General features: G+C 46.8%; 2 protein-coding genes and 1 long non-coding RNA gene across 8 annotated transcripts; 2 read left to right on the plus strand and 1 right to left on the minus strand.

The window, feature by feature from the left end:
- The first annotated feature begins 13,428 nt into the window (after nucleotides 1-13,428).
- On the plus strand, nucleotides 13,429-21,280 carry NODAL (nodal growth differentiation factor). 3 transcript variants are annotated; one of them, XM_067710678.1, is made up of 3 exons: nucleotides 13,429-13,576; nucleotides 18,019-18,716; nucleotides 20,561-21,280. In XM_067710678.1, the coding sequence occupies exons 2-3, from the start codon at nucleotides 18,225-18,227 to the stop codon at nucleotides 20,711-20,713; spliced, it is 645 nt and encodes a 214-aa protein (XP_067566779.1). In that variant the 5' UTR covers nucleotides 13,429-13,576; nucleotides 18,019-18,224; the 3' UTR covers nucleotides 20,714-21,280. The 3 variants fall into 3 exon arrangements, with proteins under 3 accessions (XP_067566779.1, XP_067566777.1, XP_067566778.1); XM_067710676.1 differs by lacking the exon at nucleotides 13,429-13,576 and adding an exon at nucleotides 13,789-14,129; XM_067710677.1 differs by lacking the exon at nucleotides 13,429-13,576 and adding an exon at nucleotides 17,044-17,329.
- Nucleotides 21,281-23,554: 2,274 nt separating this feature from the next.
- Nucleotides 23,555-47,692, minus strand: EIF4EBP2 (eukaryotic translation initiation factor 4E binding protein 2). Of its 4 annotated transcripts, none has more exons than XR_010935960.1 (5): nucleotides 47,215-47,692; nucleotides 31,881-32,066; nucleotides 30,251-30,325; nucleotides 27,342-27,383; nucleotides 23,555-23,901 (listed from the first exon to the last, which is right to left on the minus strand). XR_010935960.1 is itself a non-coding variant. In XM_067710680.1 (4 exons), exons 1-3 carry the CDS (start codon nucleotides 47,357-47,359, stop codon nucleotides 30,294-30,296), a joined length of 363 nt encoding a protein of 120 aa, XP_067566781.1. In that variant the 5' UTR covers nucleotides 47,360-47,691; the 3' UTR covers nucleotides 23,555-23,901; nucleotides 30,251-30,293. The 4 variants fall into 4 exon arrangements, 2 of the variants coding, with proteins under 2 accessions (XP_067566781.1, XP_067566780.1); XR_010935959.1 differs by lacking the exon at nucleotides 23,555-23,901 and adding an exon at nucleotides 23,942-26,897; XM_067710680.1 differs by lacking the exon at nucleotides 27,342-27,383 and having other exon boundaries at nucleotides 47,215-47,691.
- LOC137209246 (uncharacterized) lies at nucleotides 46,365-54,281 on the plus strand. Its single transcript, XR_010935961.1, has 2 exons — nucleotides 46,365-46,823; nucleotides 50,994-54,281. It is a non-coding gene; the product is annotated as an uncharacterized lncRNA (long non-coding RNA).
- The last annotated feature ends 6,667 nt before the right edge of the window (nucleotides 54,282-60,948 follow it).

Consider the following 60,948-nt stretch of genomic DNA (forward strand, 5'->3'; position numbering starts at 1 on the left):
AGTTTTCTGAGCTCTGCACAGGCACCAAGGAAAAAGAAACAGGTGTAATCTGGCCTCCGGCTTCAAATTGCCTCTAGTCCCCTGCAGGAGATGCCGGTACACATAACCACGACGCGGAGCCCCAAGTCTCAAAGAGTAGAGCGGAGTACAGAGGGCTCTGTGGGGCAGGAAGACGTGAGAGGGGAGCCTGACTCCTGCACCTGCTGCTTGGATCTCCAACTGGGGGCTGTGGGGTCGCAGTGGGAGCTGTCCTGGAATCAGAGGACTGATGAAGTTCTGCCCTGGGAGGCCACCTGCTGGACAGATGGCAGCAGGAGAGCCCGGGCAGCCGGACACTCCTCTCCTTCACAACAGGTGTTTCCTGGGTGCTCTCCGTGTGCCTAGCACCGTGCTCAGTGCAGGGGTGCAGAGCAACACAGACAGTAAACCCAACAGGCTTTGTGGCACTTACAGTCTGCTGGGGGTGGGGGGCAAACATGAACCAACAGCCCCCGAGCAAAGATGTAACCACAGCTGACAATACGTGCTCTGAGGGACTGTGAGGGGGTCCCCTTCCAACAGCGTGCTGGGGGAAGGTCTCTCCAAGGAGGTTATATGTAAGCAAAGACTTGAAGGCTAGTAGGTGTTTGCCAGGCAGAGTGGGAGAAAGGGCATTTGGGCAGAGGGGACGGCAAGGGCAAAGGCCCTGAGGTGGGAACAAGCTCACCAGATTCCAGGAACTGAAAGAAGGTGGAAGCCTGCTGCAGGTGGAGGGCAGTGAGGCATGAGGCACAGGTCCCGGGCTTCCGGAGCTTGCATTTGATCCCGAGGGAAGGGGAGCTCTGAGGGTTTCAACGAGGGAGGTGCTGCAATCCCACCCACGGCTGCCGCTCCTGGGAGGAATGGATTGTGGGGACCAGCCAGGAGGCCAGTGCAGAGCAAACGGTGGCTGGGACCAGGGTGATGACAGAGGAGCTCGAGAGGGACAGATGGATTCTAGAGAATGATTTTAAAAGCAGGATCGGTGGGGCTAGCGTTGGATTGGATGTTGGGATGTTGGGGAGAGGAGGGAATCAGAGTGTCTGGCTTGAGTAGAGGTAGGGACTTGAGTGAAGTGGGAGCACTGCGTGAGGAGCACATGAAGAGCTCAGTCCTGGATGGGAAGGGAGCTGGAGAAGCCCATGAGGGAGCCCAAGGGAGATGCACAGGTGGGTGGTAGATGTGGGTCCTGGACTCAGACATAGAGAAAGGCAGGGCACCATCTGCATCGGGTGGGGTTTAAGCCTTAGGAGGGCAAGACCCTCCAGAAGATGGATGTAGAGGGAGGGGAGGGAGCCATCAGTGCCGAGTGGGTGGGGGGCACTAGAGAACGGGAAGGAGGCCAAGAGGACAGAGGACTGAGCAGACGTGGCCGGGGGTGGGGTGGGAGGGAACCTTAGTGGCATCAAAGTCAAGGGGTAGGAGAGTGTTTCAACTGTGTCAAAAGCTGCCTTGAGGTCAGGCAGGACTAAAGCAATTTGGCAACATGAGTGTCCCACAACCCAAGCCAGGGCAGTGTCCATGGTGGGTGGGGGGGAGACGCTCTCAGAAGCGAAGAGTGACCAGGAGGCAGGGAGTGTGGGAAGGCAGCACCATCGATGACAATTCTAGAAGATGAGCAGCTGGAAGGGGACTGGGGTGTGTGGCTGTAAAGACGGGCTGTCTTTACAGGGCATGGTGGGAGTGCTCTGTTGGGAACTGGTCCGGAGCATGGGGGGTGGGAGAGCACGGAGGACACAGGCAGGGCTGCAGGACCCCGCAGCTTTCCAGAGCCTCTTTCTTCTGCTGCCCTTCCACTTTCACGCTGGCTTCTGTAGTCACCCCTGTAACAACCACCCCTTTCTCTGATGAGGGAAACTGAGCCCCAGAGCGGGGCCCAAGGTTACACTAGGGCTCTGCCCAAGTGGCTCCTTAGGGGGGCGGGGAGCCGGGTGGTTGGCAGGCTGTTTGGAGTCATGGGAAGCCAAGAATGGTGCAGAGGTCATGTGGGCCCCGGACGGGTGTGCACGCCCTTCCCTCCCTGCCAGGCCTGCATTGCCCGGCTCCGGCAATCCCCCACCCTGGGCAGTGTGGCAGGGGACAGCAGACGAGGCCAGGTACCCAGGAAAGATCACTTGTTATGGGGCCTGAGCCTCATACTGTTGGAACAGGGGGTTTGAAGGAAAGAACACAAAAATACAAATACAAATTAGAGCTGGGGACCTTGGAGGGGCGTGAAACTTACCCTTCATTAGCCTCAAGGTAACTAACTCCACCTGTGGCTGCCCTCGCCTGAAGGAACTGACATCAGCTCTCAGCACCCACCGTGCAGAGCTGCGAGCACTAAATGAGATAACCGTGCAAAGGGTCGTGGGTGAGCTCTGACAAACTGTGACAGTGGCTATTGCAGACTGGGCTCCCCTGGGGGTAGGGGTGGGGGGCTCTGCCCTCTGTAAGTCCAGGGGCAGAAGCGCTGGGGAGCACAAAAAGGTGGTGGTCACCCACCCCACCTATCCCACCTGCACCCCAGAGCCAGCCTGGCACCAAGTCGGGGCTCTGCAGATGGCCCTGCGCCATAACATCCTCCTGAGGCCCCAGCTTACAGAGTAGGCCCAGGGTGGGGACAGGATAGACGGGAGGGGAACACATCCAGCTGACCCAGATCCCTGACCACTACGTCCAGGTCGGGTGCTCACTCCAGAGGGTCCCTCTTTCTCGGGGCTCCAGTCCGGGACCAAGGGGCAAGACCCCCAGGGCAGGGGAGCTGCCCGAGGTGCAGCACCAAGTCGTGGGCACAGCGACACATGGGCAAGACCTGCAGCGCTCACACCCACCGGGGCCTGGGGAGGAGACGCCCCGCCGCCGCTGCGCTGGGGACCCACGACGGGGCTCCAGGCCACTCACCGCCGCCTCCAGTTTCTTCTGGCGCCACAGCCAACTCTGCTCCTTCTGCGTGCTGGCGGCCGAGTCGCCCAGGTCGCCCTCCGAGCGCTTTCCCAAGAAGGCGGGCGCAGCGGCCTGACGCGGCTGGCGGGACTGGGCACCGCCCTGCATACATCCCTTTAGGACTCCTCTCCACAAACAAGAGAGCAAAGCCAGAGGCAGGCATGCACGCTGAAGGGCACAGCTTCCATGAGTGTTCCTTTCCTTTGCCTGCGTCACCTCCCGCTGACAACAATCAACCTGCCTGGGAAAAGCAAGCTCTATAAGAAACGTACTTTTTCATCCCCCTTAATTAGCACCTATTGTACACATGGCACTCAGTGCAGGGGTGCAGAGGAGACTTCTGTCCCCTAAAAGCTCATAGTCTAAGAGGAGGTGGGTAATAGGGGGCATGATATAAGGGTCCTGAGAGAGGGCTGATTGGACTGCAGAAATCTCAGCTGGCTTCCTGGAGGAGGTGGTCTCTTAAAATAAGCAACATTTATTCTTAGATAGTGGTGAAGGGTGTTTATTGGCCTGGAAAGATGTTCAGGTTACATGAAAGAAGCAGTTTACAGAACAGTTCACACAGTATGATTGTTCTAAGTAAAAGATGCAAGTGCACATAAATGCCCCGGGGGAAGGGGGATAGGAAGGACATACTCCAAAATGCTAACCACGGTTACATATGGATTGCAGAATTAGAGGGGATTTTTCTTTTCCTCTATGTACAGTTATGCAGTAAATTTTCTACAGTGAATATACATTAATTCTGTACACAGAAAAGCACAATACAAGGAACTAAGTGGAAAAATTTTGTTAACATTTCATCAACTGGTTGGGATGAACAGAGGAGGAAGAAGCTGCAAAGCCCACATGTGCAGGACCTGAATGCTAGGAAACACCTCCACTCACTGGTCTCAGATCTCCACCAAGTCCAGGATAGCCAAGTTGGGGACAGAGCTGGGGACAATCCCAGATGCAGAAACTGAGTCTCAACGAGGCCATGTGGCTTGGCCAAGGTCACATGCTGGTCTGGGTTGAGCTGAGAGGAGGCCCTAGATGTCCTCGCCCCCTTCCCTCCCGCATGCCAATCTAACTGATACTAATTCAGACCAATACCTTCTCCTCCTCCCCACCCTGCTCTTTGCGAATTTCCTTGACTGGACTCCCCAGCAGGGCAGCACCCTCTTACCAGTGGGGGAGGAACACGGTTCTTAGGGGTGTAGTCCACAGGGAGGATGGAAAAGGGGAGCTGAGGGCTGGGGTGGGAGTGAGGAAGGCAAGAATGAAGAGAGCCAGGAGTAGGCTGGGAAGGGGGCTGGGGCGGGGTCTCCCGGGGAGGGAAGCCAGTGTGGCCAAGACTGGAGCTGAGGAAGCACAGCCTCCTGCAAGCTTCAAAACCCTGATCCTCTGGCTCTGAAACAGCAGAGGAGATAGTCAGAATGATTAAGGTCGAAACAGACTTGGACTCCAATCCAGCTTAGCTGTTTAGCACCAGCTTGACCCTGGGCAAGTGTTTAAGCAATCCAGCCCTCAGTTTTCTCATCGGTAAAACGGGAATCATTGTACCTATAGAATACAGTGTGAAAGGAGCTCCTTAGAACTGTGCATAAGGCATGTGTCCAAAGCGCTCAGCACTATGCCCGGCACAAAGGTAACAGCTGGCTTTCAACATGTTTTTCCATCTATGAAATGGACACGGGTTTGGCTCAGCCCTCCCCTCACCCCCAATTCCCAGGTGTCTGGAGGTTCTGCCAGTAGCCATAGAATGAAAGGCTCTGAGGGTGAATGGTGGGTGAGAATGGATTCAAACTGCTTCCACTGAGTTATCTGCTCCATGAAAACTCTTCCTGCCCCATTGGGTCTCTGGTTAATCATATTAGCTCTCCAGGGCTTCCCTGCATACCCAGCCAGGTATGTGCATCTCCCTTCAAGCTGCCTTTGAAGTCTGGGGTTCTTTGATGTGAATGGGGGATGCACCAGCCTGGGATCCCTCTAGCCCTGAGGTCAATGACTAACAGGGCACAGGGCTTGCGCCGGGGTGGGGGTGGGAGAGTTGGAAATACAAGTCCCGCGAGTGACTTACCCCACGTGCAGGCTTTGGAGTCAGACTGCCTGGCCCCAAATCCCAGCCCTGCTATCAATTAACTGCATGACCTTCGGCAAGTTGCCCAGCCTCTCCGAGCCTCAGACTCCTCACCTGTAGAAAGAAGCCAGCAGAAGCATCTACCTTGTGTGCCTGTGGAAAGACAGAAGAGAGGGAAGAAAAGAGAAAGAGATGATGCTGTGTTTTCCATCTTACCTGACAAGGCTGTCTAGAAGGGCAGGGATTCCTGGGTCCCATTCCAGGCCTACTGAGCCCATAGACCTATGAGACTTTGGTGTCCTTAAAGTTTAGTGCATTCTTAAGCTGTAGTAGAAGTACAGAAGAATATACTATTTATTAGAATATACTTAATATTTAGTTGAATATACTTAATATTCTATTAAGTATAGTTCTATTTCAGAAGTATAAATGCTACAAACTTACAAAGAACACAAAGTTTATCTAAATTTCTTTTGTTAAATGGTAAGAAATTTGGGAAAATAAAAAATATATAAATAATAAATAAATTTCTTTTGTTTATTTAGTTATATGAATTTTTGACAGTAATTCTTATATTTTAAAAGTTTATTGTATTTATGTTCATTTTTACAGCTTTAGTAAAGTATAACTGACACACAACAGCTGCAAAGAAAGTGTGCATTTTGGTAAGCTTTGACACATGTATACAACTGCCACTACAATCAAGATAATGAACATAGGGCTTCCCTGGTGGTGCAGTGGTTGAGAGTCCGCCTGCCGATGCAGGGGACGCGGGTTCGTGCCCCGGTCCGGGAGGATCCCACGTGCCGCGGAGCGGCTGGGCCCGTGAGCCATGGCCACTGAGCCTGCGCGTCCGGAGCCTGTGCTCCGCAACGGGAGAGGCCACAACAGTGAGAGGCCCGCGTACTGGAAAAAAAAAAAAAAAAAGATAATGAACATATTTATCACCCCCCAAATTCTCCTGCTGAATCCTCCCTCTCCCCTCTCCTCCCAGACAACCACTGATCCACATTCTGCAACTGATCTGCTTGTCTGCAAACATTAGTTTGCATTTTCTAGAATTTTATATGATTGGAATCATAGAGTATATACTGTCTTTTGTCTGCTTGTTTACCTCAGCATCATTATTTAAGATTCATCCTTGTTATATTTATCAATAGTGCATTCCTTTTTATTGTCAGGTAGTACTCCAATGTACAGATATATGCCATTATTTGTTTATACAATCATCCACTGTTTTGAATTTTGCATAATGAAATTTTAATTTTAATGTTTTTTAAAAATAGCAAATGTTTACTAAAACAAAAAATTTTAATTAAAAATGTATTATTAAAAATTCACAAAACTAGGGACTTCCCTGGGGGCGCAGTGGTTAAGAATCCGCCTGCCAATGCAGGGGACACGGGTTCAAGCCCTTGTCCAGAAAGATCCCACATGTCATGGAGCAACTAAGCCCATGCGCCACAGCTACTGAGCCTGCACTCTAGAGCCCATGAGCCACAACTACTGAAGCCTATGTGCCTAGAGCCCATGCTCCACAACAAAAGAAGCCACCGCAGTGAGAAGATTGCGCACCGCAATGAAGAGTAGCCCCTGCTGGCCGCAACTAGAGAAAGACAGCGCACAGCAATGAAATCCCAACGCAGCCAAAAAATAATTAATTAATTATTTATTTAAAATTCACAAAACTAAATAGGTGTAAAAGGAATTAAAAAAATTAAACTATCAAAGGATGGTTTTTGTAAGTTTCTATCATTTATATTTTTGAGGCTATTAGAGCTTAAAAGAGCACTAAAAATAGTACACTATGACTTTTGGGACTCCCTTTACTTTTAATAAGTGCTCCAGGGGATTATTGTGGTCAAGCAGTTTGGGGAGACACTGAGCTAATAAGTGCACATAAACCTCTTAGCATAGTCAGTGCCTGGTCCACTGTAAGCGCTCCCCAAGCACTCCTTACCCCCACAGGAAGCACTCCCCTAAGGGTTTGTTCTTAGTAGTGATTCTTTTCCTTGCCCTCCACACACACACACACACACACACACACACACATACACACACACACAGCACGCATGCGTGCACGCATGTACACAGGCACAGAGCTTTCTCCCAGTCCCAGACTCAGCTGGGTCATCAAACTCCCCCTCAACTCCAGGACTGGTGACTCTCTGTGGAAGGGAAATGGTGGGGGTGTGGGAAGGCGAAGGCAGGGGTGGCAGGCTGCGCTGCGGGAATCTCTGAGAAGCTTCTGGGTGGGAAGAGAGGGACCCTCCTGGTGGTCTCTCTGTTTGTTTCCCAGGGCAGGCTGAGCCTTCACCTCCTGACCCTGTGGGAAGCACAAGTCGAGCCTTGGCTCCACCCAGGAGGGACTGGGACGAGAGTCTGGCCATGGGAGCTGGAGGGAGCAAGAGATTTAGAGTCAGACAGGCCTGGCCCTTACCAGTTCTACCGTCTCGGGCCAGTCGCTCTCTGGGAGGGAGAGACCAGCCCTGTTCAGGTCCCTCAGCTCCTGCAAGGATCAGGGGAGAGGATGGAGGCGAGAGGGCAGCATGAGCGATGCACGCAGAAGGTGCAATAACGTGAATCTTGTTCACGAGGAGCCACAAGGGCCAGGAAGGCATTTCCTTGCTGGTGTCGAGACATCCGCAAGCCAAAGCAGGTGTACCGAGCGCTTACTGGCACCTACTATGTATCCCACATGTGCGCAGGAGAGTGAAGAACTTGAAACCGGAGGAAGCTGGTGACCTGCGGGGCTCATACCCTTTTGGTGGCCACTGGAGGAGAAGGGACTCCCCTATCCCCGCCTTCTTACCTCTGTGCCCCCCAGTCCAGGGACTGGGTTAAATGTATTCCTTCAACATATACGTACTGAGTCCTAGAATTGAGAACTGTGCTAAGCAATGGGGGTTCAGTGGTGAACTGAACAGACAGGAGTCTGGCTGACAGCCCAGTGCTGGGGAAGGGGAACAGACAAAAAATAAACAAACAGTACCAAAGTAAACAACTTAATTTCCAACCAGGGAAGTGCTGTGGAGGAAATGAACAGGGTGACCTGATGGAGGGCAGGAGGTCCATTTAGGCAGGGGAAAGGCCCCTCGTGTAAGGGAGGTAATAAACGACCATGTGGGGACATGGCAATATCCAGTCTGGCTTCCAGAGTCAGAATGACTGAGTATCCATCGCAGCCTTACCGTTTGCAAGCATTCCATCCTGGACAAGGGGCTTAACTCCACAGAGCCTCAGTTTTCACACCTGTAAAATGGAAGTAAATATCCAGTCTGCTTCATGGGAGTGATAGGAAGGGTAACTTAGGTAATTCAAGCACATTATGGTAAGTACTTATTAATAACTGACTTTTTAAATTTTATTTTTATTTATTTATTTTTAACTGGGTTGGGTCTGCGCACAGGCTTTCTTTAGTTGAGGTGAGTGGGGGCTACTCTTCGTTGTGGTGCACGGGCTTCTCACTGCAGTGGCTTCTCTGCACGGCCTCTAGGCGCACGGGCTTCAGTAGTTGTGGCTCGTGGGCTTAGTTGCTTCACGGCATGTGGGATCTTCCCAGACCAGGGCTGGAACCTGTGTCCCCTGAATTGGCAGGCAGATTCTTAACCACTGCATCACCAAGGAAGCCCAATAAGTGACTTGAACTATTTATTTATTTAGGCTGTGCTGGGTCTTAGTTGCAGCACATGGGATCTTCTTTTTAGTTGTGGCATGAGGACTCTTAGCTGTGGCATGCATGCGGGATCTAGTTCTCTGACCAGGGATCGATCCCAGGTCCCCTGCATCAGGAGCGCAGAGTCTTACCCACTGGACCACCAGGGAACTCCCATGGTAAGTTCTTATTAAATAATAGATTATTTCTATTTCATCCAGCCTGGGCCAGGTACCCACAATCCATGGGTTAGTTGGAGAAGGACAACGGGGTGGGCTAATCTCGAGCCTGCACTTCCAAACTGATTCCGGAGTGTCTTACTCTCATCCAATATACAGCAAGTGTCTCAAACTCATTTGTCTTTAGGGCCAGGCACATGGGTGCAGTAAGTTAAGGAGTGGTGGGGACTGTGCCGCTCCTTAGAGAACAGACCCTGCCTAAAGGAAGCAGATCCTATTCGGCTTAAGGGAATGCTCGCTTTGTTAAAATGAGGGCCTAGCCCTTTCCATTTCTTAAATGATGAAAACAAACTATTTTCTGCAAAATCTTATGAACTTTCAGTATTGGTGATTTAAATAAAAACCTTTCAAAACGCTGTTGGGAGCAAACAAAGCACTGTGGATCAGTCAAGGTGGTCTGCAGGCAGATTTGCAAGCTCTACCTACCAAGGCCAGGCCCTTTACTGAACACTGCGGAATACAGAGCCAGCCAGCAACAGGCTCCTGGTGGAAAACTCCTAGGGGCTCCAGGGACCAGAGCCTGAAGGGGGAAGGAGACCACGTGGAAGAGGAGACCCTTGAGCTGGATTCTGTGGGATAAATAGGTGTATTTTGTGTGAATGAAGAGGAGGTAAAAATCATTCTGGGCAGAGCCAGAACAGCTCTGAACTTTGCAGCAGGTGGGTGTTTCCATGGGGCCAGAGTGCTTTTGGGGTACAAGGGGATTGTAGTGGAAGGCTGAGGTCTCTATCTCCAGATCACAGAGAGAGCCACGTGTGCCCGGTAGAGGCACCTAGATGGGCCCTCCAAGACCAGCAGTGAGGGGTACAGGAAGGGCACCAAGTACTGGAGGTGGAAGCCAGAAGCCTGTGCTTAGTCCCGCCTCTGCCATTTGCCGGACTGCATCAAGCTGAGGAATCAGAGCAAGCAATGGTCAGCTAGGAAGCGGGGGCTGGGGCTTCGGAGACAGGAGTCGTCCGCACTTCCAGGGAGCTCACAGTCTGACGGCAGTTACTCATGAGGGCTGGGACAACTGCTCCTCGGCACTCTGCTTAGAAGAGGACTCTGCCAAATTGCTAGGGAGCTAGTGACAGGTTTGTAGAGGAAGCGGCAGTGTTTAAGCTGTGTCTTGATAGGTGAGAAGGAGTTTTCCAGGGAGATTAAGAGGAAACAGCAGGAGGCTGCATGGAGAAGCAGCATGTGAAAGGCAGAGGTGTGCTGGGAACCTGTTCAGGAATATGGACCTCATTCAATCACCTGACAAATCCTTACTGAGTTCCTGTGTGCCAGGAGCTGTGCCAGGCATGGGAGGAGCATGATAAAGCAGACGCCCTCCACCTTCAAAATAATGATGCTATTTAATTCCTCTGTTCCTCAGTTTCCCCATCTCTAAAATGCCTTTCATACCTTACAGAGCTTCAGGGAGGGATGAACAGGATTACATAGGCTTCTATAGGCTAACATATATGCGAAGACAGCCAGTGTCACACTGGCATATAGGAAATGCTCATTAAATATGTGCGGAACTGAAATGCCTTCCTGCCCTGACTTCCTGAGAATCTAGCACTTGCCGGTAACCTGCCTTAGACTCCTAGATAAGCAGGTTTGTTCGATGAATGAATAAACAAATGACCAAGCACTACTTTACACACATTTACTGCTTACAGCATTCTTGTCAAGTAGATACTATTCTTTTTTTTTTTTTTTTTTTTTTGCGGGACGCGGGCCTCTCACTGTTGTGGCCTCTCCCGTTGCGGAGCACAGGCTCCGGACGCGCAGGCTCAGCGGCCATGGCTCACGGGCCCAGCCGCTCTGCGCCATGTGGGATCTTCCCGGACCGGGGCACGAACCCGTGTCCCCTGCATCGGCAGGCGGACTCTCAACCACTGCGCCACCAGGGAAGCCCGATACTATTCTTTATCTCCATTTTACAGCTGAGGGAGCAAATGCTTCAAGATGGTAAGTGATCTAATATGCCCAGGTATCGACAGAGAAGGATCCAGAGTCTGCCTTCCGGCAGCCTGACCTCAGAGCCCCAGCACTTAACCCTGCATATCGCTGCTCACGTGGAGGACGGGTCCAGATCGGCCCAATGGAAAGCATTCGAGAACTTCGAGGGACTTTGCTCCCCACTCGCCAGCCAGCTGGGTTGGCCCTGAAAGGTTATCTCCCAGGTCAGGTAATCCCACGGTCAGTCTGTCTGGGGCAGGGGAAGCGAGAAGGTGTCATTCCCCTCCTGGGAAGAGGCACTTCTGGTCCTTCTTGCAGGAAACAGATCCTGTATGAACAAGTACCTTTTAAAAATGAGAAGAATGACTGTTAGCCTCTGTCCTGAAAAGTGCCGCAGCTGGAGAAAGTTCAGTGATGAATGGGCTTTGACAGAGTCCCTCTTGCTGGTCAGAGAGCAGGTCCCCACAGGGCTTTGGGCCAATACACATCAGAAATGAGTTGTGTCTGCTGCTCCCGGACCCTGGGAAAAGCAAGACTTTAAGAGTTGGTTTTTTTTAAGTCTTAGGACAAGGCCCATGTCGACCCTCTCATCTATGGGGAAGCCACAAGGCTATAGGCATGGGTTTGGGTAACAAGCAGTATCCTTCACATCCTGGCTGTTTTCACTTGTAAATGTGTGGCCTTGAGCAAGTTACCAGGTTCCCTCTGAGCCTCTGTTTTCTCATCCCCGAAGTGGGGATGATAATAAAATCAATGCAGTGATTACCAGAATGCCTACTGCATTAGGTGCTCAATAAGCGTTATTATGTCATTTTAATTGCAATATTTACTGAGCTCCTACTATATGCCACATAGTACGAGGGACACAGAATGAATAAAGCTGAATTTCAAGAAGCTTCTGGTCCAGCACGGAAAGGAGATCATCTGTTTTGTTCCTTCCCCAATCCTGGTGGATAAGACTACTACGTTCTGAATGCCCCTGTTTAAACAGGGACCCCCTGGATTCTAGGACCTGTAGGTTTGGGGGAAGGCTGACCCCTATACCTCTGTCTGACCACAATCTCTCATTGTTTTTTACTTATATATTCATAACCTGGGTGAGGGCACCTTCTGCCTCTGGGGAGGGGTCTGATGCAGAGGGCCGGGACTGACAAGCCCCAGGCTGCAAGCCCCCAGGCTAGGGAAGTTGAATGACAACCACGGAGCACCCATAATAATCTGTATGCTTAAGGCTTTACAAAAACAGCAGGTTTTAAGCGCTTGCAAAGCATTTTAGCATTTGTTTTATTTAATCTTCATGGAAGGAAGTATCTCCAGTCATGGTTTACAGATGAGGAAACTGAACGCAGAGAGGTGGGTTCCAAACTGCAACTAGACCCTAGCTCACCCAGGTTCTCAAAGTTGTCTAATAAGAATCACAGGGGTACTGGTTAAATATGTAGATTACCAAGGTCTCTCTCCAAATTCGAATGCTAAAGGCCTGGATTGGTACTCAGGAATCAGTAGTTTAACATACACCCCAGGTGATACTTATCTTCAGGCAAGTCCAGACACAGTACCATTCATTGATTAATTTACTCAGCTAAGATACTTTGGGTCCCAACCATGATATGTACTGGAGGGAGAGCACGATGAACAAGACAGTCCCCAGCTTTAGAAGGAACTAACAGTCGTCTGGCTGAGCATATTTGTCCCGGTCCCGTGGTCAGCACAGGTCTACAACCCACATCTCTCCTAGGCAAGGCCCCTTCCTGCTGGCTGGGCCGGCTTCCACCTGGACACGGGTTTGGAGCTCCTAGCTGAGCCTGCTGGGCCTCCTTCCACTAACACCGGCTCAGGGCTGAGCGTGTGGTTCTCTGGAGCTGGAGGCATCCTGTGGAAGAAGCCTAGGTGTGCGGGGCACGTAGTGTTTAGGTAAATGCTGGCCAGCTGCTAATGTGCATGTCAGGGCTAGGAAAGGACCAGGGGGCGAGGGCGGGGGCATAAAGAGCCCTCCAGTGTTGCAGAAAATAGCTGGGGCCTGAACAAGGGGCAGAGATTTACATTTCTTTAAAGGTAATTTCAGCTTCAACCTGACTTTGCACCTGAAGAGAGCCCAGACAAGGACCACTCTTGTGTAGGTGAGGAAAGCAGGGCCCACAGAGAGGAAAGTGAGAGGTCCTGAGCTGAAACCCAGGTCTCCAGGGTAACTGCCAGGGGAGGCAGGGACTGCAGGACATGGATGACACAGGCAACACCTTTTTCCTGAAACCCCTGGGGTGATGTGAACCTGTGAAGGAAGACCCTGATACCACCACAGGCGCTCCACTCACCCCGTTAGCTATGCCCTCGGCTCCAGCTTCTGAGCACTTTCTTTTCCAGTGGAGAAGTCTGTCATTCATCCTGGCCACTCCTGTCCTCTGTTTTCTCCAGGAGAGAGCTTCAATATTTGAAGCAGGTCCCCATAGACCTTTGTCTGGCACTCATCTTTTTTGTTCCAGCAATTCCCAGTACCCAGTATTTTTTCAGAGGCTAGCTCTCCAGACAGGCCCTGCCGTATAAGGCAGGGGTTGCTCCCAGAGGCCATCTGTACAGTGTCCTGGAAGGCTGCACGGTGCCAGGCTGGGCTGAAGCCTCCCAGGCCAGTGTGGAGCTGCACCCTGCCCGAGAGCCTCCAGGAGACACAGCTTTCATTCTCTATCTGTTCCTGGTTGAGCCAGACATCTATTTGGAACCTGGAGGAAGAGGAAAGGGCAGGGACCCCAGGTGGGGGAGAGTAAGGAAGCCATCCTTCTGACCTGGGAGTTTGCCTGCGACAAGCCAGCTGTGTCTTGGAAAAAAAGCCTGGAGTAGCAGAGTGCCAGGGTGTCCAGACTGGGCAAACTAGACGGTCCCTGGACCTAACAGCTCCTCCAGTTTTTCAGGTCTCCTCCCTACCAGGCTCAGGTCTCACTCGCCCCCAGCAGGTGGTCCCTCTGGGGGCCACCCCCGGTGACGGGGGCTGGGCTGGGGGGTGTTATCCGACCTGAAAGCTTCCCCTAGGGAGGAAGGGCAGGGGCGGGGCGCCCGCGAAGGCCCAGGATATAAGGGACGGAGGCTGGCCTTGGGCCCCGCCACCCCACCATGCACGCCCACAGCCTGCTGTTGTTCCTCCTGCAAGTCTGGTGGGCTCTCCTCCAGGCGGGCGCCACGATGGTAGCCCCGGTGCCCCTTCGAACGTGGGGGCAGCCCTCGTCGCCATCCCCTCTTGCTTATATGCTGAGCCTGTACCGCGAGCCGCTGCTCCGGGCGGACATCATACGTAGCCTGCAGGCGCAAGGTAGGCTGCCTCGCCCCGCCCCGCCCCGCTCGTCTGGACCCCCGGCGCGCCTTGGGCGCTCCCGCGCGGGACTCCAGGAGAGGGCTGGAGGGGCAGGGGCTGCGGCACCATGCCGGAGACGTGCCACTGAAAACGTATCCGCACGCTTGAAGGGCACGTTCAGGGGCTGGGGCTGACGGTGTCTCGGCGTCTGCCTTGGCTCGGGAGACAGGGTTGGTGGCACCCGGGGTGTGTCCCGGACTGAGACCTCTGCGTTCCGGTCTTGTTTAGGGTGGGTAAAGCGCGGGACTATAGGGTGGAATACTGATTGTGCCACTGCTTATCTGTGCCGTCTTAAACTACTGTAGTCTCCGGGCGCCTCGGTTTGCACATCTGTAGCATAGGGATAATAGTGCCTCCCTTATTGGACTGGCGAGGGCTACGGACAACGCACATAGAACGCTTAGCACAAAACCAGGCATGGTAATGTATGGTCGTTATTATTGCTACAATTATTTTGTCTTGTCAAAAAAAATTTTTTTTTCCCTTTTCGCGAGTGAGGGTGAAGGCGTTCCGGGGTCTGGCGTTGGGAGTGTCTCTGGCTGAGACTGAGGTTCGAAATAGGGTGTCAAGCATGTGACATCAGGGATTAGGTTTCAGAAATTATGGATTAGAGATGAAATGCCCCGAAGTCGAGAACTGCGGCAGGCTTGGGTCATCCAGCCCAGGCTGGGTAGGTGTCAGTGTCCCGGACGACACCGGGCTCGGGGCCTAGATTTGGAGCGGGCGAGGTCACTCCCATGGTGACCTTGAGAGTTATCAGCCGCGAGGATGGGGCAGCGTGCGTTCTGGGCACTGGGCGCAGGTAGATGTTGAGAAGAGGGAGCCCTTCCCGCGGGGCTCCTCTACTCCGGGCAATCCACATCCCAGCGCCCGGGGTGGCCCCTGCCTGCCTGCACCTCTCTCTGCCTGCCGGGGCCAGACGGCCCTCCCCGGAGTTCGGGCGAAATCCACATCCGATAATCTGATTTGACGGCCACCCGCCGGCCCCTTGTGATCTGGGGGTGGGGGCTCCTAGCTCCCTGGCCAGCCGCGCCTGGGGTCAGACGGCCAGTGACCGTCTCCGGAAGGGTCATATGGGGACTAGTCAGACTAGGGACACACGGGGGGCGGAGCAATTTGAAAATTACTGGAGTGCTCTGCCCTGCCAGAAAGTTGGGGTTGGGGGGTAGGTGGATGTGCAAAGAGTGGGAGGCGCACTTTTGCAATTCACTCCCTCCTTCCAGAGAGTTCTGGAAGGTTTGTGGTGATTTGACAGTCTGGGAAACTGGGTCTGGTCCCTCAAACCCTGCTTCCCAATTCCCCATGTGTCCCCGGCACATCAGCTGACTTTTCTAGTCTCCTCCCCGTTTGTAAAAATTAAGTGCCCGGCTTTCTTTCTACCTCATTTGTGTGAGCGTGGTATCTTTCCATCTCAGGTTTATTTGTAAGCTGCACAGGATAAGGGGAAATGGGTGTTGGAATCTAACCAAATCAGGTGTGCATCCGTGTCTTGTGTCTTTCACTGTTTAACCATCTTCACCTTGGACCTTAGTTTCTTCATCTGCAAAATGGTGATAAAGGTGGGAAGGATTTAAGGAGACAAGGCTTATAAAACACTTGGCATGAGGGAAGCAGTTAATGGTAATCACCCTCATAATTTATAATAATGTAGGGTGGGAACTCGGTGTCACACTCACCCTCTTTTTCTACAGAGTCTGTGACTCTAACTCAACACCCTGTTTGAGGGGAAAGGAACCCAAGATCATGAGCCCTTCCTTCTTTAGAATTGGAAGTGGGTCGAGATTTCACTGGGGCCCGTGTGGCCAAGTCTGCATTCAGTCTGTGGATGGGTTTCAGGGTGTCCATGAACCCCTTTCTTATAACCACCCCCAAATCACATTTATTGTGTTAGTAGGAAATGCAGTTTTTCTGGGGAGAGCATTCTTGGCTTTTATCAGGCATTGGTGACCCTCAAAGATTAGACCTCCCCATTATTCTAAGATGAACCAGAGCCAGATCTAAGAAAACCTTTTAGCACTGTGTCCTGGGGAGCCCTTGGCTGCAGGTAGGCTAGTGGGGTCTCAGACTCTTCCAGCAGGAAGGAGTATCCTCCTCCCTGCCCCTGCACCCACACTGCCATCCCAGCAGCAGATGACTTTGTTCCCCTGTCCAGGTCCCTCACTGCCTGGACATCTGCATTTCTAACTTGGACTTGGGTAATAATAAGAGGCAGTTGATGATGGCTGTTTATTGCACTTTGGTGGTTGTGCTGGGCAAAGCACTTTACACACATTATCTCAGTAAATCTCAACACCCCTGTGAGGTGGATACTGTTACCATCTCCCTTTTACCCAGAGGGAAACTGAGGCCCAGAGAAAGCTGGCTGCCCAGTGTGGCAGCAAGTGGCAGAACTTGATCCATCACCAGAGACACCGGGTCCCTCCTCTTAAACACTGAGCTGGAATGCCTTTAAAAAGCCATTTGTGGATACTTGAGATAGTGTGTTTTAAGTCCTGGTGTAGGCGGAGCTGTAGCAGAGTTGCTACACGTCACGGGGCGGTGCTGCGAAGGGTAGTGGGTGGTGTCAGCCTCCTCCCCACACCTCTGGGGAGTTGCTAGTCAGGGGCCGGTTATTGCCTCCTGCAGGTGCTAATGAGAAGGGAAGTGGAAATTAAGTGAAAAAGAACATCTAGGGATGGGCTGGGAGAAGCTTCAGGATGCTGAAGCTGGGAATTACCCCCTTCTAATGCAAGCTGGACTTCCCAGAGAAATCCACTGACTATCTGACCAAAGATGTTCTGTGAGACAAAGAACCAAAGGGTTACTGTTTTTATTTCTAATGAATAACCTCTGCCTTTTATTTAGCAATAGACCTTGAAACATCTTCATTTCCCTGGGTCCTCATGACAATGCAGGGAAGGGTAGGGCATTACTATTGCCACTGCAAAGATGAAACTGGGCTTGAAAAAAGTTAAAGATCACTTTTAGCTGACCTGAAACATCCACCAATATGTGCTATTCCCAGACATCAGACCACATTAGTCCAGAACTAAAATGAATGGAATGTGCTTCCCCATTCCTTTTCATTCAGGATGGGTTTAATTGTCTTGGGTGTGTGCTTGCTGTGTCTGCCCTGGTGTGTGGATGACCTGGAGTGGGAAAGGGTGAGCGCCCTGCAGGTAGGTAGGAGAGACTACTGGGTGGAAAAGTGCAAGGTCAGCGCACAGTCAAGCTTAGGATGTCTTTAGAAACCTATTTGTAAGGTTGCCAAGAACTCTTGAAGTGTCTGCCTCTGTCTTTAGGAATTGGTGGGGGAAAGGGTGACCAGTCTTTGGCTTCCGTTGCCTATGCCTCCCTGGGAGCTCCAACCCTTATGATCTGTGAATCGACCTCATTGTGCTGTAAAACAGGCCACCCTTTCCAATGAGAAGACAAAGCCTGGCAAACGGGCCACAGGGTGGGTGGAAGTCCAGGATTTCTGTCAGAAAGCTCAGGGCTTGTCCTTAGATTGCATGTGTGAGGGGAGAAGGGAGAAGGAGATGCACTCATCCAATTTTTACCAATTGTTCTCTGGAGTGTCTTGAGGGGGGAGCAGCAGAACAGTGATTTGGAGGTTGGACTTTGCAGTTGGGCTTATTCTTGGCTTTGCCACCTTCCAAGAATGACACCTCACGCAGGTAATTTAACTTCTCTGAGCCTCAATTTTCCTCATCTCTAAAATGGGTTCAATAACATGCCCAGCTCATAGGGTTAGGGTGACGATTCATATAAGGTAAGGGCTCAGTCATGAGCTATGGTGGTTGTTACACCAACTGAGGCTGCAGGAGGCCCCCACTCACCTGCTTCCTTCTGTTTTTTTCTCACCCAGATGTGGAGGTGGACGGGCAGAACTGGACCTTTGCTTTCGACTTCTCCTTCCTGGGCCAAGAAGAGGATCTGGCATGGGCCGAGCTCCGGCTGCAGCTGTCCAGCCCTGTGGCCCTTACTCCTGATGTCCCACTCTCAATTGAGATTTTCCACCAGCCAAAGTTGAATGAGGATAAGGACCCACCCAACTGCCCAGAACGTCTTCGAATGGACCTGTTCACTGTCACTCTGTCCCAGGTTACCTTTTCCTCAGGCAGCATGGTCCTAGAGGTGACCAGGCCACTCTCCAAGTGGCTGAAGCACCCTGGGGAGCTGAGGGAGCAGATGTCCAGTTTGGCTGGAGAGTGCTGGCGGCGGCCCCCCACATCACCTGTCACCAATGTGCTCCTCATGCTCTATTCCAACCTCTCCCTGGAGCGGAAGCGGCTGGGTGGCTCCACCCTATTGTGGGAAGCTGAGAGCTCCTGGCGGGTCCAGGAGGGACAGCTCTCCCGGGAGAGGGCCAGGAGGCACCGTCGATATCACTTGCAGGACAGAAACCAACTGTGTCGGAAGGTCAAGTTCCAGGTGGACTTCAACCTGATCGGATGGGGCTCCTGGATCATCTACCCCAAGCAGTACAATGCCTATCGCTGTGAGGGCGAGTGTCCTAACCCCGTGGGGGAAGAGTTCCATCCAACCAACCACGCATACATCCAGGTGTGATGCCAAGGCCTGGGGAGGGGAGGTGGTAAGCTGTGGGGGAGAATTGTCCTTACTACCAGATCAGGACACTGGCTTTGCTGTTAGGTTAGTGTGTTCATTCATGCACAGTTATTTGAGCACCTACAATGTGCCGGGTTCTGTGACAGGTGTTAAGGATATAGAGATGACCAATGATAACACCCTCAGAGAGCCTACATGGAGTCATGCCTTGTCAGGTGACCCTGAACACACTGCTTTCCTGGTACTTTTTCCTTCTGTCATAAAATTAGGGGTGGAAAAAAAATAAATAAATAAAATAAATTAAAAAAAATTAGGGGTGGAGTGTGTAGACTGGAGGGTCTCAGTTCCTCCCACTGCCCTGACATTCTAGGAAAGGAAGTTCAGAATTTGGAGTTTGGGAATAGACAGGCCTGGGTTTGAATCCTACTCATTAGCTATGTGATATTGATCAAGTTGCTTACTCTCTCTGAGCCTCAGTCTCCTCATCTGTAAAATGGGGATAGCAATGCCTTACTTCTAGGGTTACATGAGATGATATGCATACCACATGTGTAGTATCAATAGTTAGCAGGTAACAGGTATAATGTTGTCTTACCATTACTAGAAGTCTGTAACTCATTAATGCAATGGGGGCCGCGTTTATGAGGCCAAGGTAGAGATATTACTGTTCCAGCCACTGTACTTCTGCTGCCTAAAAACAGGAGTTGGACACTCATTTTGCAGAAGTAATAAAGCCAGAGGCTACCACCAGGTGCCACTAATCAGCCTATGGTCTAGAAGGTGGTGGAGGGAGAGGAATGGAAGGAAAATGAGGTGGAGAAAGCAGAGAAGAGAGCTTATATATGGTGGTCCTGACCTGCTCTCAAAGGTCACACGGGATCAAAGTGTTTTTATTTTCACTCTATGAGGCCTAGACTGAGAATCTCTTGGACCTGTAGTACATCCTCCATGCCAAGCCTCAGGCAGGGTCCAGAGGCTCTGGGGAGAATGTGAGCTGAGCTCGTGAGAGGGAGGCAGTTGTGGGGGCTGGTATCCTAGAGGAACTGTCCTGGGCACAGGCCCTCCTGAGTCTCTCCCAGGCCCCACTTCTGTCCACCAGCCTACCTGCAGCACGATCAGAGGGAACCAGAGACCCAGATAGTCCCAGTCACCAAATCTAACACTGACCCGAAAAGCCACCACTGGACCACAGGGACAGGGCCCAGTTCCAGAATGCCAAGGGCTTGTTACCTTTTCTCCCGTTGACTCTGTTTGCCCTTCTCTGGGAAACAAAGCAAATCCCACAAGAATTTCCGCATGACTCTCTTCTTCATATTTCTGGAATTAAACCAGGAGTTTCTTAGAAGATTTTTAAAGTTGGTATTCACTCTAGACTAGAACAATAGGAGAACATATGTTACCTACTGCTCTACCCAGATACAGCTTTTAGAATCTTCTGTTTAAAGGCTGTTTAAAAAAATTTATTTTAGGGCTTCCCTGGTGGCGTAGTGGTTGAGAGTCTGCCTGCCGATGCAGGAGACACGGGTTAGTGCCCTGGTCTGGGAAGATCCCACATGCCGCGGAGCGGCTGGGCCCGTGAGCCATGGCCGCTGAGCCTGCGCGTCCGGAGCCTTGCTCCGCAACGGGAGAGGCCGCAGCAGTGAGAGGCCCGTGTACCTTTAGATATTAGAGTTGATGATGTATTGGCATTCTGATTCCTTTATGAAAAGAATTTTCTATTTTTGCCCCCAGAAACTGATTTTAACTCTCTGTAACTTTTTCACCCTTTACCCAGAAATGACACCATTCTGACCTCACCACTGGGATGTGAATTGACACCCCTGTCCTCCCTTTCACAGAGTCTGCTGAAACGGTACCAACCCCACCGAGTCCCTTCCACCTGCTGTGCCCCAGTGAAGACCAAGCCCTTGAGTATGCTGTACGTGGACAATGGCCGAGTCCTTCTAGACCATCATAAAGACATGATTGTGGAAGAATGTGGGTGCCTTTGAGGAGCTCCTGCAGGTGTGTTGGATTTGCCTGTACCCTGGAAGGTTGGGAAGCTCCTAGAAGACAAGATAACCATCTAATCCAATGAGGAGAAACAAAGAGGGGGAAAAGTCCCTCTGTCCACCAGACCTGAGGAGGAAGGGCTGCCACCCTGTCCTTGAAGGCTCTTTGGGGTCTGGTTGAGCACAGAGGAGAGGGAGGAGGAAGCCTGTGAAGCAGGCTTGCTGGGTTTTCTCTTTGCTGAACAGACAGTAGCACGTGAAAGCACTAGTGCAAGAGTCCTTTAGCTGACTTTTTTCAACCCATGATCCCCCGGAAATTGTATGCAAGAGCTGGAGCATATGTGCATTTATTTTTGAGGTGGGACAAGGTTGTGTTTAACTTTTGTGTATTCTCAAAAGTGGCCTTTGACATACACTCACCCACACCCTTGCCGCCTGAAGATTAAGTATCACTATGTAAAATTAAAAAAGTCCACTGGCTTTGGTTGCCTCAGGCTGGGTCAGGGAGCCCCCGCAGAGTGGATCTCTGCTAATGAGTTGTACATACAATAAAGCCATTGTATAGTTCTCCTAGGCCAGCTGGTGCCTTTGAAGGGTGAGGCAGGAACTCATCCAAGAGAACTGGCCACGTTGGACTACAGAAGCTGGAGCCCTGGGGCGTCCCCAAGTCAGTCTGCTTTGGCGGGCACAATCCATCCAAGTCTAAAGCTCTCTCGACAGTTCACCTCAGTCTGTCAATGCGTGCTATTAATGAGGCCCCTGGGCTTCCTATCCATAGTGGTGAAGACACTGCCCTGGGTGGCAGACTTGCGTTATGGTCGCAGCTCAGCCACTGAGAAGCTGTGTGACCTCCGGTGAGTAATTCACTGCTCAACCTCATCTTGTGAAATTAAAGCAGGCGGATCCTAGTGCCTTTCTGTGATTCTTCTTTTCTCTCGCCAGCTGGCCTCATTGAGCACTGCCAAAACAGGGGCTGTACTTTTTTTGTTTGGCAAGGCGAGGGGACCATTTTATTGGCAATGTCAGTCCACAGTAAACTTACCCTGCTTTCCTAAGAAGCCCATAGACTAATGCTCCAACCTTAGGAAAAATGATTCCAATCTATGGGAATACTTGTTTAGAGGGGACTCAAACTTGACTTGGTTGAGTCAAGGTAGTAATCCTGGCCCAGGAAGGGGTTGGCTAGGCTAGAGCCAGGCCTGGGCCTGAGAAACCTCAATGTCCCGATTCAGCAACAAAACTGATCCAGTTGCTCATTCCCTGGAGCGGAAATAACCTGCCCTCCCCACAATTCAGAATCGCAATAGGATTCTGCATTTGACTCTACTTAGAAAACAGTAGAGCTGGGGAGGCCTTGTGAGGTCAATTTTTGTACCATCCTCTTTCCTAAATGAGACCCCAGTGAGGCCTAGCGGCCTGATGCTACAGCTAGGAGTGGCAGGGCCAAGAGCTGAGCTCTGCTCTCTGGAGCCCCAGGGGCACCATCCTTCATACCATCTAGGGGTCTTTGCGCTCTTAGCTTTGGGTCAAGGCCTTAGCCTTTGGAACCAGACATTTGAAACCCCACTTCCACTACCAAACTTAAGTTCTTGGGAGTAAAAATCCTATCCCAGGGCTTTAGAGCACCCTCTGTACTAAATGGGTGCCCAACTGTTCTTCTATGGCTGGGGCCAGGAAAGCGAAAGGTCAAGCTATTTGTGGCTATAGCTTGTGGGAGTGTTTACAGTTAGCAGCTCTACCAACTCACAGAACAAACCCCACTGATGACAGGACACCACCTCATATCAAGCAGAAGACGCAGGCACAAAGGAGTGAAAGGACGTTTTGCTGACCCCTGCTAAAAGCTCACTGTGCAGTGTGTCAGCGGCAGGGGCCTTCTGCTGCCTGGCCAGAGGTATTTGGGGCTGAGCCTACAACACAGCTCCGTGCTCTGGAACCTACCTGCTAGTGCAGGTTTTGTTAAGTCTGAGGAAATGCTGCCTGCGGGAACTGAGTCCTGCCCTACCCTGAGGGCCAGGAAGGGGCTTTCAGTCAGAGGTATTTTAACTTGCTCTGAAGGCAAAGGTCTCCTTCCGCTGTTCCTGTAGCAGTGCCAAGTCAGTAGCCGATTGGGGGAAACTGGATGCATTACTCTCCTTGGCTGGGGAAGTGGGCGGGCCTGGTACAGGGAGGAGTAGAGAAAAGATAAAAGCAGAAACTGGGAAGTGGCTGTGACTCTCACACAGCAACACAGTCGGGTTAATCTCCATCATGTAGTCTCCCCTTTTACTAGCAGTAAAAGCCTTATCCCTCTATCCTAAATTGCCTTTCAAGTCGATACCCTATTTGCCTTTGGGGCAAAGTAAAGGATATATGAAATGGCTTTCAAGATTATCTTCCCTTGAAGAGATTATTTCATCCTTCTAGGGGTCACACAAGCCTGCTCCACTCTCAAATTTGCACATTCTGGGGAAGAGCAGACCCAGTTGACCCACCTCTACTGGTCACACCAACTGAGCTGTAATTGAGCTCTTGACATACCAGCCACTGGGCTAAGTGCTTGCCATGATCCCACCTGAGCCCACAGTCACCCAGGTAAGACCTACTTCTTCACTTAACCCTATTTTAGAGAAGGACACCAAAGGTTACAGAGACTGGGAATCCTGTCGGAGAGAATGTGACTGCTACTAAGTGGTACAGAAGGAATTCAAGCCTGTCTCACTCCAAAGCCTGTGCTCTAAACCTCTACGCTGTTTTGTTCTGTGGACCTGTTTACATGGTCCACAGGATTCTTGAAAGGACAGGATTCTTGCTCTCAATACTAATATGTGAGCCTCACTGGATTAATAATAGCAAGGAATGTGATGCTCACGCAGCAGAGTCTAGTTTATTTTCAGACATCAGATATGATGGATTTCTAACAAGTGCTCCTGAGAGGCAGAGGCAGCCCTCGTCAGGAAAGCTGTTGTCTGGGCTTCCTCCAGGCTGGTACCTAAAGAAGGGCCTTCTTGGGTGCATCCAGCCCCAGCATGTACGTGTTCACTTCCAAGCTCCTTAGGGAAGGGACACATCACCTCCTGGCACATACAGGGCCAGATGGACAAAGTGCTCCGTAAATGTTGAGAGGAACTGACACATGAAGTGGCCAACTGCCTTTGCCCATCTTCCTCACCAGGCAAGATGCCCAAAATGTGTCAACAGGATTTCACCTGAAATTTAAAAAAAAAAAAAAAATTAAAAACACCAAGGTGATACTCAAGATCTTTATTGATTCAAGTGTAACAGCAACCGTTGGTGAGAATTTAACTTTCCCCCTAATTTCCAAACACTTGCTGGTTTGGAAGGACAGTTAGAAAAACAAGAAACAAAAACCTGATCACGGAGTCACACAGGACTGCCTCAGGACTGCGTGGTGCCCTCTGTTCTCCATCCACGACAGTGAAATGGACAGGCCGGGTAAGGGGATACCCACATTAAGGGAGACGAAGGGAAGACCAAGGAAAGTACTGGCAGTCTCTGTTTTTCCATTCAGAATGGATGGAACTGGGCCACTGGTGGCACAACGACAGGGAAGAACATTTTTTTTTTTAATATATAAAAAACATTTTAAAGATGCTTAAAATGGACATCCGAAAAACGTGAGTGTCCTCTGGGCTCTCCAAGACACCCTCTTTAAGGTTCGCCCCTGGGTAGCAGAGGGTCTCCTCACCCAGGTGGCAAGAGATGGGCTCCATCTCCAGGCGAAGGAAAGGCACTGGCTCACAGTCCTCAGTGATTGGAACACACACCAGGAGCAGGATGCCTCACCACACAGCTTGCCCCTCATCTCTCGTGTTACTCCCCCACTCTCCTGGTTTCAAGTAAAAATGACCCTTGGCCTGGGCTTGGGTTTTTTGTTTTGTTTTAAAGATCAAGATGGAGACGAAGGGGGTACATTGGGGCAAGAACGGATATTCTGTGCTAGATTCATGCAATCTCAGGTGTTCAGGAATTTGGGGTTTAAGCACCAGCAAGAGCTCCCTTTGGAAATTTCAACGTGGCCAAATGATTATCAAGCACTGCAGCATCTCTCTGCCAGCCTCCCACTCTTAGAAAGGTGGCAGAGAGAGAGTTTAAATACCCCAGGAATGTGTTTCATCTCAGTACTATTTTCCATTGGGGATCCAGACAGTATGGTCTGCCAGGGCTGCAGGCAGAGGAAGCAAAGAGAAACCACAGATCATCTGAACAGGGACTTGAAATACTTCTCCTAAATCTAAGCTTTGCCGAAAGGTGTCAACTTCCAGGACCAGCCCAGAGAAAGAAATGTAAATTACAGAGGGTGGGAAAGGTGACAGTAATGACTGTATCAACCATCCTTAGTCTTCAATCAGACATGTCCGTGAGCAAGCCTCAGGGAAACGCCAATACTCAACTGGAAAAACATGACTAGAACAGGAAACGCCCCTGGGGTATAAGCATTCTAAAGAATTGTGACCCGACTGCCTCAAGATCTGATGTCATCTTTTATCAAAAGCTGGGAGAGAGGTAAAGCGGTGGGGATGGTAATGGGTGGTAACTACGCCCCCTTTCAAAGTCCAGACAGAAATTGCCCTCCCAAGGAAACAACGCTTCTTTTTTGTTTTTTTTGACAACGCTTCTTTAAAACAAATACTACCCCCTCCTAGATATCATGGGCAGCTAAGAGATTGGGTTTCGCAGATTAATAAATAGCTCCCCTTATCATGTAGTCCAGAAACATGATAAGGGGAAGTTTTGACCCAGAGAGAAAAGCACCGGGCCTCCCTTCTGGAGGGGAACGTAAAGGGCTGAGGGCCCAGGCTTCAAGCAGCCAAGATACATGATACCCCTAAGGTCTGACAGACCCAGAGAGCTGGTAACCCAAACAGCAAAAATAGAAGACCACCTATTTTGACTCCACCTCAAAATCAGACGGAAAAAAATTCACTTGAAGGTGCTTTGAAGATGAGTTCGTTAATTCTGGAAGAAGTACCTTTTTCTTTTTTTTTTTTTTATAGCTGCCTCAGCAGCAATGCTTTTTTATTCAAGCATACTCTAAAGCAAGCAGGGCTATAGATAAAATGCTGGGAAGAGTTGGAGCATAAATCCAAACAAGAATTTGCATCCTTAAGATGTCTGAAATCTCTAAAAACTTGGCACAGGTGCCAGAAACACATAGCAGACATTCACTAAACACGTGTTGAACTGACAAGCTTCATCTAAGTTTTTCTTCAGGGTGAAGACAGCACTGGTTCTCTTTAAGAACCCGTTTCCATCAGGAAGCCCAGGATGAGGTGGGCACGCAGAGTTAACCTGCAGTGGATTTAAAGAACAATAAAGCACAGACAGACATTTCTAATTCCCAGATGTTCCCTACTTATTGAGAAGTGGCTTCCTGAGTGACAGACCTGGCTCAAGTCTGCTTCAGCTGGTGTAGTTTGTGACAGCAGGTGCCAAGCATCGACTCTGGTGGGGACCTGGCTTCCGGATGCTCTCAGCTATGTCACCCTGAATCAGAACGGTTAGCTTTCCTCAGCCCAGTAACCCAAAATGTAATTCAAGTTTGCTCCCTTTGCTTAACAGCCCTGACTCCAATTAAGTCCATTTGAGTGGCTCAAATAGAAGGATCCAATTCCCTTTGTCAATTCCTGGCTAAAGGAGATACCGAGCAAGCAGTATTGAGTCTTAGATACCAAGCCAAGGACTTACAAAGAAGCAACCTTGGGCTGCTGGCAGTATACGCCAGGCAAATGTATAGATACATTCTCCTGGGAATTGCCATTTCTTGCCTCCCCTCTTAAAACTGGCAGTAGCCGTGGGGAGAGAATCCGTTTTTCATCTGTTTGTCGATGCACATCTTAAGAGAACTGTTTTCAGTAACACCACCTCTCTCAGTATATCATCTACTTTAAACCTACCCCCTCTTGTTGACCTGGTTTCATTCTCTATTGGGGGCGAGGTGGTTTTAAAGTACACCCAAAATTCTTTGATACCGCTCCATGCAGTAGGTGGGGTGTAACTCCCCTCCCCTTGAGTGTAGGCTGGCTTAGTGGCTTGCTTCTAAGGAACGGAATAGGAAGGCGTGATGACGTGTGCTTTCGGAGACTGTCATAAAAGGCACTGCAGATTCCTCCTTGCCCTCTTTCTCTGGGATCACTTGCTCAGGGGGAGCCAGCTGCCATGCTGTGAGGACACTCATGCTGCCCTAAAAAGAGATCCACACAGAAAGACACTGAGGCATTTTGCCAACAGCCACAAAGAAAGCTCAGAAGTGGATTCTCAAGCCCCAGGTGACTGCAGACCCCACTAACATCTTGACTGCAACTTCCTATGACCCTGTGCCAGACCCATCATGTGAAGCTGCTTCCCAGGTCCCAACCACAGAAACTGACAGATAATGTTTGCTCTTTTAAGATGTTAAGTTTTGGGGTAATGTGTTAAACAGCAATAGATAACTAACGCAGATGGAGGGACAAAACTCTTGGCTTGGAAGCTAGAAGCCAGCTTCTCTACACTGTGGTCTTGAGAACACAATAGCTATTTCAACAGAATATGAGGAAGTGGTGAACTTAATGCACCACACTACGAAGGAGGTAGAATCATGACAATGCATGTCTCCTGCTGGAATTTGGACAAGGTCATTTCTCACCGACATGGATTGTCCCCAGAAGTACAGAAACATGGTTTTCTCCTAAGAAGAAAAGTACAAATAATCAATAAGATTTTAAGAACCGCCTAAATCAAATGCTACCCTAAGGGGGTTCCCTTTCCAGGAAAAAGCCCAGAGAGATTATTCATTTAGGGCTTCAACTGTGAGATTCCTTCCAAACATACAGGAGTAAACCACCTACTGGATTCTGGCTTGCCCTGAAAATGATTCTATGAGGCATGGCACAAAGGTGTCATCTGTTGGAAGTTCATCTATTGCCTTGTGAAATTATCTTTGAAATGCCGATTTATGGAGGCCAAAGTATCTCTAGTAGCAGTGGCCTCCAGGAAGGAATTGCACCAAGCAGTATGGAGGTCGTTACAGAGATGGCTAAAGGATTGGGAAGCTGCTATATTATACAGCTGACACTCCCAAGAAGTACTAGAAATACGGCCTCTGATTAGGGGGCCACATGCAGCAATTCCTCAAGAGAGCAAACAAGGGGAACATGGCATCTTAAGACTACTCAAGCTGGCATGTTTTAAATTCACTCCCCGTCTCTCAGTGAGGAAGCCGAGTTTTCATGTGCAGCAGTAAAGAGCAAACAAGGGCACGTGCTTCTGCTGACAGCCCGACTACTCGCTGTAGTGGAGTCAGATTCCAGAGGATGCCCAGGCCGGGCCCTGAGGAGGATGAAAGCGTCACTCCCAAAGAATCAAGCTCCCAGGGGACAATGAGGTCCTGAGCAAGCTTCTCATGCAAATTACCAATGCACCTTAAGTTGTTCCAAGAGTATGTAAAGTGAAATTTGGAGTTTAATTAAAATCAAAACAGAGATACATTAAAAAGCAAACAAAAAATACTTTTCCATTCATCCATTTTTGAGACTGAAAGCATCTCCAAAACTGGAGATCCAGCTTATTCCTGAGAGACATCAACCATCACAAAAGGTTTCACTTTTTGAACTCTTCACATTTTGTAGCAGAAAACAGAACAAAGTTCCTCAGACACCCTTCCTTCTTTCTGTCTAAAATGTATTCGCAAACAGGGTCTCTTCATAGTTCAAAAGAAAAACAGCTTTCTATCTTAGCCAACTGGCCTGTTACTCTCACCCTGGGATCTGATCTCTTAATAAGAGGGTTCAGGGCACCAAATCCAACCAGAAATTCCCAGGACACCAGTGGCTATTTTACTTGTCTTTCTATGAGGAGAGTCACTCTCCCAGGATTACTGGGCCAGTCAATAGTCAGGACAACGGGATGGGGGATGAAGCAGCAAAGGGTAAGGGAAAAGAATGAGGTTCCATGAACAACCCTGGGAAGGCAGAAGGGTCCAGTTTCACAATCCACCCACTTACAAACTCCAAACATGCACACCCAAAACTAGAGCGAGAAGGAAAGAGCTCGTAAGGGACGAGGGAAGACGAGGGATGGTGACGTGGAACAGCAGACTCGCCTACGGACAATCCTCACCCTCCTAACACTGGAAGATGTGTAATTAAAAAGTTGCTGTTCAAAATTGTACTGAAAACATATCTAAAAATAGGTCTGTACTCATCTTAAAAATAAAAGGTCACTCCTCAGTTAAGAGGAGTGACAGATATTATCAGATACCGACACTTGAGGTATCCCGGATGTACATTTGAAAAATGGCCTGGCAGAGATAAGGGAGGGAAGGAAGGAAGGAGGGAGGGAGGGAGTGAAAGACGGGGAAATTCAGAGTACCATGGGAAAGATAGAAAAGCGGAAGGAACGCATTTTTAAGCCCATGCTTATCTATCTCAGCAGCCAAACAAAGCAGGTCCACAGAGGAAAGAAGTTCAGCTCTTTTCTAAGAGCGTTTCTGAAAGTCAACTTCAAACTCAAAAATCACAGACAACAAGTAGCACAATGCTCAATGGACTGAAAAACAAGGACTACTGAGCCTGGGTACTCAAACAGTTCAATGTCTTCCGAGGTCATTCCTGGGTATCATCCTGTAGAGGACTATTGGGTTGGCCAAAAAGTTCGATCTGGTTTTTCTGTAACATCTTATGGAAAAACCAGAACGAACTTTTTGGTCAACCCAATACATCGGGCCTTATCCAAAGAGCCTCCGGGACCTGCTCTGGGAGCAGGAGAAATCACGTGGATAGCTCAGAGTACAAAAGGATTGCAAGCAACAAGATGCAAGCAGGGAGGGGTGGGAAAAGGGGAGGAAAAAGAACAACTGGTGACCGAAGACCCCCTTCCGATGTAGAGTTAAGAAATGTTTGCACAATTGTGATAAGTAAACAAATGGGAAGATGAACTATAATACTAAAGACAGAAGACATTCCTCCCAGAGGAAGGAGGGGAAGTGGACCTCAAAACAGTGCCCCAGGGTAATGCTACCAGAGATGTACAAACAGCGTTCGGTCCCCAAGGACAAACACCTCAAGGTAAAAGAGAAAGCAGCTCTCTTCCTGTTTACTATTTCCATCCAAGGGTTTTCAAGACCCCAAACTCAGACTTTTGCAGCACTGAAACATGAGCAAGACAGGGAGGAGAGACAGAGGGTAAGAACAGGAATGATGCTGAACCTATCAAACCTCCATATCACTTCCCCAGACTTCCCAGCCAGCCAATTATTGGTAGGTTGATATTTGATTTGGGATTAAAAAAAAATGGGGGGAAGGGGGAACCAGAGGTTAACTGTTTTCGTCTGTGGGCTGCTTAGTTCTACAGAAATATGCGAAGGGCCTTCAATCTAACTGTCTAACTGGGAAGGGGAACAGGAAATAGGGAGAAGAAATAGTCAGATGCAGCTCATCTTTGCATCCTTTGGCACCCGGAGAAGGAGCAGGGGAGCAGGAGACTGCAGCAGGGATCGCTGGGACTGCCTCTTCTGTCTCTGCATTGTTGATCATATTGGCCAAATCAGGTACACACATGTCTCAGTGTTGCCGCTTTTCTTCTGATCCTCGCAGGACAGTCAGATGTCCATCTCAAACTGAGCATCATCTCCTGGTTAGAATGAAGAACAGGAAAAGTTAAGCATGAAGAGGTAAAGAAAAACAGTCTTAACTATAATTCCCTTTGCACAAAGGTCAAAAAGGAATTCAAACTGTCCCATTCCCTGCAGCCTTGAAACAACTATTCTGCTTTGCTTTGGCTAGTCTTTTTAATCTGGGGGAAAAACAAGAATGGCAGTCAAATCACCCACAGGGAGGAGCAATTGGGGGAAAGGATACAAGTGAAAACTTTCTGAGTGTCCCTTTGTCCAGAGGTTGACCAAACGGGAGCTCCTGGGGAGCACCTGGCCATCTATCAAGTCAGCACATTCTTCTGGAGGCTCTGAACTTTGGCCTTGCTCTGAATCGACACTTTGTCCATTAAAAACTCATTTGGAATTTGAGGAGGCAGAATGCTGGCTCGTGTAAAAGGGTCATGGAGTGCAATCCAAGGTGTACTTCAGGAGCTGGCCATTTCCACAGACACAGAGAGGACTTATTAATAAACGTGTGTGTGTGAGTATGGGGGAGTATTTACTGAAATATTATAGGCAGTCCTGGAAAACGGGGTGAAAAACCATACTGCTTTTCCCTACACCAGGGGTCCCCAACCCCCTAGCCACGGACTGGTACTGTGGGCAAGAAGCTTCATCTCTATTTACAGCCGCTCCCCATTGCTCGCATTACCGCCTGAGCTCTGCCTCCTGTCAGATCAGCTGCAGCATTAGATTCTCACAGGAGTGTGAACCCTACTGTGAACTGCGCATGCGAGGGATCTAGGTTGCGCGCTCCTTATTAGAATCTAATGCCTGAAGATCTGAGGTGGAGCTGAGGCAGTGATGCTAGCTCTGGGGAGCGGCTGCAAATACAGATTATCATTAGCAGAGAGGTCTGACTGCACAGAGACCATAATAAATCAACTGCTTGCAGACTCATATCAAAACCCTATCAGTGAGGGGCAAGTGAAAACGAGCTCAGGGCTCCCACTGATTCTGCATTATGATTGAGTTGTATAATTATTTCATTACATATTACAGTGTAATAATAATAGAAATAAAGTGCACAATAAATGTAATGCACTTGAATCATCCCAAAACCATCCCAGTCCATGGAAAAATCGTCTTCCACAAAACTGGTCCCTGGTGCCAAAAAGGTTGGGGACCGCTGCTCTACACCACAAAAATGACATTCTTCTTGTAAGAAGCAAGGTCTGTTTCTTGAGGGTGATGGAAATGGGAGCTATTAAATTGTTTTGTTTCTCTGTGTGTGTGTTACCCTTAGTCCAACAAAGCCCAGGTTCAAGGAGTCCTCTTTGGGATTTACCATTCCCTGATTTTGGATTCTTCCTCACCCCCCAACCCCCACCTATATTAGATCCGGTTATGGTTTAGAACTCAGGGTTTTCAGAACAATTCAATAGGCCTTGGTGAGGGGAGTGTGGGGAACCTTAGAGACATATGACTGAATATTAGTTATAAGTGAAGCATCAACATTTTTTCAACCCACAGCAGACTGACATTTGAATCCCAGGGCTACCCTCTTGGTCCCTAATACCAGCATTCTCTTACCAACTGCATGCTTCCTGTCATGATTGTTCAAGTTGTTCAAATTGTTTACTTCTATTTTGGAGTCTTCAATTAAGGTGCCGGGGCTGGTGACTCCTGGGATATTGGGCAGGTGGCAGGGCGGGGTCTGAGCCATGGGAGAGTTGCGACGATCCAACAGAAACTTTCGATCATAAATGATTCGAGTTCCTGGAAAACAGGGTTTAAAGAAGACAGAAGTTTTGTATCCTGTTTCAAATACAATTTTAGGACAAGGAAAGTAGAAATTTACCTTCACTTTCCTTGCTTTGAAAAATAAGAACTTAGTAACAATTCAAAAAGGCAGGACTTCCCTGGTGGCGCACTGGTTAAGAATCTGCCTGCCAATGCAGGGGACACAGGTTCGATCCCAGGTCCAGGAAGATCCCACATGCCGCGGAGCAACTAAGCCTGTGCACCACAACTACTGAGCCTGCGAGCCACAACTGCTGAGCCTATGTGCTGCAACTACTGAAGCCCGCTTACTCTAGGACCCATGTGCCGCAACTACTGAGCCCACGTGCCACTACTGAAGCCCGCACACCTAGAGCCCGTGCTCTGCAACAAGAGAAGCCACTGCAAATGAGAAGCGCACGCACCACAACGAAGAGTAGCCCCTGCTCGCCACAACTAGGGTAAAGCCCGCATGCAGCAACGAAGACCCAATGCAGCCAAAGAAAACAAACAAACAAACAAAAAGGTAGCTGAAATTATGAGGAATGAATCATTCTGGAAAGCAGAAAACTTAGTTCAATTTTCGAAAAATGAATAATTTGAACTATTTTGGATGGAAATTTTTCTAATACAGATTTTAAAACTTTTTACCACCTTAAACTGAAAACCAACCCTTTCTTGATGAATCCGGTTGATTATTATGAAACTCATTTATTATACTATGTTGTGACATAGGAAGTCTCAGGGCCTATTCAGTTGGTGCTCTGTATTTTCCTTATACTGAATAGGATTCAGATAGCCAGGTTGTGCTTATGGCCCTCCCCACCATGGTTTCCTTGTCTCCTCCCTCACTGTTTGGCTAAGAACCATCTTTTGTCCATGTCTTAGTTTGGTTGCCCTAACCAAATACCACATTTTGGGTGTGTTACACAGAAATGTATTTCCTTACAGTTCTTTCTCATTGTGTCCTGCCACGGGGGAGAGGGGAGCAAGCTCTCTGGTGTCTCTTTTGGGACACTAATCCTATTGTGAGAGCCCCACCCTCAGGACTTCATCTAAACCTAATTACCTCCCAAGGCCCTATCTCTAAATATCATCACATTGTGGGGGTCAGTGCTTCAATATATGAATGGGGGGGGAGCACAATTCAGTCTACAGTACACCCTTTACACCCATTCTAACTTGATACATCTAATCTGTTGGGTTTGGAAACTGGTGTTCTGCTTATTTTAACACTATGTAAAATACGAGCAAGTAGGCTGGGAAGGCGCCTGATGGTTTTCCAATGAACAAAGGGAAGGAGCTTTAGTGGATGGATTTTGTTGTGTCACCTCCACTTTTGTCCATGGCTAGGTTTCAGAAGGGTGAGATTTCACCGTGAGATGTTCTTACTAATATTCACGTTGCAAGTCGGAACAAGATTATTCTCACTTCTGTAGTACACTAAGCTTGGAAACTGAGGTGAGGTGGTGAAAAAAAAGCACAGGATAAAAGCAAGCTTTCTATTTCTAAATTATATATTAACAACAACATAAACATTAAAGAATTATAATTGAACCAAGTAGGAAATAAGTAGTAGAAATTCTACCTAAATGTGTCAGATATAAGAGAAACTTTGAAGAATTCCTGTGACTTTGCAGGGGCAATAAAATACATTTTTTAACTTCTTTGGGATATAATTCATGTACAATTCATTCAAAGTGTATAATTCAATAGTTTTTAGTATATTCATAGAATTGTGCAATCATCACCACAATCTTTTTTTTTTTTTTTTTTGGCTGTGCCATGAGGCTTTCAGGATCTTAGTTCCCCGACCAGGAATTGAACCTGGGCCACAGCAGTGAAAGCGCCGGGTCCTAACCACTGGACCCCCAGGGAATTCCCATCACAAACTATTTTAGAACACTGTCATCATCCCCAAGATAACCCATATACATTTAGCAGTCCCTCCCCACGTTTTGCCAACCTCTCCAGCCTAGGCAACCACTGATCTGTTTTCTGTCTCTATAGATTTGCCTATTCTAGACATTTCATAAAATACAATCAAGCAATATGTGTCCGTTTATGACTGCTTCTTTCATTTGCAGGTTTTTAAGATTCATTCACGTTTAGCATTTATCAGTACAGTTGACCCTTGAACAATGCAAGTTTGAACTGTTTTTCAACAGGAAGTATTGCAGTACTATATGGTCAGTGTTGGTTGAATCCATGGAGGAAGAGAGCCAACTACAGGTTACACTTGGATTAACCCCCACGTTGTTCAAGGATCAACTGCACTTAATTTCTTTGTATTGCCAAATAATATTCCATTGTATGTATAAATCACATTTTATCAATTAACCAGCTGATGGACATCTGGGTTGTTTCCACTTTGAATAATGCTGCTATAAACATTCACGTAGGGAGTTCCCTGGGGGCGCAGCGGTTAAGAATCCTGCCAATGCAGGGGACACGGGTTCGAGCCTTGGTCGGGGAAGACCCCACACGCCGTGGAGCAATTAAGCCCGTGCGCCACAACTACTGAGCCACGCACGTAGAGCCCGTGCTCCACAACGAGAAGCCACCGCAATGAGAAGCCCGTGCACCGCAACGAAGAGTAGCCCCCGCTCGACGCAACTAGAGAAAGCCCGCGCGCAGCAATGAAGACCCAATGCAGCCAAAAATTAATTAATTAAAAAAAAAAATCAATTGGCCGTAATTGTGAGGGTTTATTTCTGGACTTCCACTGATCTATGTGTATCCTTATGGCAGTAATACACGGTCTTGATTTGTAACAACTTCTGAAATCAGGAAGTGTGAGTCTTCTAACTTTTTCTTTTTCAAGATTGCTTGGGCTATTTTAGGTCTCTTAAAGATCCATATATGAATTTTAGAGTCAGCCTGTCAACTTCGGCAAAGAAGCCAGCTGGGATTTTGATGGGGATTGTGCTGAATATACAGATAAATTTGGGGAGTAGTGCCATCTTAACAACATTAAATCTTCTGATTCATGAACATGGATTGTCTATTTATATAGGTCTTCTTTCTTTCAACAATGTTATGTAGTTTCCACAGTATATGTTTTGTGCTTTTTTTGTTAAATTTATACCTATGTATTTTATCATTTTTATGCTATTTTAAAAGGAATTATTTTATTTCATTTTTGGATTGTTTATTGAAAGTATACAGAAACACAATTGGTTTTTGTATACTAATCTTGTTTCTTTCAGCCTTACTAATAAACTCACTTGTTTTAATAGTTTAGTGGATTTTTAAGATACATTTGGTTTCAAATGCACACAAAATAAACAATTCAGAAGAGAAGACACCCTGAAGAACTAGGATCTTAACTGATGCTGTTAATGTTCTTAAATATGGCCAGGGAAAATATGGGTACAAAACCACGGTATTTTAAGTGTTTGAATTTTAGATCACTGCAAGCTGAAAAAATTAACTGTAGCAGATACAGAGCAAAAAAAAGGGAATTAACATGTGACTAAGGATTCTGTGGTGTAACTGAAAAGCATTTGACATTCAAAAACCAAAACTATTAAAAGAAAAACATTAAGACCTGACTATGAATAAAATGCCAGGGGAAAAAACCCTTTATATTTCCTTTTTTAGATATTGTGTTTACTGTGAAATTATATGAATTCCAAGACAATTAAAAACCTAATATTCAGGGTCTCTTATACATGTGCATAGACACATTTTCTGAAGCAAGAACTTCCAATAATTCAAATTTCGACTGCCGGCCACATTTATGTCAGCCCAATTCAACATCAACCAATGCATCCACAACTAACTAGAGAAAAGTTAACCATAAATTCCTAAAGAAGGTTAAAAAAACCCATAGCTTGCATATAACACAATATTAAAATGGAGCATGATTTTAATAAATTGATGGAGTGTTAAAAAAAGAATCTATTTGACATTGACAGTGGAAACTTTTTCTGTCCAGTGAGTGTTCCATTTCCTTTTCTATGAAAATCATCATACTCCTTGGTTTTATATTGAAAAGTTACAAAATTCATAGTATCGTATATGCTATTTATTGACTTTCAATGTTTACAATCAAACCATAATAAAAGTGAATTATCATAGTTAAGGAAGAGTATGTAAATATTACAGACCTTGATATTGTAAAAAATAATGGAAAGGCAGACCTACCAGGGAAGTAGAGGCAGGACAGGTAGATAGTATAATCTCATATGGTGGAGAGTTAAAACTATCAGATTGAAACACAAGAGGTTTAACTACAGTATTTACAGTTTTAAAGGTAACTACCCAGAAGAACCCAAAACAATAAAACAATCTACAAAAATTGGTAAATGGAGAGAGGAGGGAAAATGAGAGGACAGAAAGTAATGAAAGTGTCCTATATGCCTCATTTTCATAATAGGGAGTCAACAGTATCATCCAATGTTAAGAAATCAAGAAACTGTGGTATACGTATATTATTTACAGTAACAGTGGTGTAACCAATAAAATCACTATAAACAGAAACTGTTAAAAGCAGTAGTCTCTTAGCATTTCTGCATTTTATGTGCTTCTGTTCAATTTTTCTTTTTCTATTTTGTTTTTAACACTTGCATATATTACTTTAGTCTTCATGTTTGGATTTCAAAACAAATAGGAATCTTTAGATCTAGGTCAACATTAGATATCTATAAACATTCTTCATCCCTTGGTGACCACTTTTTCGGATAAATCTAATACCCTGACCCAGCATTTTCTAAATGCTACATTCCTAGGAAAACATGAGAGTAAAACTGAGTCCCTTTGATGGAGAACAGAGAGGAGGAAAAAAAAGGCTCTATCTTTTGATCTAAAAACTAGTGATTTTCAAATGGCAGGGAACAAGAGGGTGAATGAAGAAGGCCCAAAATTATGCTTGTGAAGATGGTTAGTACACAAACAAGGTCATTCAAGCCTAAGGGCCTCTTTCAAGACCAAGTAGCTTAGTTTAAATGATAATTAATGCATATATTAAGCTATATACACCCAAGAAACTGTATAACCTGAAATAAAACCACCTAGACAAAGTCCACTGTAACATGGTTAACTGACAGGGTAGTAGTTACTTTACTTTTGCAGGGTCCTGACCATAAAACTGTTTTTAACTAAGGCTGCTTCCAGAATTAGAATTAAGCATCCACTCATGCAAATAGACACTTCAGAAAAAGAAACAATAAGTAACTTGCCCAAATTGAAAAGCTTGAATAGCTGGTGACAAAACCCTCCAAGAAGGCTGAGATGAACCTACACCCTCCTAACAATATCCTAGGCAAGAAGGGAGAGTGTAGGGTCAAATAGGGCTTCCCGCAGGGGACTTCAGCCATCAAAGAGGAAAATCTTTCTCAGAAAAGCGTTAGTGGTCTTCCCACTTACAATCCTTAGGCCAGAACTGGGTCAGATGCCCGCCAGCCCAGACACTGGGGAAGCCACAGAGTAGTCAGGGTGCATCTTCTGGGACTTGGCACACTACCACTTTAAAAAAATGAAGGAATGTGGGGTAGCACGGAAAAAGTGAACGGCTGTTGGGCTGGAAACCAATAGAGTCAGTCACGTCACGTCTGTATTTAATATTTACCTAAATTTAAATCCTCATCTTCCACAGTAGGAAACTGTTAATATCTAAAACTGAGAAATAGCATTAAATCATGTTATTCAGAAATCCAGAGGTAAACGCTAGAAGAAATGGCTGAAAGAGTTTAAAATGGTTTCTCTGGGGAGTGGAACTGGAGATGAGATGGGGCATGAGAATGTTGCTTTTTGTTATTAGCCTAATACTATATGACTTTTAAACTTTACTTTCATGGTTACAAAAAATAAATGTAAAAGAAAAATAAAAGGGTGATTGCATGAATACTGAAGGCATTTTGCTAAGTCAAACAAGTCAGTCACAAAAGACAAATATTTTATGACCCCACGAGTATGAGGGACCTGGACTAGTCAAATTCATAGAGACAGAACATAGAACGATGGTTGCCAGTGGCTGGAGGTGGGCAGGTAATGGGGAGTTATTGTTTAATGGGTATGAAGTTTCAGTTTGGGAAGATGAAAGAAGTCCTAGAGATGGATGGTGGTGATGGTTGCACAACAATGTGAATGTACTTAATCATGGAACGGTACCTTAAAAATGGTTAAAATGGTCAATTTTATGTTATGTATATTTTCCAATAAGAAATATATATGATTTCAGACTTCTAGCCTCCAGAAATGTAACAGAATAAATTTGTTGCTTAAAGAACCCCCCCCCATCAAATTTTTTTTTAAGACCAAGAGAAAGTGTTAAAAAAAAAAGCAAACCCCATTATAAGGTATCGGGGAAAAAAATGACTCAAAAATAATTTGCAAATATACATACATACATAACAGACTGACACTAAAGCCATGAGGAAGAAGGTATCCTTCAAATCTAGAAATGAAAACAACAACATCAACAACAAAACACTTGGCAAGTAACCTCAGTATTCCATTAGAAATTCCTGACATTCTCCATCTATGCCTCATGTAAGGGCCCACCAAGAGATCAGAAACAGATACAAGATGAACAAGCAGCAAGTGTTTCCAATACACTCAGAAAGGTAGTCTGCCGCTTTCCCTCTTTCCTCCCAAGCCCGTCTCCCCCAATAATAAGGGAAAATAAGAAGTGAAAATACAGAAAGGACTTACAAATACAGTGGTTTTCTTTGCTTTTTATTATTCCAGCTTAAGAGGGTGATTAACAAGGCCTGTGTTTGATTGACTGTGTTAGAGAACATTCTTCAATGAACTACAGTTTTAAACATCTGTTCTTCATGGAGGCTCTGGATGAAAGGACAGACTCCTAAAAGCTCTATGCCAGATAACCCAGAGGAGGCTAAAAGCTGCCTAACCCAGTCTCCTCCAGGGAAGTTGATGGTGGCCAAACCACATTTACTGTGTACAACCAGCAAATCCCTAAAATGCTAATAAAACCATGAGAGGGACAATTTTTACATCAAAAAAAGGCACAATTGGAGCCAGAGTGTATTATAACTTAGTATGGCTAAATAATTATGGCAAACGGAAGACTTCCAAGGTTTGTGAAAAGCCAATCCTTATGGTCCTTTGATTAACTCCAATAAAGATTTCCAAGATATTAATGTCAAAGGATGGCTCCCTGCTCAATCACGTAGGACACTGCCATAGCAGAACACAAACCTAGGCTGAAAGGGAAGTTGATAATGACCATCTTCCTATGCAGAAGGTCCAGCGCTTAGAAGAGGCTTTAGACAGCATCTGGCAGAAGGCTGTCATTTTACAGATGGAGAAACTAGCATCCAAAGAAAGATCACACAGTGACACAGGAGCCAGGAGACCGACACAAATAAGCAAGGTACTCTAAGCAAATCGGGCTCTCTTGAGTCTTGGTTGCAAAATGATCTGAAACAAATGACCTTTTTAGTTAGTACCAGGTCCAAAGTGGTATACAAACCACAAACTAATCTCAAATAAATGCCGACTGATTTTAAGTCTATCAAAATGAAGTACATCAAATATGTCCACGTCTGTTTGGGCTTGAACATTCATCTTGAAATAAATTTTCTCAAGAAATGCCTGGCTCTGATTCCAGGAAAATGCTGGTTGGATCTGCCAGACTGTTGACTGCATCCTGGATCAATTCTTTGGATTAAATTTCACAGACGTTGTGGTTCAGCCTCTGTAATGCTAATAATTAATGAAGGTTCGCTCACTGCTTTGGTATGGGGAAAGCACTCAGATTCAAGCCTGGCTTTCATTCCCACTTCTTGTTTTCCTCCCAAGTTCACTCCTCTTGAGCACTTAAAAAATAAAAATAAAAACAATGCATATATACATATCAATGTCTTCTACTTTTACTCATAGTGAGGAACTCATCAATAAAGTTCATAAGAGGCAAAGAAGCCTACTGGAGATCACTGGTCTAGGTCACTTTTTTTCAGTGCTGCTTCTTCATAATGGTTCTAGGAATTTATCAGACCAGAGAGTGGTTTCATTTCAATGTAAAAGCAGCCCGGCTCTAACATAAACATTCTCTGGTAATGAGATGAGCACCTTTCTCAAGCTCAAAGGATTAATTATGACATCTTAAAATGAACCACAAGCCTCTCAAACTTTCTGATAGGTACCTCTTAGAACCTAGAGAGCAATGGTCTATCTTCACCAGTGCTCACTTCTGCTATAAACAGCAGGCCATTTCTAAAAAAATTAAAATTGAATGAGGTATTACACTGATACTAAAACCAGACAAAGATATCACAAGAAAAATACAGACTAATATCCCTTATGAATATAGATGCAAAAATTCTCAACCATTAGCAAACTGAATTCAGCAACATAGATAAAAAGGATTATATTCCATGACCAAATGGCACTTATCCCATGAATGCAAGGCTGGTTCAACATCTAAAAATAATTAACATAATACATCATACCAATAGAATAAAAAACAAAAATCACATGATCATCCCAATAGATGCAACATATATATATATACACATACACACACACACACACACACACACACACACACACGCACGCACGCATTTGACAAAACCCAACACCCTTTCATAATAAAAACATTCAACAGACTAGGAATAAAAGGGAACCTCCTGAATCTGATAAAGAGTATCTACGAAAAACCACAGCTACCATCTTACCTAACGATGAAAGACTGGAGGTTTTCCCCTAATATTGAGAACAAGTCAAGGGAATCTGTTGTCACTCTCTTGCCATTTTTGCTCAACACTGTACTAAAGGTTCCAGTTCTAGCCAGGGCAATTAGGCAAGAAAAACAAAACAAAATGGGGCACCTAGATTGGTAAGAAAGAAGTAAAACTATCTCTATGCACAGGCAACTGTGATCTTGTATATAGATAATCCCAAGGAATCTATAAGAATTGAATTGTATTTTTCAGTTAATTGATCCTTGCTTGTTAAGGATTTTACTTTTAAAAACTACTCAATGAAATGAACAGCTTCAGTTTGTCGGGGCATTTGTCCTAAGGATCTGAAAGATCATTTATTCAGATATAAACACTCATAAATTTCTGAGCTTCTGGCTTCAAACTGTAGCCTGAGTATCAGGTGAAGAGGTCCTTTAAAAATGAGCCACACATCAGATAGATAGCTGCTGGGTGTTATAACACAGGTTTTAAGGGATCTTTGCAAAACAAAGTTCTGTGATAGACAAATTTGAAAATGGTAGCCGAGGCCTTACCTATTCAATAAGTTGAATGACAGCAAGTTTCAACTGACTTTTGTTTTATTATAAATAGATAAGCAAAAATCTTTTTTTTAAAAAAAAACTTTTGTTTATTTATTTTTGGCTGCATTGTGTCTTCATTGCTGCGCAAGGGCTTTCTCTAGCTGCAGCGAGCAGGGGCTACTCTTCGTCACAGTGTGCGGGCTTCTCATTGTGGTGGCTTCTCTTGTTGCGGAGCACGGGCTCTAGGCACGTGGGCTCAGTAGTTGTGGCTCATGGGCTCTAGAGCACAGGTTCAGTAGTTGTGGCGCATGGGCTTAGCTGCTCCGCAGCATGTGGGATCTTCCTGGATCAGGGCTCGAACCCATGTCTCCTGCAATGGCAGGCGGATTCTTAACCACTGCGCCACCTGGGAAGTCCCGCACATTAATCTGTTCATCGAAACACTTGGGAGCCAAGAAAAAGATCTATCCTTCACCAACAAACTACTGTCCTGCTCAGGCTCTCTTCCTCTCCAACCAGATGAACTAGCTTTCCCACATTAACTTTACCTTGTCTGATCTGCAAATCTTTTTTTTTTCTCATCACAGCCTTTACTTTACTGCTGATTGGCAGTGAAGCATCTGCTACAACGTTATTTACTACTGTAGCTATTTGAGTTCCAAAAATTATTTTGGCTGATTCCATACAAAAATAAAAAACCTTACATTCCTTAGTCATTAGTTATGACATGTCCACACACCAAAATATTTTTTTGTCCATACAAATCCATGAAGCCTGAATATTATTCAAGACAATATCGAAAAATTGAAAGGACTTGACCTGCAAATCTTTACACTGTCTCCAAACCATGCAAGACCCCTCCCATAAAATCATCTTTAAGACTCCAGTCCTCACAAGGTCTTTGCACCAGGGAACAACCTTGGTAGTGCCAATTTACAGACTCATCACGTTCCACCCTTCCCGGTTCACACACAGGCCACCGGAGAGCAGAAGGGAGTGGTGCACTATCAGCCTGGACGAGCTCTGTCTTCCCTCGTCAGGCTGTGACTGACGTGGAGCAGGCAGAGGCACTCCCCTCCACACATCACGCTGCTATATGCCTTGCGGCTGAGGGCTGCTGCCTTCCCAGGCTCAGAATTCAGTCCCTCATCAGCAAACATGCACCCAACACAAAACTGAGCTACATCTTCTAGTACATGCTTTGGCAGCTGACGAATATGAGACTACAGCCAAATCTGCTCCGGAATGACAACACATGTTAATTTTTGTTACTCTGAGATAAGTAAATGCCATCTTCCTCTAACACAAGGCAAAGTGACTGGACAACTTTCAACATGTTTTTCACACACTTCTCACATGTAATCATGAAGTCCTTTGGTTAATAACTGAAACGAGAGAGCCAAATAAGTACTCTTGCTGGTTCAGAAGTTTTGGCCTAGAATAAACTCAGCCCAAGGTCATTGAATTAGAAATTTTATAACAGTGAGAAACTGGCCTTCCTTCCCCATATCTACACAGAGCTCTATTCATTTCTCCCAAGAAAGGAATCAGATTAACACTCAGGACTCCCCCCAAATACTCTTACTTTATTATGGCTCACTCCAAGTGGATTCTTTTCCCTTCTTCCTGTCTTCTCCTTTATCCCCAGACCCTTCCAATGGCCTTCAGTGAACCAATCAATCACAGCAACTCTCCAGCTGGCAGAGAGGAAGCACAGAGTATGAACAAGATTTCAGACCATCATAGTTAGTTCCCCTCTGGTGCTCTTGTTATGGCAACAGCATACTTTTCCACAGCTGATGAGGATGTTATGCAGGAAAAGAAAGGCAAAAAGAAAGGCTCAAAGAGGTCTCTGTGTTTCTGCTCACTCCCCAGAGCACAACCCTCCCACAGGGAGACAGTTCAGAACTTAAAAAAAATAAGATAACAAAAAGAATCGCATTAGCTAGCATTCCAGAGGTAGAAGAGTCTTTTTAAATGTTTGTAAACCTCCTTTCCTAGGAAAATACACATCTTAAGACAAGAGAGGAAAAAACTGGACTAGGTATCAGGACACTAAATTTGCGACTACCCACTGACATTTATTAGCTGTATGACACTAACAAGTTACTTAATTTCTCTCAGTTACAGAATGAAAGCATTAGGTTCCTTCTTAATGTCACAAAAGTGAAGGAGACTTCAGTAACTTTACCTTTCATTGAGGCCAGAAGCAGCTTCTCAAAGTTAGAAACGAACGTCATTCATCCCCATTCCTCCACAGGCAGATAAAACAAAATAAAATCCAAGGGCATTTTGAATTTACTCAAAAATTTTACTCTTCCTTAATAATGAGAAAATGTACACTTCTAAAAATACGAGAAATACAGCAAGTATGTTTTCACCCAACTCTCATTTTCCAAACCACAGGAATGCAATTTTGAGAAACCTTTTCAAGGGTAAGCTGTATCCTCTGTGGGGAGAGATGGTTAAGTTCACTGTGCTGTGAATGTCCTTGCCCAGTCTGATCATTTAGGACATTCAGCACATCAACTGTTATCCTGGAATGCTCTGACATGTGTATGACACTCCAGAAAGTTTCCAGAAGTTTGAGACAGAAAACTCTAATCCCCTTCCTTCCTACTAAATAGATTTTTCAATACAAGCCTTCTATCGCTTTTCTAAATGTTTTCAAGTCTGAAATATATAAGTTAGCACTTGACTCTTTAAAAGTTTTTGTTTTAGAACTAAAAAGCTTTTCCACCCCTAACCCCCACCAAGATTTTAAGACCACTGAGAGCAAAGACTGCATTTCCTACTTTTGTCTGTAGTCCCCTTTTCTGCAAAGCACTTCGCTAGACCCACAAAACTCACTTAAGGTACCTAACCGGATTAATTCAGGTGCCTAGAGGTGACCAAATAACAACCCTGGTTCAGGGAAGGAAAATTACATGAGAGGAGAGAGGGAAATGTAACAAAAGAGATGAACAAACCATCAGAAAATTGGAAATTTTCCAAAGCGGGGGGAAAACTAAATCAGTAAGTACTGAACATCTAGGCAGCACTGAGTTAATTGCTATAAAATAGTGATTAAATCCAATCACAACAGTGCTATATCTTATAAACACATTATGTAAGTCTTTGTGTTAAAAATTTAAAGATGACAATGTGCTCTACCAATAAATATTGGCTCAATATAAGAGATGAGCTAAGATGACAAGTATTTAAAACAGAAATTAAAAACTGTAGAAACCGGGACTTCCCTGGTGGCACAGTGGTTAAGAATCTGCCTGCCGATGCAGGGGACAGGGGTTCGTGCCCTGGTCCAGCAAGATCCCACATGCCGCGGAGCGGCTAGGCCCGTGAGCCATGGCTGCCGAGCCTGCTCGTCCAGAGCCTGTGCTCCACAACGGGAGAGGCCGCAACAGTGAGAGGCCCGTGTACCGCAAAAAAAAGAATCCGCCTGTCAATGCAGGGGACACGGGCTCGAGCCCTGATCCAGGAAGATCCCACATGCTGCGGAGCAACTAAGCCCGTGCGCCACAACTACTGAGTCTGTGCTCTAGAGCCCGCACGCCACAACTACTGAAGCCCGTGTGCCTAGAGCCTGTGCTCCGCAGCAAGAGAAGCCACCGCAATGAGAAGCCCGTGCACCGCAACGAAGAGTAGCCCCTGCTCACCGCAACTAGAGAAAGCCTTCCCGCAGCAGCAAAGACCCAACACAGCCAATAAATATATTAATTTAAAAAAAGAAGTGTAGAATCTGGAGACAGGGTCAGTGATATTTGAGAAAGAAGTAGTGTCTATGTACACAGAGAGGCAGGATAAATGAATCAGTATTTCTGGCAGAATCTTTCCAAGCACTGTAGGAACTAATCCAGACTATGAGACAGGCTTCTATCTTTTTTTTTTTTTTTGTGGTACGCGGGCCTCTCACTGTTGTGGCCTCTCCCGTTGCGGAGCACAGGCTCCGGACACGCAGGCTCAGCGGCCATGGCTCACGGGCCCAGCCGCTCTGTGGCATGTGGGATCTTCCCGGACCAGGGCACAAACCCGTGTCCCCTGCATCGGCAGGCGGACTCTCAACCACTTTGCCACCAGGGAAGCCCCAGGCTTCTATCTTTAAAGTACGCCTAAAGACTATACCCTTACTTTAAAAGCATTGTAGCTTGGCTGTCTGAAATATGCCAAAAAGGGTGTCCCTGTGGCTCTTCCTTCACGGGAATAATGATTAATATACAGCTAAAAGTTTAGTTCCTTCCTCAAAGAAATAATATCTGAGTGCAGTTGCTACTATGACATAAGTTCTGAACTGCTGGAAGCACAGGCATTACGGAATTCACAAAGAATTCTGGAAGAAGTTATAAATCTCTGTCCATCACCTTGGAAAACAGTATCCATTTCCTAAAAGCTGTCAGTTCAAGTTCAAGACAACCCTATCTGGAGCAGATTCTGATCTGCCAAAATCTTTCACGATTAAAAGGCCAGAAGATTTCAGCATGTTCAGGGTCTGGCCTTGAACAGATCAGGTGAGGAGGGAGGTTTCTCCAATGAGGTAAGCCACCTCACTAGAAACTCCACTCCTCTGCAAAGTTATAACGTCCTTAAGCCCAGTTCTCCACACTTATTGATGAACTTCTCCTGCCTGGGTCATTTAAAAGTCTTCCAAGGCAGCCACCCCACCCCTAGAGTGGCCTGGCTGGATTCCTCTGTAGAGCTCTCTCCTAGATTTTTATCCCCTGTTGGCAACGTCTTCTTACTCTACCGCCTTGCTATTGTGCAACCGATTAAAGGATCGCCCAGGCCTAACTGCAGGGGATTGGTTGTAGTACAACTGGTGAGCCCAGCCCACAAGAACGAAGCTAGCAATCTTGCAGACTGCAGGGGCTGCCAGCAAAGTCCCAACCCTCTAGCCAGAGGCCGTCACCAAAAGGCAAAGTTACGAAGTTAAAAATGAAGCACCATTCCCTTCATAATGTCCTTCAAGATCGCAGTCCAGTCTCCTCCCTCTGGAGAAAAGCCCAGTGAGGGGAAAGACAACCTTTGAGCTCCCTTTTCCCGTGACCAATTAATTCAACGCTCTTCACCTCTACCCCAGTGTTCTTCCTTGTAAACAGTTTCTGGTCGTACTTTGAAAAGCAGTGTTCAGAAACCCCGCTCTGCATTGCCCCTTCCCCAGGATCAAGCAAGCCCCCCAGCAAGGGTGCCCTGCTTGACAACGCCCTCTTCGATCTACCTCCAAAGGCGGCGCCGCCAAAACTCTACCCTCAAGGCTGCCAGCGCTCTACCCTCAACACTATTACTTGAGCACTATTTTATCACTCCTCCTCCAGCCTGGGGACTCCCCCCACCCGCGGGGCCTGGTCCAGCAAAGTAAACAATGCTGTCAAAGCAGGATAACACTGGGCGAGGCTTCCAAACTCCGCATTCCAGCCTTCTCCTGGTGTTCTAAAAGCAGCTAAACAAGTCATCGCAGCGTCCCAGGAGCGACTTACTCTCCCCAACTTCCTTTCTACAAAGGCCCGGGAGACGGCTCCAAAATCAAGCGTCAATGTGCACAACTACACAATATGTAAGAGGCAGAGGTAATGCGGAGTGAGTGCAGGGCCAAATGTAGACGAATTTGCCCCGGAGCAGGAGGAGAGGGGGCAGAAAACTGGGCAGAGTGCGTAAACCTGCCACGAGGCGGGAACAAGGGCTTTTTTTCGCTACAGGAGAGCCACTTCCCAGAGTGGGCACGCACTGAATCGAGCTGCAGGCGAGAGAGAACGCGAAGTTAAGGTTCCCGAAAGCTGTCTCACGGGGGCTTTGGTGGGGCTGCGGCGGAGCCGGGGTGGCCGGAGCGGCCAGCGTGGACACGCCCTGAGTTAAAGGATCGTGGCGGGAAACTGAGGGGACACCGCGGAGGCTGGCGCGGACGCGCTCGGGAGCCGGCTCCAGGCTCGGGTGAGGGCCGCGCGGGCGGCCGGCGCTCACCTCCCGGCGTGGTGGAGAAGAGCGTCCCCCCGGGCGTGGTGCAATAGTCATGAGGTAGCTGCGCGGCGTCGCTGATGGGCACGGTGCGGGTGGGGATGGCGCGGCTCTGGCTGGGCTGGTGGCCGTTGCCGGCGGACGAGGACATGGCTCTGGACGCGGGCTCTCGGGCTTTGTCCGGCGGGTGGGCAGGCGGGCGGGCGGGCGGCGGCGGCGGCTGGGGGCCCGGGCTGCTTCGGCTGCTCCGGCGGGCGGAAGGGCGGGCGGAGCTCGGCGCGCTCCGCTCGCTCCTCGCTCGCTTCCTCTCGTTCCCTTGTCCCGCTCCGCTCCCGCCGCCGCCCTCTCAGCCGCCGCCGCCGCCGCCGCCCGTTCCTCCGGCCTCCGCCAGCAGCCTCAGCAGCAGCAGTAGCAGCAGCAGCAGCAGCAGCGGCAGCAGCGGCAGCAGCGGCGACGACGACGACGACCGGAAGCGGGCGAAGGCGGGAGCCAGAGAGAGCTCGGGGTAGCTGGTCTGCCGGATGTGACGTTACGAGGGGCGGGTGCTGTGCGACGAGGCGGGGCTGCTGATGGGCCGGGGCTTAAGCCCTGAGGGCTGGGCGCGAGTCGGGCAGAACCTACGCCAAGTGTTTGTCAGCAGCGCGTCGGTGGGCACGGAAAACTTGCGTGTTTTTTGTTTGTTTTTTGCGGTACGCGGGCCTCTCACTGCTGTGGCCTCTCGCGTTGCAGAGCACAGGCTCAGCGGCCATGGCTCACGGGCCCAGCCGCTCCGTGGCATGTGGGATCTTCCCGGAATGAGGCACGAACCCTTGTCCCTTGCATCGGCAGGCGGACTCTCAACCACTGCGCGGCCAGGGAAGCCCGCGTGTTTTGTTTTTTTTTAATTGTCAATCAACACTACTTTCCTTGAGCCGACTTCTGTTTCCTAAACCATCTAAACAAAAGTGTTATTTTACTTTTAATTGCTCAATATTAAAATAAGCAATGCATGCATTTATTAAAAAACACAGCAGAAAGGTTTACGATGTCACCTTTCCCAGTTTCCCAATTCCCCTTTCGAGGGTGAACCACTGGGACGAGCTTATTGTGTATTCTTCCACAGACAGTCCTTATATACAGACATAATGCAACATATAAACATTAAGAAAATAAATTAATAGCTGCCCATGTCACATGAGTGAGTATTGTGTTAGAGATAAAAGAAACTGAAGCACAGGGGAAGGTTAAGACCACGAGGTACCTGGAAAATTCAAATCTGTAACACTTTCTTTCCTCTAGGGATCCTCAAACTTTTTGATGTTAAAATTTACATTCTTGAAAAATTATTGAGGATCCCAAAGAGCTTTTGTTTGTGTGGATTATATCTTGATAATTACTCTATTAGAAACTAAAACAATCTTTAAATGTTTACCAATTCATAAAATAATGTCATCCCATGTAAACATAATATTTTATTTTTAAAGTTATATTTTCCAAAAAAAATTAGTGAAAACAGTGGGGTTTTTTTACATTTTGGCAAACATTTTAATGTATCCGTAATAGGAAACAGCTGCAATCTCACATCTGTGTCTTTTTTTAAAGATTTTTTATATATTTAATTATTTATTTTTGGCTGTGTTGGGTCTTCGTTGCTGGTTGTGCTGAGCGTGGCCTACTCTTCATTGTGGTGCACAGGCTTCCCATTGTGGTGGCTTTTCTTGTTGCAGAGCATGGGCTCTAGGTGCGCGGGTTTCAGTAGTTGCAGCATGCGGGCTCAGTAGTTGTGGCTCGCGGGCTCTAGAGAGCAGGCTCAGTAGTTGTGGCGCATGGACTTAGCTGCTCTGTGGCATGTGGAATCTTCCTGGCTCAGGGCTCGAACCCGTGTCCCCTCAATTGGCAGGCGAATTCTTAACCACTGTGCAACCGGGGAAACCCTCACATCTGTTTCTGCGTTCAATCTGTTGTGTTGATTCAAGTATAAGAAGAAAACTCAGATTCACACAGGTATGTAGTTGAAAAAATAGGAAACTCACAAGTCCCTGGAAGGGGTCTCAGTGACCCCCAGGTATCTCCAGACCACGCTTTGAGAACTGTTGCTCTAGTCAACATTGCCTCTGTCCACATCATTCCCAAAATGGAATTGAAAAGAAAATCATGGGTACCACAAACATAGCTATCATCGTTCCTATTTGACGAATGAGGAAATTGAGACTAATACCCAGTGTTCAGCCCAGGTAAAACAGCTATTACTTCTTAACAAAAATACAGACAAAAGAACTTATACAGCAAAGCAAATATTGTGGTTGGTGGTCAGGTTGGACCAGGGCATGAGGTGGAAGGGATTTTATGGTGAATGTCCAGGAATCTAGGAAAAGCCCCCTGCCTACCCTGCAGTCTGGAGGTTCCCAGAGTTGGAGAGGACTGAGCTCAATCTTGAAAGATCCTAAAGCTTTGCATATGTCAAGAGAAGGCACTTCCTAGAGGAAGGAAAAGGTGAAATGCTAGTTTACATCTGTGTAGAGCTTACGAAGTACACTGATTACAACATGTACCCCTCCTTGATCTCTTTTTTGGTAACAGATTTTGGGACATTCAGGGAGAACAGGGAGATATTTCTGGCCAGAGCAAAGTGTGAAGGAGGTAGGAAAAGTTGGACATAGATGTTGGGTTGTAGTATAGAATGAGAAGAAGTAAACGAAGTTGACACCAGGGTACAGTTTTGAAGTTTCAGGGATGGGGAGTATCAACTGTTTCTTTTTATTCATTTTGATAGGTAGCCTGGAGTAGAGAAAGGAGCTCTCCCGTTAACATGCTGTGTGACCCCAGGCAAGGTACTTACACTCTCTGATCCTCATTTGTAATATGGAGATAATGATGCTACCTCACCGAGTAGTCCCGTGAGTTAAGTGTATAAACTGTTTGGCAAATAATTGCCTTCTAGCAAAGTCATATTGAAATTAATGGTGATATGGGACTTCCCTGGCAGTCCAGCAGTTATGGCTCACTCTTCCACTGCAGGGGGCATGGGTTCAAACCCTGGTCAGAAAACGAAGATCCGCACTACATGTGGCCAAAAAAAAAAAAGATTGTTTAGGATTTTCTTCTTGGGACCTCTGGTGTCTTCCTTTCCCAGTTAGAAGGTGTCAGGGAGTTCCCTGGTGGTCCGGTGGTTAGGAGTCGGTGCTTTCACTGCCTGGGTTGGATCCCTGGTCTGGGAACTGGGATCCCGCAAGCCTGGAGGCAAGGCCAAAAAAAAAAGGTGTCATAGTCACGTGTTCTGTTTTCAAAAGTACCACAAAATTGCTTCAGTGTTCTTTTGAAATTAATGTGTGTGTGCGTGCATGTGCGCGTGAATGCATTTGGTTGTGTATGTACATGCATTTGTGTATGTACATGGTATGGATTTCATCACCTCTAGAAAACCCTAAAAAAACTCACTCAGCTAATTTTTCACACCCTTTCTAAAAACTTGCTCCATTTTTGGATAACAGCTTTATTGAGATTAAAATAATCTACCATAAAATCCAACTTTTTAAGGTATACTATTCAGTGGGTTTTAGTAGTACATGCACAAAGTTGTGCGACTATCACCACTGTCTAATTCCGGAACATTTTATCACTCAAAAAAAGACACCCAGTATGTATTAGCAGTCACCCACTGTTTATTCTCAAACTCCTCAGCCCAGGCAACAATTAATCTACTTTCTATTTGTATAGACTTCCCTATTTGGGATATTTCATATAAATTAAATCATATAACATGTGGTCTTTTGTGACTGGTTTCTTCCACTTACTATGTTTTCAAGATTCAACCGGGGCTTCCCTGATGGCTCAGTGGTTAGGAATCCGCCTGCCATTGCACGGGACACAGGGTCAAGCCCTGGTCCGGGAAGATCCCCCACGTCACAGAGCAACCAGGCCCATACACCACAACTACTGAGCCTGCGCTCTACAGCCCGCGAGCCACAACTACTGAGCCCACGTGCCATAACTACTGAAGCCCACCTGCCTAGAGCCTGTGCTCCGCAACAAGAGAAGCCACCACAATGAGGAGCCCGCTCACCGCAAAGAAGAGTAGCCCCCGCTCGCCACAACTAGAGAAAGCCCTCTCACAGCAACGAAGACCCAACGCAGCCAAAAATTAAATAAGTAAAATTTAAAAAAAGAAAGAAAAAAAAAGATTCAACTGTATGTAGCATGTATATAGTACTTGGATCATTTTATGGCTGAATAATATTCCACATTTTGTTTATCCATTTATCAGTTGATGGAAATTTAGGGTGTTTCCGCTTTTTGGCTATTATGAATAATGCTGCTATGAACATTTGTGTACAAGTTCTTGTGTGAATGTGTTTTCAGTTCTCTTGGGTATATACCTAGGATGGAATTGCTGGGTTGTGTTGTAACTCCGGGTTCAATCATTTGGGGAACTGCCAGTCTGTTTTTTGGAGTGGCTGCACCATTTTACATTCCTGCCAGCAGTGTATAAGGGTTCCAATTTCTCCACATCCTTGCCAATACTTGTTATAATCTGTCTTTTTGATTGTAGCCAACCTAGTGGGTATGAAGTGTTATCTCATTGTGGCTTTCATCTGCATTTCCCTGATGGCTAATGACATTGAGCATCTTTTCATGTGCCTATTGACTATTACAAAGTATATTTTCTTTGGAGGAATGTCTATTCAAATCATTTGATCATTTTTTAGTTAGGTTGTCTTTTTATTGAGTTTTAAATGTTCTTCGTACATTCTGAAAACTGGAGCCTCATCAGATACATGATTTGCAAATAACTTATCCCACTCTATGGGTTGTCTTTTCACTTTCTTGATGGCATCCTTTGAAGCACAGAAGTTTTTACTTTCAGTGAAGTCCAATTTATTTTTTTCCTTTGATTGCTTATGCACTTGGTGTCATATCAAAGAAACTGTTGGCTTAATCAAATGTCACAAAAATTTGTGCCTATGTTTCTTTCTAAGAGTTCTATAGTTTTGGCTCTTATTTAGGTCTTTGCTCCATTTTGAGTAAATTTTTGTATATGGTATGAGGTAGGGGTCCGAGTTCACTCTTTTGCATGTGGTTATCCAGTTGACCTGGCACCATTTGTTGAAAAGGTTATTCTTTCCCCTTTGAATTGTCTGGGCAAAAACTTCCTTCCTAAGCTGACATTCTCTGGGGAAATGTACTCCCAGATGAAGAACTCAAGGAAGTGGGAGCATTGTAGATTAGCAAAGCACCTTTTAGATTCAGCTGAGCGATAGCAACCACAGCAACCAACGTCCAAGAGTGACTACAATACCCCACTCTTCTAAGCACTTTATGTGCACCACTGCTTTGTATTTTTCTGACAGCAACCCTGTGCAGTAGTCTCCATTATTATATCCGTTTTACTGAAGCTCAAAAAAGTTGAATAACTTGATGCATTAGTTATGTATTGCTGCATAACAAATTACTGCCCCAAAACCTGTGGCTTAAAACAACAAATGTTTGTTAACTCTTAGGTTTTGAGGGTCAGGAAAGCCACCCTCTCATGAGGTTGCAGTGAAGATGGTTTCCTGGTCTGTAATTACCTGAAGGCTGGCTTGACTGGGACCAGAGGATTTGCTTCCTAGCTCTTTCACATAGCTGGGGGCAGGTGGTCTTAGTCCTCAGCACATGGACCTCTCCATAATGTTGCTTGTGTCTCTCCATGTCATGGCAGCTGGCTTCTCCCAGAGTGATTGAACCAAGAGAGGGAACAAGGAGTAAGCTACAGTGAATCTTATGACCTAGGCTTGGAATGTAACTTCTGCTACATTCTAATCATTAGAATTAAGTCACTAAGTACTGCCAACATTTTTTGGGAGGGGAATTAGGCTCCACCTTTTGAAGGACAGCATATCAGATAATTTGTGGACATGTTTTAAAACCACCACACTTGCCCAAAGTCAAGAAGGTTGTAAGTGTTTTAGCAGGAGAAGCCCAGTGTGCAAGCACTCATAAACCCTGGCTTGCACCACACTCGTTAACGTCCCACTGGCCAAAGCAAGTCACATGGCCAAGCCCAGAATCAACGTGGCAGAGGACAAGAGCCTACATACCAGGAGTTATAGTTCATTGGGGGACACCAGTATAAGTCTACCACAATGCAGTATCTTTTATCTCCCTCAGATATTAGACTCTTTGAAGTTCTAATATCTTTGAAGATATCTAATATCTTCAAAGTTCAAAACTTTGAAGTTTTGCAACCTGCATTGTCTCTATTTCTTTGGGTTTACTTTCTCTACCTGCTTTTAAGGTCCTGTTTTTCAGGTTAGAAGCGTTCCTCACATGCCTGATGAGTTTTGGCTGTCCTTCCATAGTCAGCCTCTAGTGAGGGGCTAAAATACTTAGAGGAGGCTCTGCGTGAGAGGAGCGGGTGGGAGGGCTTGTCTCAGGATGAGGTTCTCTGTGAGATCATCAGATCCAGACCAGCCATTTCACTGGGGGACCCCCAAATGTCAGTGTCTACAGATGTTTTGTCTTTGCTGATCAATATTCCCCAAGAAGCGTCCTCCATTCTCCTGCCTGGGGAGTAGAAGTCTGTGTGCCGGGTTCTGAGACCCAGGCTGGGGCAGGGCAAGGAGTGGGGGTCTCCATCCAGAACGCAGACTTTCACTGACTCCATTGCTTTCAGTATACCTTCCCCAGGCCACACCTGGGGGGTGTCTCCAGGGACCCAGGTGTCCCCAGATACCTGCTGCATCTATTGTTCAGCCTCGTTAGAAGGTGACCCTCCCATCACCTGCAGGCGTTGGGGAGGAAGGTGACACTCCCATCATCTTAGCTGGGCAGGATGGTGGAGCAGATTTGGGAGGATTCCAGCTGCTCCTTTGAAAGATTTTGAACTAGTTTTTTTTTTATCTCTTCAGCCCTACTTTGCACCTCTGACTACAGAGGTACCTGGAGCCTCTGATTCATCAGCCCTCCTGGAGTGCTGTGCTATGAACTGGACTTTTTCTTTTTTTTTAAAATTGAAGTATAGTTGATGCATAATATATGTTACAGATGTACAGCATACTGATTCACAATTTTAAAGGTTATTTTCCATTTATAGTTATTATAAAATATTAGCTATCTTCCCTGTGCTGTATAATATATCTCCTTCCTTGTAGTAGCTTATATATTTTCTACATAGTAGTTTGTACCTCTTAACCCCTATCCCTATCTTGTCCCTCCCCGCTTCTTTCTCCCCACTGGTAACCACTAGTTTGTTCTCTATGTATGTGAGCCTGTTTCTTTTTTAATTAATTAATTAATTATATTTATTTTTGGCTGCATGGGGTCTTCATTGCTGCGCGCGGGCTTTCTCTAGTTGTGGCGAGTAGGGACTACTCTTCGTTGCGGTGCGCGGGCTTCTCATTGCGGTGGCTTCTCTCGTTGCAGAGCACGGACTCTAGAGCGCAGGCTTCAGCAGTTGTGGTGCCCGGGCTTAGTTGCTCCGCAGCATGTGGGATTTCCCAGACCAGGGCTCGAACCTGTGTCCCCTGCATTGGCAGGCGGATCCTTAACCACTGCACCACCAGGGAAGTCCCTGTTTGTTTTTTGTTATATTCACTAGTTTGCCGTATTTTTTAGATTCCACGTGTAAGTGAAATCATATTGTATTTGTCTTTCTCCATCTGATTTATTTCATCTCCAAGTCCATCTGTGTTGCTGCAAATGGCAAAATTTCATTCTTTTTTATGGCTGAGTAGTATTCCATTGTGTGGTGTGTGTGTGTGTGTGTGTGTGTGTGTGTGTGTGTGTATACACATCTGGTGATTATACATATATCACATTTTCTTTATCCATTCATCTGTTGATGGAGACTTAGGTTGCTTCCATACCCTGGCAATTGTAAATTAGTGCTGGTATAAATATTGGGGTGCATGTGTCTTTTCAAATTAGTGTTTTTGGGGTTTTCGGATATATACCCAGGAATAGAATTGCTGGGTCATATGGCGAACTGGCCTTTTTCTTGTTAGCTGTTCCACCTTCACTTTTCCCACTCTGCTAAGTCACTTACCACTTCCCCCTCTGCTTTCCAGCTTCCAAAATGTTGTTGCCTTTATTCTTCCACTGCTATATCCTTTCCTGACTTCTTAGTCCTTATGGGTTTATACTTTTTTAAAAAAATTCCTCTGCTCTTACTTTAGCGGGGGGTCTAATGGGAAAGAAGAGCTAAACACATATGTTTATTAATCTACCTGGTTTCCTTTAAAGAGCACAGCACAAATGTTTAAATAGTATATCCATCAGGAGTCAGTTGCAGTAACAGAAAAGGTTGATTCAGAGAAGTAGGTGCTTGAAACACACTGGATAAACTAGAAGAATGGGCTCAAGGCTAGTCCTCCAGGAATGATTGTCAGAACCCTGCAGAACTGATCCTGCAAGAGAGCTGCAACCTGGTTGAGAGTCAGGGACCCGTGAAATAATAAACAACTGCCAGGCCCATCTTAGCCACATTCAGAGATCAGGCTGCTGCTGCCGCACTTTCAGCTTCAAAGCCACACGGTCTGCTAGACCGATATCCGCTAAGTGGAGGCCCAGAGCAACACTGCCTCTCTCCCTTCTACACTCAGGTAAGCACTCAAGTCTTGTGTGAAGGTGTCTGATTTTTTTTTTTTTTTTTTGCCGCGCCACGCGGCATGTAGGATCTTAGTTCCCCAACCAGGGATCAAACCCATGCCCCCTGCATTGGGAGCATGGCGTCTTAACCACTGGACTGCCAGGGAAGTCCCTGAAGGCATCTGACTGGTGTAACCCCAACCTCCGAAATGCATCTGGGGGGTTTTGCTGCAAGGGAACATAAAAAATACTGTTTTTCAGCCTTCCAGCCTCTGCAGTGTAAGAAGGCAGACCAAAAGGAAGTTAGATCAGGTGTCAAGGGCATTAATCTATGTATCCACCAGAAAAGGTAAGTCAATGTGTACACTCATTTTGTAACTGGACAATGAAGGATCCATTCGCATTGTTTTTCTCACCTTACCTAATTTCCTTCCTCTTAGCCTTTGGGATTAACTCTAAAAGCTTCGCCTCCTTGCCTTTGCTCAGGGGTTAGCAAACTTTTTCAATAAAAGATTGGAGAGTAAATATTTTAGGTGTTACAGGCCATATGGTATCTGTCACAGGTTTTCAACTTTTATTGTTGTAGTGAGAAAACAGCCTGAGACAACATGTAAACAAATGAGCATGGATCCAGTTAAGACTTTATTTATAAAAGCAAGTGGCCAGCTGGATTTGGCCTGTGGGCCATAGTTTGCAGACCCTGTCTTTGCTTTTTTTTCTTTTGGCCATGCTGCATGGCTTGTGAGATCTTAGTTCCCCGGCCAGGGACTGAACCTGGGCCCCCGCAGTGAAAGCGCCGAGTCCTAACCACTGTACCGCCAGGGAGCTCCCCTTTCTTTGTTTATATTGTCCATTAACTCAACAGATCCTTAATGAGCACCTACTGAGTGTCAGGTACTTTCTAGGGGAGGAGATATAGCAGTAAACAGGACAGAGGGCCCCCAGCTCAGGGGAGTGACCATTCTGCCTGCGGTGATGCTCTCCTCCCCACCTCCCCTTCCCTGCCTAACCCAGACTCCTATTTAATACTCTGTGTGGGTTGACCTGCCTTGACTTTCCTCCTTCCGGCCAGAGCTGATTCCCTCCCCCAGAGCTCCCATAGTGCCCTGTGTACACTGAGGTCACTTGTACCAACCTTGTGCGTGAATGTTGCCTGCTTATGCATCTGGTTCCCTGCAAGACCGTGAACTCTTCAAAGGCGAGAACTGGGCCCCTCCTCACCTTGCATCGTCTGGGGCCTGGCTCAGAACCAGCCTGTGGTCCGTGGTGTTGAATTGACTTTCGGGAGTCTTTGTGGAAGCTGAGATACAAACATTAGACACAGTTGCGGGCAGTTCTGCAGTGGCCCTATTCAGGTGAGCATTTGTGTTTATCAACTGGGTTATGGTGTAATTTATGTGCACCTCTTTCAAGTGTGCATGTCGACGAATTTTGACAAATGTTTCCATCTTTGTAAATACCACCACAATCAAGATCTAGAACATTCCCTCACACCCCAAAGTTCCCTTGTCCCTCTTTGTAGTCGTCACCTCACACCCCAAGCCCCGGCCTTAGATAATCACTGATCTACTGCCTATCACTACAGCTTAGCTTTGCCTGTTCTAAAACTTTATATAAATGGAAGCACACTGTGTATACTGTTTTATATACAGCACAATGTGTTGCTATATCAGCAATCCATTCCTTCTTATGGCTGAGTGGTATTTCATTTATGGATATACCACAGTCTGTTGATCAGATGAGAATTTCAAGGAAAAAGATATCTCTGCTCCCTCTCCCAGAACCTACCGTAGGGAACTAGGAGGGTCTTGTCTGGCCTCAAATGTACAGGCTGTGTATTAGCTCTTGTAATATTGTGATTTATATCAGGAAATACGTATTTGTTCTCAGTCCCTGTTCCTAGCACTGAGTTCCTAAGACCCTTGGCATTTCCTAAGTGAAGAGAGTGATCAAGGTGTCTTTTGTGATGTTGAGGTGACTCTTGAAATGCCCTTAGGTCACCTAAGAAGGAGGGCTGGCCACCAGTGGAATCAACCAAGTAATTGGAGAGCTGGAACTTTCAGTTCCACCCCTCTGACCTCTGGGGAGGAAAAAGGGACAGGAGATTGAGTTCAGTCACCAATGGCCAATGATCTAATCAATCATGCCTATGTAATGAAGCTTCCATAAAAACCCAAAAAGATTGGGGATGGGGGAAGGGGGGAGGTTCAAAGAACTTCCAGGTTGATGAACATGGGGAGATCTGAGGAGAGTGGTACGCCCAGAAAAAGCGGGAAGCTCCACACCCTTTCCCCATACCTTGCCCTAAGCATCTTTCCTATCTGGCTGTTCTGAGTTATATCCTTTAACAGTAAACCAGTAAGTAGTCTAGTAAGTAGAATGTTTCTCTGAGTTCTAGAGTGAGCCGCTCTAGCAAATTAATCAAACCTGAGGGGGGCAGTAATTGGAATCACCTGTCTATAGCCACTCGGTCAGAAGCACAGGCGACAACTTGAACTTGAGATTGGCATCTGAAGTTGGAGGGGAGCAGTCCTGTAGGACTGAGCCCTTAACCTGTGGCATCTGACACTATCTCCAGGTACTTAGTGTCAGAATTATAGGGCACCCAGCTGGTCTTGGAGAATTGCTTGGTAGTGAGGAAAAAATGCACATGTTGGAATTGGGAGCAGAATCTATCTCTGAATGAGGTTATCTAGATAGTTGGTGATTTGAAAGCTGCTGATGCAATTGTGACCCCTGGACCCATACCCGATGTGCTGCCAGGAATGAACATGCAATATATACCACATTTGGGCAGCCCTTTCTAGTTTATTAGTTTATTTTAATGTTTTAATGTTTTATTTTAATGTTTATTAGTTTTTTGTTTTTAATGTTTATTAGTATAACTTGAGTTTCAAAAAATGGAAGTGGCCTGGGTGTCCCCAACCCAGGGATGCTCCTTCTGTAACTTATTATTCCAGTGTTTAGCCAGCAGGGCCTCCCCAAACTCATTCCTTCTAACTCCCCTGTATGTAACTGCTACCTCCGTTCTCTCTGGTTCTGTCTTTCCCAGGGGCAGAGGGGGGCTCTTTCTGCTCTCTGTAATGAGGCTACCCACTCTCCATCTGTATCATCATAGGGATAATAGCTCCTGATCTTTAGATAACACTTTTCCACTTTAACAAGCACTGTCAGACCATTATCTCACTTAAGCTGAGCCACAGCCCTGTGATGGAGGCAGCCTGCTTATTATTTTCATTATTATTATCAATATCATTATTCTTACACTTCACAGATAAAGAAACTGAGACTCAAAGAGGTTATGACTTCTTAAGCTTCTGGCTGGCCATCCTATGTGTTTCCCCTTGTGCCCACTGGCTTCCTGCATCGTAAAGAGGGCAAGGTGCCCCTTGGGGACCCATTCTTTATTGTCACATCTGCTGAACTCATGCACGGATGAGCAGCAGCCATTCCTTGAGCTCCTGACACATAAAAGGCAGAATGTGTTCAGAAGGTAATAATAATCATCGATAACTTTTATAGACAGCGAGCCTGAATCAAGGGCTATTCTAGGCCTTGTAGAGATCTTATCTCAAATACTCCCAACTTCCATACAAGATGGGTATTATTATGCCTGTTTTACAGATAAGGATGCAGCCTCAGAGAGGCTAACTTGCCCGAGGTCCCCTGACGTGTCTCTGGAAATTCTCTACCCTCTCACTGCGTTGGGAACCGTCCACTGCGCACAGGCTGTGACCTCACACGTGCTTTGGTTTAAAAGCTGGCTCTCCCACCTGCTTGCTGTGTGACCATGAGCCTGAACGTGTTCTCTCATGTGAATAAAAGGAGGAGTCCCTCATTCACAGAGTGCTCTTCTGAGGATTAAGTGTCAGGCCCAGCCAAGGTCTGGCAGATGGGAATGATGATTAGGTACCAATCTGGGTCCTAGAAGATGCCAGGGCCCCTGAGGGTAGAGGGCAGCATGTCTGACTGAAGCAGAGGCCATGCTTCAGTCTTGGTATTTCCGCCTTGTCAGGTGACACCAACAAAAGTTGTAGGAACTTCCCTGGGGTCCAGTGGTTAGGACTCCATGCTTCACTGCAGAGGGTAGGGGTTCAATCCTTGGTCGGGGAACTAAGATCCTGCAAGCCTCGCATGGTGCGGTGTTGCAAAAAAAATAAAAGTCTGTAGTTGCCGACTTCAGAAAATGAGGTACAGTTTGTTCCAAGTTACTTAGGTATCATAAGTCCTCTGCTGAAGCCTGTTTATTGTCTGCCTGTTTACTACAAGTCAGCACCTGCAGTTCCTGTCTTTCTCTCTCCATCTCAGTATTTAGTAGAAGATTCTTCATGGGTATAACGTTTCCTCTGTCACCCCTTGCCTGCAGGGTGAAAGTGGGCAGTTCACTTAATGCCATACCATATCCAGTGGCATGTGCTGGTTTAGATAGCTTGAGCTCCAACCAGAGACAGCACTTTTTATTTATTTTTTAATGAGAGCACTTTTAAAACTGTCATCCACAATGAATGGTGTGCCACGCCCTGTGCCAGCCACAGCCCAAAGGCAAGGCACACAGCGTACAGAGCCTGGCAGCCCAGATTGGGTGCTTGCCACGTTGAGTCAAGAGGCGCTTTTGCCCCGGGAGCTTCCGCGCTCTCTTAGGTGAAGCCCAGGGTTTTCACTGGGAATCCTTTAGTGGTGACTGGGTGGTGCTGTCGAGTTCAGGGTGGAAGACTTGACTCGATTAGGGGATCTGATTCTCCACGAAGGCTCTGGACAAGCTACCTGGCTTCCATATCTCCATTAACTAATTCATTCAGAAATATCTGCTGAGCTGCTGGTATGGCCATGGCTCTGGGTTCAGGGGTGAACAAGGGCAAACCTCATGGAGCGTCCATGGGATGCATTCAGCTCCTTGCATCCAGGTCTTCTGGCTGGATTTAGATGGGGTCATTCATCTTTCCAGACTGAGTTAGGCTCAGAAGCCCTGGAGTAGCAATGGCTGTCAGTGTATCCTGTCTTGTACCACCACCTTCTACCCATGACATCCCACACCTCTTGGGATCCTGAATAAGGCCCTCCATGATCTGGCTTCATCTCCCTCTCCCTTTCTGTGCTCTGTTCCTCAAATGGACCATGCTCACTCCCATAACAGGGCCTTTGCCCATGCTGTTCCCTTTGGTTGTTCTCTGTGATGTACAGACTTTAAGGTGACCC

This window comes from Pseudorca crassidens, chromosome 16 (genome assembly GCF_039906515.1).
Source record: "Pseudorca crassidens isolate mPseCra1 chromosome 16, mPseCra1.hap1, whole genome shotgun sequence".
NCBI classification, from domain to species: domain Eukaryota; kingdom Metazoa; phylum Chordata; class Mammalia; order Artiodactyla; family Delphinidae; genus Pseudorca; species Pseudorca crassidens.

Bases quoted from the DNA above. Each gene is read 5' to 3' on its own strand.
- NODAL (XM_067710676.1), top strand. From the start codon at position 13,934: ATGCACGCCCACAGCCTGCTGTTGTTCCTCCTGCAAGTCTGGTGGGCT. The intron at 14,130-18,018 runs GTAGGCTGCCTC...TTTCTCACCCAG, and splicing joins ACGTAGCCTGCAGGCGCAAG to ATGTGGAGGTGGACGGGCAG. The intron at 18,717-20,560 runs GTGTGATGCCAA...TCCCTTTCACAG, and splicing joins CCAACCACGCATACATCCAG to AGTCTGCTGAAACGGTACCA.
- EIF4EBP2 (XM_067710680.1), bottom strand. From the start codon at position 47,359: ATGTCCTCGTCCGCCGGCAACGGCCACCAGCCCAGCCAGAGCCGCGCC. The intron at 32,067-47,214 runs GTGAGCGCCGGC...CCTGTTTTCCAG, and splicing joins CTTCTCCACCACGCCGGGAG to GAACTCGAATCATTTATGAT. The intron at 30,326-31,880 runs GTAAGAGAATGC...CATTCTAACCAG, and splicing joins TGACAGGAAGCATGCAGTTG to GAGATGATGCTCAGTTTGAG.